Source organism: Narcine bancroftii, chromosome 12 (assembly GCF_036971445.1).
Source record: "Narcine bancroftii isolate sNarBan1 chromosome 12, sNarBan1.hap1, whole genome shotgun sequence".
Taxonomy (NCBI): Eukaryota; Metazoa; Chordata; class Chondrichthyes; order Torpediniformes; family Narcinidae; genus Narcine; species Narcine bancroftii.
In genome coordinates this window covers 68,772,600-68,843,595 of record NC_091480.1, presented here as the reverse complement: position 1 = coordinate 68,843,595, position 70,996 = coordinate 68,772,600, and the positions used below count along the sequence as shown (strand labels likewise).

General features: G+C 45.5%; 1 protein-coding gene across 4 annotated transcripts; it reads left to right on the top strand.

The window, feature by feature from the left end:
• The first annotated feature begins 16,890 nt into the window (after positions 1 to 16,890).
• On the top strand, positions 16,891 to 67,262 carry cd63 (CD63 molecule). Of its 4 annotated transcripts, none has more exons than XM_069906715.1 (8): positions 16,891 to 17,016; positions 17,437 to 17,523; positions 55,807 to 55,995; positions 57,325 to 57,399; positions 58,729 to 58,821; positions 59,285 to 59,416; positions 62,489 to 62,572; positions 65,312 to 67,262. In XM_069906715.1, exons 2-8 carry the CDS (start codon positions 17,458 to 17,460, stop codon positions 65,375 to 65,377), a joined length of 705 nt encoding a protein of 234 aa, XP_069762816.1. In that variant the 5' UTR covers positions 16,891 to 17,016; positions 17,437 to 17,457; the 3' UTR covers positions 65,378 to 67,262. The 4 variants fall into 4 exon arrangements, with proteins under 4 accessions (XP_069762816.1, XP_069762815.1, XP_069762814.1 ...); XM_069906714.1 differs by having other exon boundaries at positions 16,891 to 17,108; XM_069906713.1 differs by having other exon boundaries at positions 16,891 to 17,148.
• Positions 67,263 to 70,996: the final 3,734 nt, after the last annotated feature.

Here is a 70,996-nt window from a genome sequence, read left to right as displayed (position 1 = left end):
AGTCCTGAAAAAGGCTGTGGACACAGCCCAGGGCATCACAAGCAAAGCCCTCCCCACCATTGAGTATATCTCCAGGGAACGCTGACGTCAGAGAGCAGCAGCAATCATTAAAGATCCACACCACCCAGCACACGCTCTGTTCTCACTGCTGCCATCAGGAAAGAGGTCTCAGGGCCACAAGACTCGCACCACCAGGTTCAGGAACAGCAGCTACCACCCCCCCATCAACGACAAACTTAATCAGGGACTCGTTTAGTGCACTTTACTGATTTTTTTAAAGTCTCTCTGTATTGCACAGTCAGTTTGTTTACATTTCTTCATTTGTTTCCATGAGTACATTGTGTACAGTATTTTTTGGCACTATCAATAAGAGGTAATTCTGCCTGGTCCACAGGAAAAGGAATCTCAGGGTTGTATGTGATGTGATGTATGTCCTCTGACAATAAATCTGAACTCTGAAACTGGGTAGAATTTGCACTTTCTGCCCGTGAGCATGTGGGTTCCCAGGTGCTCTGGTTTCATCCCACTTCCAGAAGCTTAATAGGCTCCTGTAAATTTCCCCTTGTGTGTAGGTGAGGGATAGAATCTGGGTGGAGTGGGGGGTGGTATGGGAATAGGTTACAGGAAATTAAATGGGCGAATGGGACTAAGGGAAATGATCTAAGAGACAACATAGAGTTAAGAAGCATAATAGCCTCTTATGTGTTGGGAATTAAGTGATGAACTTTAGAATCATGAGGGGGCCCGTGAAGTTTAGTCACAAGCCGACTGCACAGTTAACCAGACCCTAGGGGGATTTTATCAGCTCCATGAATCATCTGTTTGGATGAGCTTTTGTTCTGAAATATGCACATTTGAAGAAGTAGAAGAGAAAAAGTTTTTGTACACAAAGTGAGTTTTGGAGAGTTTTGAGAATCATTTGGCAAAAATCTGTTGAGTGCGATTTCATTTGAGACTTTTGAAAACCACCGACTCGTGGAAATAGATTCTTCAGTTAAAAGCAAACTGCTGGAGAAACAGCATGAAGGAGGAAGGGAATTGTCGACTTTTCAGGCTGAAGCCTTCAAGATTCTTCCTTTCTCCCCCAACACGTACTGCTCTGTTCATAGAGTTCCTTTGGTCGTTCAGCATTCTCACTGCCCTTCTGCAGACCCCACGGTTGAAGTAAAAACACAAAATGCTGGAGAAACTCAGCAGGTCAAAGAGTGTCCTTTATGGAGCAAAGGTACATAACCGATGTTTCGGGCTTGAGCTCTTCATCAAGGTGTGAGAGAATGTCAGTAGGTGTCCAAACAAAAAGATAAGGGGGGTGAAGGTGGGTGGGGGGGGGGGGCAAAGGCAGGAGGTGATAGGTGGAGAAAGGAGGAAGGAGACAGAGGTGACGAGTGAGAGGAAAGAGAGGGGAGAACTGGAAAAATTGGAAAGAGGATAGGGGGAAGAGGAGAGCAGGTTAGCAGAAAGTAGAGAAGTTGATGTCTGGCTGGAGAGGGCCCAAATGGAAAATAAAACGTTGTTCCCCAAATCTGCAGGTGGTCTGGGTGAGATAGTACAGGCCATGGACAGACATGCGAGTATGGGAGTGTGATTCAGAACGGAAATGGTTGGCTACTGGGAGGTTTCTGTTGTGGCAGACATGGGAAGAAGCTTGGTGGTGCTGGCTCTGATCCTCCTGTATCTCTTCTCCGATGGGAGCAGCTGAAAGATGCTGTGTGCAGGGTGGAAGGGGTCCTCGATGATTTTGCACACCCTCTTCAGACAACAATCATGGTAGATCACATCGATGGAGGGGAGGGAGACTCCAGTGATCCTCTCTGTTACTCTTATGGTCCTGTACCACTCTGTAATTCAGCTGGCCAGGACACTCTCAATAGGTTGACATAATGGTGGCCAGTAGCTTTACCCATTTCAGTCTTCTTAGGAAGTGCAGTCGCTGTTGCGCCTTCCTGACAAGTGAGGAGATGTTGAGTGTCCACAATAGGTCACTGGTTAAGTGAATTCCAAGGAACTTGGTGCTCTCCATTCTCTCTACTACAGAATTGTTGATGTGTAGTGGAGGGTGGTCATTCCCGGTCCTCCTGAAGTCCACAATCAATTCTATACTAATCCCGTTATGCTGTATAGCCCTGTATCATTCCCAAACCAATTCCAATGCCATAGGCTCTCATCAATCCCATTTTCCTCTTTCATCAATATTCCTTTTTCAGTTCCAAACTAATCTTCCTGCCCCATTCTTTCTCTGTAAAGATCCCCTGGTCCATTTTCAAGGGATTTATCTCTAACCTGCCAGTCAATATTCCTCCATCAACCTCACTAAATAAAGATTACACTGGACAACAAATTTTTTCAAAAGGTTTGTTTCCTGAAAAACAATTAGGGTTTATGATAAACAACTTCACGCTGAACACAGAGATAATTTCAGATTTGCTCCATCACGTACCAAGTTGGAGAAACATTAAATTAACTTTTATTGAATTCAGCCTGTTTAATCACATCCTGATGCTGACACATTGTGTTAGTTCAACTGACCCAAAAATGTTTTGCCGCTGATTTTCATTTGTACTCAGCAGCTAATACCTCTTGTGTCAGTGTTCAACAGTAGTCGGCCGGCATTGATGGATTCCGTTTGCCCTGATACCGCTTTTCCATGGTCGCAATGTCCTGATGAAACTTTTCACCAAGATCAGCAGGGAAGAAGTCCAAGTGTGGATGCAGAAACTGAATTTTCAACGACATGTTGCAATTCCTTGTTTTGTCTGCTTGAAGTCGACTTAAAATATGACAGAAAATCACAAAAATAGGTTATATCTTAAAAAACTGGTACATAATAGGACAATTTCTAAGGTGATTTTCATGATCAGCAGCCCAAAATCCATAAAATACACCCAAACATGTTCAGGAAGCAAAATCTTAGTTGTCCAGTGTTATCTGGTCACTATCACACTGCTGTTTTGGGAGCTTGCTGTTCTCAGAATATCTGCCATGTTTCCAAAAACACTCAACCCATTTAAAGAAGTACTTAATTGGCTTCAAAATGATAAGTAAAGTGAAAAATCCTATCAAAATGCAGGTCATTTTTTTTCTTCAGACTCCCCAAGCCTAATTTTAATCCCTGCTTCCCCACAGAAACCAAGCAGGCACCTTACTTCTTAGGCTCCTGCTCAGAGTGCATCTCGTGCAACACAGTTAGTGTAGTGGTTAGTACAATGCTGTTGCAGCGCCATTGATCGGAACTGGGGTTCAAATTCCTGTCTGAAAGGAGTGTGTACATTCTCCCCATGTCTGTGTGAGTTTTCCCCGTGCGCTTTGGTCTCCTCCCACCATTCAAAACATACTAAGTCAATTGGGGGTAATTGGGTGGCACAGGCTCGTGGGCCAAAAGGGCTTGTTACCGTGCTGTATGTCTACATTTAAAATGTATAAATAAAATTTAAGTTGAATGCATGAGGACACACACACACACACACACACACACACACACACACACACACACACACACACACACACACACACACACACACACACACACACACACACACACACACACACACACACACACACACACACACACACACACACACACACACACGAATATCATTGCTTACGGGTGAGTTGGCAGGATTACATCTGGAAATAACTTTGACCTGATCATTTTTGTCAAACACTTGGGTTATCGATGGGAAGTGAATGGTACTGCTTTCAAAATGCAAACCCACCAATCTAATCCTACCAACTCACCTCTAAGCTAGAATATTCTTGTGTGTGTGTGTGCGTGTCTGTGTGTGCAAGTTCGTCTGTGTGTGTTTACGTGTGTGTGTCTGTGTATGTGTAAGTTTCTGTGTGTGTGTTTGCATGTGTGTGTGCACGTGTGTGTGCGTGTGTATGCACTAACACACCAGATTATTTCCTCCTCTGCCACAGTCTTAATGCATTCATCTTAAATTAAATTTTAAATTTAAATTTTTACATTTTAAATTTAGACGTACAGCAGTGACAGGCCCTTTTGGCCTTCGAGTCCATGCTGCCAAATTACACCCAAAAATCTACAACCTCGCACATTTTGGAGGGTGAGAGGAATCTGGAACTCCCAGAGGAAATCCAAATGTGTAGTGGGCCGCCAACCGTGCCACGCTCGAAGCGGTGACTTGACACCGGGAGCCCGCGACCTACACCACTGGCTGAGATGGGCTACGCACTTCAGAGTCAGCGCTCGACTCAGCAGCACGTAGCTGCAGCGCCCCACTCCAATGGGCTGGCCAGCAGCAGCCTATCGGGTGGAGCTAGGGAAGCAGCCACACCCAGGGATGGGAGGGGCTCACTGATTGGCTGCTCCCCGGATAGTGCTAAACGACCGATCCCAGGAAGCACATGGTAATGCCACTAGTCAGGGGGCAATGAGGACGTCAGAGATGGGCTTCTGAGCCCTTTATAAGCAGAGCTGCCCGCACAATAAAGCAGTGTTGAATTCACTCCTGTAGTGTGTCTCTTCTTTGAACGTAAACTCTCCAGCAGTAGCAGGCACTATAACTGCTGTTTTTAGACACTTGGCCTCATGTACATGTAGGTGAGCATGCTACAGACTCTCATGTGGGCCAGCTTAGCAACAAACAAGCTTGTTAAGGTGAGTTATTTAAAACAATGTTGCTAGCTGGTGCTGCTGGCCGAAGCAGGGTCTCCAGGATCCCTCAGTGAAGCCTTGTACATCCTTGTGCTCCAGATCTCTCCCCTCTTCCTCCTGAATGTTCTTCCCAAATCCTTCTCTCCCTCTTCCATGGTGAATGAACTCGCTATTCTTCTCCTTTCCTGCCTGGAATTTCAAAAGGTAAGCATGCAGATGAATGAGAGGAATTAAGTTCTCCCGGCAACAATACTACAAGGAACAGAATCATTTTTTCTCTTGATGCCTCTCCTGACCGGATGTTTTGTTTAGCCTTTGAGGCATTAGAACTGGTTATGTTTTTCATCCGCAACTCATTGCTGTGTTCATTATATGCTGCTGAGTCAAATGGTTATGGGCCTGGTTCGCAGAGGAGAACCGCCCACTGCTTCCAGCCTCGCCATATCTTCATGCGGACAAAAATGATTTTACAATTGTAACAATGTGCATTCACCTTGTCACAACCATTTTCCTGTGTGATGGAATTGGCCCTTGGCACAATTTCCCCTGCTCCCTTGGCTATCAATTCATTCTTCAATCAATGCTCAAAATTGCAGATCGAGTGCTCACAAGAACCCTGTCCCAGTGATGACATTTTAAAAGCTAAATACATATTTGACCTGCAATTAGCTCAATTACATAGGTTTCTCGCAAGTTCTTCCTCTTGGTTTTCACAGTTTGGCAGCAGTAAACTGCTGACCTGTGGCTTTGAAGCTTCCTGAATGACCATGTTTATTCCATTGCTGCTTTTGTTATCCTGTAATTTATTTACTCTCCTTTGTCTTACTCAAGCTCAAATGCATTTGGCCATTCATTCTCATACTTTCGAGGAAGCCTAGAAGACAATGGGCCTCATACTCATGAACCAGCACTCTCCACTCCCCATTCCCTCCAACAATAAAGGCCTTGGAAATAGTGAACCATAATTCAAACACAAAAGTCTGCAGGCCCCATGGTTGAAGGGGCAAAATGCTGGCAGGCTCAAGGTAGGAAATGGTGAACCATATTTTGGGGCCCACCTCTCAGCAATGGCAAAATTCATCACTGCCTTCAAAGCACCTATATAGCCTTCGGTGGATTGAAGAAAAGGTTACTTAAAGATCAGAACCTCAACCAGATACAAACCCATGGGCAGCAGTAATCACTATCCACTTGAGATCTGGACAACCTAGAACAAGATCCTCAAGGCCCTGTAAAAATACCAGCAACGATGTCTCTGCAAGTCCCTCCAAATCCACCGGAAGGGTGTGAATGAGTATTAGCGTCCCTCTCCAAAACCAGCAACCACAGTACTGAGGCTCCAGTCATATCCAGTGGCTTGCATGCCTGACACCAGATCCTAAATTCTGAGATGGGAGGAAATTGCCCTGCAGACAGAGAAAAAATTTTTAGAATGCGCTTAAACTCTCCTTGAAGAAATGCAACTTCCCCATTGACTCCATAGCCTCAAGATCCAGGGGACTAGATTTAGGACGGAGAGGAGGAGGAACTGCTTTCCCCAGAAGGAATCTGTGGAATTCAATGCCCATTGAAGCAGAGGAGGCGACCTCATTGAGTATGTTTAAATCAAGGTTGGGTAGATTTTTACACAGTAGGAGAATGAAGGGATATGGGGAAAAGGGCAGGTAGGTGGAGATGACCCTATCATCAGATCAGCCATGATCTTGTTGAATGGTAGAACAGGCTTGATGGGCCAGATGGTCGACTCTTGCTCCTGTTTCTTATGTTCCTGGGAAGCACTGTCCCACTGAAAGTGGAAAAGTAGTATTCGGGATGGCATTAGGAGCTTCGAGGCCATATGTGAACAATCGAAGAAGCACACCACCTCATAAATTACCCACTTTCCCACCTCATCCTCCTGCCTCATCTGTGGAAGAGTCCATGGGTCCTACATTGGCCTCATCAGTTACCTCAGGACCCATAGAATCAAGAAAGAAGCAACTCATCCTCAATTTCTGATGGAAGTGCAAGAGATGCCAGTATTGGAAGCACACCCCCCGCCACCTGGTCACTGCTGCTGACGTCAGATTGGCCTTCCGCCCAGTGAACCCACAGGCCAGACGGAGTCCCAAGTCCCCATGCAGAAGAGCTGAAATCTTTAATCTCTCCTTGCAACAGGTCTCAGACCCCACCTATTTCAAGAAAGCCACCATCATTCCAGTACTGAAGAAAAGCCCAATAATAGGCTTAAAGGGCTACTGACTGATGGATCTGACATCCACCATCATGAAGTGCTTTGAGAAGCTGGTCATAGCTCACATCAACTCTAGCCTACCGGCCAGCTCGAACAACTTTTATTTGCCTATTGTCCAAACTGTTGGAGGGCCTCAGCAGGCCATGCCGCAACTGTGAAGGCACAGGGATGGTCAACGTTTCAGGTGAAGAGCTTGACCCACTGAGGTCTTCCACCAATTTGTTTTCACTCAGACATGGGGGATTGGTGAAGAAGAGGAAGACAATTCAGAAGGGAATGACATGCCAACTCTCATTTTGGAGTCAAATTCAAGTCTAGTCCCATAGCAGCCTATTAAACAGCACAGTTGGCGTAGCGGTCAGCGCAGTGCCTTTACAACGCCAACAATTGGGACCAGGGTTCGAATCCCACGCTCTCCGCAAGGAGTTTGTACATTCTCCCCATGTCTCCTGGTGGCTCCGGTTTCCTCCCACCGTTCGAAACATACCAGGGGTGAAGGTTAATTGGGTGTAAATTGGGTGGCACGGACTCGTGGGCCAAAATGCCCTGTTACCGTGCTGTACGTCTACATTAAAAATTTAAACAAAAAGGGATGGATAGGAAAATGGTTGACACAACTCTTGAAAATCTGACAGCTCAAATATGAGCCCACCATTCAAAACAGACCAAAGGCAGGCCACTGTCTTCCAGTAATTAAAGGTGCTAAATAATGTTTTATTCCTCACTGTTACCAAGTCTTGCAAGATTAATGAATAATAAAATGTGACTTTGCAGTTGATACATGGCTTTGAATGGGGAAACAGTGACCCCCTCCCCACCCCCCGGCCACCCCCCGCCACCTGGTCACTGCTGCTGACGTCAGATTGGCCTTCCGCCCAGTGAACCCACAGGCCAGACGGAGTCCCAAGTCCCCATGCAGAAGAGCTGAAATCTTTAATCTCTCCTTGCAACAGGTCTCAGACCCCACCTATTTCAAGAAAGCCACCATCATTCCAGTACTGAAGAAAAGCCCAATAATAGGCTTAAAGGGCTACTGACTGATGGATCTGACATCCACCATCATGAAGTGCTTTGAGAAGCTGGTCATAGCTCACATCAACTCTAGCCTACCGGCCAGCTCGAACAACTTTTATTTGCCTATTGTCCAAACTGTTGGAGGGCCTCAGCAGGCCATGCCGCAACTGTGAAGGCACAGGGATGGTCAACGTTTCAGGTGAAGAGCTTGACCCACTGAGGTCTTCCACCAATTTGTTTTCACTCAGACATGGGGGATTGGTGAAGAAGAGGAAGACAATTCAGAAGGGAATGACATGCCAACTCTCATTTTGGAGTCAAATTCAAGTCTAGTCCCATAGCAGCCTATTAAACAGCACAGTTGGCGTAGCGGTCAGCGCAGTGCCTTTACAACGCCAACAATTGGGACCAGGGTTCGAATCCCACGCTCTCCGCAAGGAGTTTGTACATTCTCCCCATGTCTCCTGGTGGCTCCGGTTTCCTCCCACCGTTCGAAACATACCAGGGGTGAAGGTTAATTGGGTGTAAATTGGGTGGCACGGACTCGTGGGCCAAAATGCCCTGTTACCGTGCTGTACGTCTACATTAAAAATTTAAACAAAAAGGGATGGATAGGAAAATGGTTGACACAACTCTTGAAAATCTGACAGCTCAAATATGAGCCCACCATTCAAAACAGACCAAAGGCAGGCCACTGTCTTCCAGTAATTAAAGGTGCTAAATAATGTTTTATTCCTCACTGTTACCAAGTCTTGCAAGATTAATGAATAATAAAATGTGACTTTGCAGTTGATACATGGCTTTGAATGGGGAAACAGTGACCCCCTCCCCACCCCCCGGCCACCCCCCGCCACCTGGTCACTGCTGCTGACGTCAGATTGGCCTTCCGCCCAGTGAACCCACAGGCCAGACGGAGTCCCAAGTCCCCATGCAGAAGAGCTGAAATCTTTAATCTCTCCTTGCAACAGGTCTCAGACCCCACCTATTTCAAGAAAGCCACCATCATTCCAGTACTGAAGAAAAGCCCAATAATAGGCTTAAAGGGCTACTGACTGATGGATCTGACATCCACCATCATGAAGTGCTTTGAGAAGCTGGTCATAGCTCACATCAACTCTAGCCTACCGGCCAGCTCGAACAACTTTTATTTGCCTATTGTCCAAACAGATTCATGGCAGACACCATCTCCCTGACTCTCTGCTCAGCCCTGGAACACGAGAAACCGAGGACACCTTTGTTAGACTACCATTCATCAACTATAGGTCTGCTTTCAATACCATCATCCCCACTGAATTTTCTTTTCACACTATGAACCATATTAATCAAAATACACACAAACATTTCCCTCTTAAATCTACACAGTGGCATTTTCTCCCCTTTTATCCCTCCTCCCTTCCCTCCCCCCCTTCCCACCCCCCTCCAAACCCATTAAATATTCAACATATACAATACAATAAACCCATTAAACAATGTCATCACACAATGAAAATAAAGAAGAAAATTGTGTCATCTACTTTTACACACTGGATCAGGTCATTTCGTCTTCTTCTCATTCTATCATTTTAGGGGGTGGAGGTCCGAGGCAAGCCCTTTCTGTTGTGTTCCATGTACGGTTCCCAAATTTGTTCAAATAATGTGACTTTATTTTTTTTAATTATATGTTATTTTTTCCAATTCAATACATTTATTCATTTCCATGTACCATTGCTGTATTCTCAGGCTCTCTTCTGATTTCCAGGTTGACATTATATATTTTTTTGCTACAGCTAAGGCTATCATAATAAATCTATTTTGCGCTTCATCCAGTTTGAGGCCTAATTCTTTACTTCTTATATTACTTAGAAGAAAGATCTCTGGATTTTTTGGTATGTTGCTTTTTGTAATTTTATTTAATACCTGATTTAGATCTTTCCAAAACTTTTCCACTTTCTCACATGCCCAAATTGCATGTACTGTTGTTCCCACTTCCTTCTTACAGCGAAAACATCTATCTGATACTATTGGGTCCCATTGTTTTAACTTTTGGGGCATGATGCATAACCTGTGTAACCAATTATACTGTATCATGCGTAACCTCGTGTTTATTGTATTTCTCATAGTTCCAGAGCATAACTTTTCCCATATTTCATTTTTTATCTTTATGTTTAATCTTGTTCCCACTTTTGTTTGGGTTTATAGCTTATTTCATCATTCTCTTTCTCTTGCAGTTTGATGTACATGTTTGTTATTAATCTTTTAATTATCATTGTGTCTGTAATCACATATTCAAAGCTGCTTCCTTCTGTTAACCTCAGTCTGTTTCCCAATTTGTCGTTTAAGTAGGTTTTCAGTTGGTGGTATGCAAACATTGTACCGTGAGTTATACCATATTTGTACTTCATTTGTTCAAATAATCATAAATTATTTCCCAAAAAACAATTTTCTATTCTTTTGATTCCTTTTCTCTCCCATTCTCTCAAGGAAAGTTTATCTATTGTGAAAGGGATTAGTTGATTTTGCGTCAATAATAATTTTGGTAGTTGGTAATTTGTTTTTTTTTCCTTTCTACGTGAATCTTCTTCCAAATATTGAGCAGATGGTGCAGTACTGTTGAACTTCTATATTGCACCAGTTTTTCATCCCACTTATAAAGTATATGTTCTGGTACCTTCTCCCCTATTTTATCTAGCTCTATCTTGGTCCAATCTGGTTTTTCCCTAATTTAATAAAAATCTGATAGATATCTTAATTTTTAAAGTTTGGTAGCTGCAAACCACCTTGTTTGTACCATTCTGTTAATTTATCTAGTGCTATCCTCGGTTTCCCCCCTTTCCATAAGAATTTCCTTATTATTCTCTTTAGTTCATTGAAGAATTTCTCTGTTAAGGGAATTGATAACGATTGGAATAGGTATTGTATCCTTGGGAAGATATTCATTTTAATGCAATTTACCCTTCCTATCAGTGTTAGTGGTAAATATTTCCAATGTTCTAAGTCATCTTGTAATTTCTTCATTAATGTCTGATAATTTAATTTGTATAGATGGCCTAGATTATTATCTAGTCTGATATCTAATTATCGGATTGCTTGTGTTTGCCATTTAAATGGTGATTATTTTTTCTTCTTCTTTTCTTCTTTGGCTTGGCTTCGCGGACGAAGATTTATGGAGGGGGTAAATGTCCACGTCAGCTGCAGGCTCGTTTGTGGCTGATAAGTCCGATGCGGGACAGGCAGACACGGTTGCAGCGGTTGCAGGGGAAACTTGGTTGGTTGGGGTTGGGTGTTGGGTTTTTCCTCCTTTGCCTTTTGTCAGTGAGGTGGGCTCTGCGGTCTTCTTCAAAGGAGGTTGCAGCTCGCCAAACTGTGAGGCGCCAAGATGCACGGTTTGAGGCGATATCAGCCCACTGGCGGTGGTCAATGTGGCAGGCACCAAGAGATTTCTTTAGGCTGTCCTTGTACCTTTTCTTTGGTGCACCTCTGTCACGGTGGCCAGTGGAGAGCTCGCCATATAACACGATCTTGGGAAGGCGATGGTCCTCCATTCTGGAGACGTGACCCACCCAGCGCAGCTGGATCTTCAGCAGCGTGAACTCGATGCTGTCAACCTCTGCCATCTCGAGTACTTCGACGTTAGGGATGAAAGCGCTCCAATGGATGTTGAGGATGGAGCGGAGACAACGCTGGTGGAAGCGTTCTAGGAGCCGTAGGTGATGCCGGTAGAGGACCCATGATTCGGAGCCGAACAGGAGTGTGGGTATGACAACGGCTCTGTATACGCTTATCTTTGTGAGGTTTTTCAGTTGGTTGTTTTTCCAGACTCTTTTGTGTAGTCTTCCAAAGGCGCTATTTGCCTTGGCGAGTCTGTTATCTATCTCATTGTCGATCCTTGCATCTGATGAAATGGTGCAGCCGAGATAGGTAAACTGGTTGACCGTTTTGAGTTTTGTGTGCCCGATGGAGATGTGGGGGGGCTGGTAGTCATGGTGGGGAGCTGGCTGATGGAGGACCTCAGTTTTCTTCAGGCTGACTTCCAGGCCAAACTTTGTGTAATCCACATTATTCATTGGCATCACTTCACTTTTATTTGCATTGATCTTGTACCCCGATATTTCTCCATATTGCTTCAATTTCTTATGTAATTCTTTTATTGATATTTCTGGTTCTGTTAAGTATACTATGATGTCATCTGCAAATAGACTGATTTTATATTCCTTCTCTTTTATTTTTATCCCTTTTATTTTATTTTCTGTTCTTATCAGTTCTGCCAATGGTTCTATTGCTAAAGCGAACAGTGAGGGAGATAGTGGACATCCCTGCCTAGTTGACCTGCTTAATTTAAATTGGTTCGATATATATCCATTTACTGTTACCTTCGCCAATGGTCCATTATGTAATGCTTTAATCCAATTAATATATTTCTCTGGTAGGTTGAACCTCTGTAATACTTTGAATAAATAACTCCATTCTACCCTGTCAAAGGCTTTCTCTGCATCTAAAGCAACAGCCACTGTTGGCATCTTATTTCCTTGTACTGCATGGATTACATTAATGAACTTACAGACATCGTCCGTTGTTCGTCTTTTCTTAATAAATCCAGTTTGATCTAGTTTTACTATTTTTGGTACACAGTCAGCCTATTTGTTTGCTAAGTTTTGCTATTATCTTATAATCTGACTTAAGTAGAGATATTGGTCTATATGATGCTGATGTTAGTGGATCCTTCCCCGTCTTTGGTATTACTGTAATTATTGTTGTTTTACATGAATCTGATGATTCATGTAAAACATTGCATCTGCTGATGCAAGGATCGACAATGAGATAGACAACAGACTCGCCAAGGCAAATAGCGCCTTTGGAAGACTACACAAAAGAGTCTGGAAAAACAACCAACTGAAAAACCTCACAAAGATAAGCGTATACAGAGCCGTTGTCATACCCACACTCCTGTTCGGCTCCGAATCATGGGTCCTCTACCGGCACCACCTACGGCTCCTAGAACGCTTCCACCAGCGTTGTCTCCGCTCCATCCTCAACATCCATTGGAGCGCTCACACCCCTAACGTCGAGGTACTCGAGATGGCAGAGGTCGACAGCATCGAGTCCACGCTGCTGAAGATCCAGCTGCGCTGGATGGGTCACGTCTCCAGAATGGAGGACCATCGCCTTCCCAAGATCGTGTTATATGGCGAGCTCTCCACTGGCCACCGTGACAGAGGTGCACCAAAGAAAAGGTACAAGGACTGCCTAAAGAAATCTCTTGGTGCCTGCCACATTGACCACCGCCAGTGGGCTGATAACGCCTCAAACCGTGCATCTTGGCGCCTCAGTTTGGCGGGCAGCAGCCTCCTTTGAAGAAGACCGCAGAGCCCACCTCACTGACAAAAGGCAAAGGAGGAAAAACCCAACACCCAACCCCAACCAACCAATTTTCCCTTGCAACCGCTGCAATCGTGTCTGCCTGTCCCGCATCGGACTGGTCAGCCACAAACGAGCCTGCAGCTGACGTGGACTTTTTACCCCCTCCATAAACCTTCGTCCGCGAAGCCAAGCCAAAGAAAAAGAAGACATGAATCTGAACTTTGCCATCTGAGCCAGTGGGCTGATATCGCCTCCAACTGTGCATCTTGGCACCTCACAGTTCGTTGGGCAGCAACCTCCTTTGAAGAAGACTGCAGAGCCCACCTCATTGACAAAAGACAAGGGAGGAAAAACCCAACACCCAACCAACCAATTTTCCCTTGCAACCGCTGCAACCGTGCCTGCCTGTCCTGCATCGGACTTGTCAGTCACCAACGAGCCTGCAGCAGACGTGGACATACCCCTCCATAAATCTTTGTCCGCGAAGCCAAGCCAAAGAAAAACATGAATCTGGTAAGTTTTGTGTTTCTTCTATCTGGTTCATTACTTCCAGGAGAGGAGGAATTAGTAACTCTTTAAATGTTTTATAGAATTCCATTGGGAATCCGTCCTCTCCAGGCATTTTATTGTTCGGTAGCTTTTTTAATATATCCTGTATTTCCTCTATTTCAAATGGTTTTATCAATTTGTTTTGCTCCTCTTCTTGCAATTTCGGTAGTTCAATTTTAGCTAGAAACTCATCTATTTTGTCTTCTTTCCCTTCGTTCTCAGTTCGGTATAATTGATCGTAGAATTCCTTAAAGTTTTGATTGATCTCTGTTGGGTTATATGTAATTTGTTTGTCCTTTTTCCTTGATGCCAATACGTTTCTTTTAGTTTGTTCTGTTTTAAGCTGCCAAGCTAGTTATTTTGTGCGTTTTTTCTCCTAGCTCATAATACTCTGCTTTATTTTCATTATGTTCTTCTCCACCTTAAATGTTTGTAGTGTTTTGTATTTTTTTTTGTCGGCCAATTCTCTTCTTTTTGTTGTATCTTCCCTTGTTGCTAGTTCTTTTTCTTTGCTTCCTATTTCCCTTTCCAGCTGTTCTATTTCCCGATTGTAGTCCTTTTTCATCTTAGCTACATAACTTATTATCTGCCCTCTGCTGAAGGCTTTCATTGCATCCCATAATATAAATTTGTCTTTCACTGATTCTGTATTTATTTCAAAGTACATTTTAATTTGGCGCTCAATAAATTCTCTAAAATCCTGTTTTTTAAGTAGCATGGAGTTTAATCTCCATCTATATGCTCTTGGTGGGATGTCTTCCAGTTCTATTGCTAATAACAGGGGTGAGTGATCAGATAACAATCTAGCTTTATATTCCATTTTCCTAACTCTCCCTTGGATATGATCTGACAACAGGAACAGTTGTCCCCACTGAATTAATTCATTTCCAGACCTCAGGATCTAGGCCTCAGTTTATCCCTCCACAACTGGATCCGTGACTTCCTGCCTAACAGACCACAATAAGGGAAAATGGAAAGCATCACCTTCAGCTCTGCAAGGATGTGTCCTCCACTCTTGACTATACTCATAGAAACATCGAAAACTTACACCACAATACAGGCCCTTTGGCCCACAATGTTGTGCCAAATATGTCCCTCTATATTTGCGACCATGCAGATAAATGCTCTTCCAACTCCATCTTCAAATTTGCTGACGACACCACAGTGGCTGGCCAAGTATCAAATAATGATGAGATGGATAAAGGAAGGAGATTGAGAGTGTAATGGCATGGTGCCAAGACACCAATCTCTCTCTTAACATCAGAAAGACAAATGAGCTGATCATAGACTTCACAAGAGGAGATAAAACCCAATGCACCATCCACCTCAATGGCACTGAAGCAAAGACAATAGGTAGTGTTACGAGCCCAAAGGACCTCAAAACCCAGCAGCAATAGACATTCACCAAGACAAGTAGTTACTTAAACAAACGTTGCTTTTAATTATCTTTAAACATGAAAACAGAATCAAACTAACTTATCTCTATCAACTTAACTAACCCAAATTAACCCGCTTCTAATTCTTAGCGCACAGGTATGATGTGTGTGTAAATTTAAGAAAAGTTCTTTGGTTCATGGTTCAATCTCACTTCTCATTCTTCCAAGTTTACTGGTTGTAGGCAATTCTTATACTGTGCACAGAATTTAACATGTATAAACTTCACCAGGCTTTGGTGCTCGAAAGGTAAATGTTTACCGCTCAGGAAGGTTCTTGTAGGGTTTGCATAGAGGGATTTGTTGTTCCAGGATTTCCACAACTGAGGTACCACCATTAGTCACCTCAATGTCTCGCTGATGAAACTTGCCCCATCAGGGTTCTCCAGATGATAATCTCTTTCTTTCGGGCTACCACAGACTTCCTTTCTGTTCCCGTTTTTCCAAAAGAAACATCAGACAGATAGTACATCCGCCACTCTGGAGCTTTCTGTTTCCAACAAGCTTCTCCTGGCTTGTTTCAACTGTGACTATTCAGTCTCTTTCAGTGTCACACACACACTGGCTGAGAGAGCTTGTTGAGCTTGTCTCACCTCTCTCTCCAACGGAGACTGCCAGAAAGCCCACTCACTTGCAAAAATCCCCACCTTCTTCAGCAAACAACAGGAGTTCTCCTTTTTGGTCAAGCTGTTGTCTTAGGTAAACAAAACCCAGGAGTGACCTTTCTGTGAGCACTTTGTAGAAAGGCCAGCAGCCTTGTAGTTATTCAACTAGCTAGCCTGTCTCCAAACCAAACAATGGTCTATTCATTTCATGATGTCATTTCAATTAGCACCTACTTGTGAAATGTGCATAGCATTCTCCATAGTTTTTGCAATGTTACTGTATGAATTCTTCAATATTTTAAATAAGATCTGTTTTAAAATGTGTGTATGAATGAAACCTCCTCTAATCTTACCCAATTCTCCCTAATTATCCACTCCATTACAGTAGATTTTATGTTCCTGGGAATAAACATCACTATTTACCTGCCCTGGGCCAAACACACTGACACAATGGTCAAGAAAGCACCAATATCTCTACTTTCTTTGAAGCCAAAGGAAGTTCAGCATGTTTCCCCCCCGCCCCCCGACATACTTCAAAGCATACTTCAATACCATAATCCCCACTGAACACATTCCCATACCTCAGGATGTAGGCCTCAGTGGGATGGGAGCTGCTCTGATCAGAAGAAGCTGAAGAAGACCACAAATGCAGCTCAGAACATCACAACCGACTGGGCAGCTCGACCCCGCGGGGAGCACCGCATCTCTCCACCCCCTCACTCCCCACGGGGTCCATCTTCATGACGACAAGTAATAGTGATTTTGAGAGATTGTAGATGTTTTTTTTCTCTAACAGAAAAATGTCTTTCTAATAGACTGGGAGCTTAAAAATCTGTTGTAGGGTGGGGTCTGAGCGGGTCATGGAGCCAATCGAGGGACCTTTTGAGTGGAAACGTGGAAGGTCACGTCTTTGTATCCGGCCTATAAGGAGACTCCTGCTCAGGGCGTGTTTCTTCCCGCGTCTTATCGGCCGGGATGTATGGTTTTCCCAGCCATCTGTGTGGAGTGGCTGCAAGTTCGCCTCCAGGGGGAGGAGTCTCGACTTGGATTGCGAGCGCTTGGGCAGGTCCTGTCCCTTTCAACTGAAACTGCAGTGGCTTTGACGTCACCTCAGGGGGGTTGAAACAAAAAGGTGCTGGAGCCTCTCTCGTGATACAGTCTCGCTGGAGCCCAGTGCTTGCGACTTCTGGCTCGGCGCTGCGTCCCTTTGAGTCCAGAGCAAATATTCGAGTGAGTCTTGGCAAATCTGCGACTCGACACGTTCACTTTCAGCGGCCCCCGGGCATTTAGGGGAGATTTTTTAAAAAGAATTCTCTTTGAACGTGAGTGGAGCCTCTGCCCCGGTGACTCGGGAGGGACGGAGTGAGTGTCCAGTCCGTGCCAGGGTGGAAGGAAGGAGGGAGGGAGGGAAGGAAGGAGGGAGGGAGGGAGGGAGGGAAGGAAGGAAGGAGGGAGGGAGGGAGGGAAGGAGGGAAGGAGGGAGGGAGGGAGGGAGGGAAGGAGGGAGGGAGGGAAGGAGGGAGGGAGGGAGGGAAGGAGGGAGGGAGGGAAGGAGGGAAGGAAGGACGGGGGGGGTTCAGCTACTGTAGCCTCTCTTTTCCCCCCCCCCCACTACTCCGCAGTTTCACAGTGTGTTCTCTCTCTCTCTAGAAAATCATCCCAAGTGGAAAAATGACTCTAGACGGAGGAATGAAGTGCGTCAAGTATCTGATGTTCATATTTAACTTCTTATTTTGGGTGAGTATCGGGGGTTTTTTTTTCAGCAGAAACCATTCGCCGGGCGTTCAGAATAACTTTGACTAAAATGTCACTCTCCCCACTTGGTGGGGTGGGGGAACCTGCTGAAAAGACTTGTGATAGTTGGGTGGCGTTGAAATGAGAGCCGTGGCTCGATCGTGCGTTTCCTGGACCATCTTTGTAAGTGTTTCGCAGCCGGGCTTGTTTGTTTCATTGAGCGTTCGCCGCCTCTTTCCCCCACCCCCACCCCCACCCCCACCCCCACCAAACGCACCCAATCTGCCAGAATGGAAAGTGCTCCATCTGACCGGTTTGAGGGTCTGAGGTTAAATGTCCTGGCGCAGACTGGTTTGGGACGCTCTCTTTCTCTTTCCCACCCCCGCCCCCCCCCCCCCCCCAACCCCTTCAGCAGACATTGGATGGAAACGTTCTTTTCGGCACGGTGTTGAGGGCTTGCACTCCAAATCCTGTTGGGACAGACGTCATTTCTATTCCACGTGTCGCCTCCCTTCCGTCCGTCCGTCCGTCGGTCGGTCACGGCTGCTTTCCTCTGTGTGTGCTGGGGTTGAGTGAGAAACGGGGTGGTGGTCACTGCTTCGTCAGCCTACACCCCTTGGCCAATGGAAATATTTTGAATCCTGTGAATTGGGGGGGGACAAGGCGGGGCAGTTGGGGGCTGGTTTACCTCCTGTTTATAATCTTTCAGCTGCACTGGAACTGGAGGTTTCGCTCTTGCTTCATTTGTGGGAATGGGCTTTATTATTTTCCCTGTGATTCATAGTCCTGTGAGTGAAGTCATGAACCGTAAAGAGCATGAGACATGATGCCTGTGATGGGGGTTTGTGTTGCAATCGCAGTAGTTTAATCAAGAATGCAGAACAAAGTCTGAAACTGTGCGGTATTTAAATATTTCAGCTCTGTTACTCAGTACAGAAAGGTACCCATGTCCCTCTTCCCCCCTACCCCCTCAACATTTGTCCTTGTGCTGAAAAGACCTTCATTGATTTTCAGTATTCAGTCATGAAAATTTGATTGCACTTGTTCAAGTGGGGAATCTGTTGTTTCTTGTCACACAAGCTCCCATTGTTTGCCCAAGGCTGTTCAATACTGGGCTGTGGTCCAGTTTCACTTTTTTTTGCAAAAGTGTGCAAAATAATTAGTGGTGTGTGGAGGCCATGCTTTGGATACAGTAAAACTGGTGTGAAACCTACTCCGCACTTTAGTTTTGAGAGGCAGGCAATCTGCCAGAATTCAAGGGGTGATTAGTATTGAACTCTTCAGCTGACCTTGAGGGAGGGACTGTGGCAGTATTGGTGGTGGGGGAGGAGAGAGGTGTGGAACACTGAAGGCTAATTTCCTGTGGTTTATTTTCAGTAATGCAGCAGAGGTTGAAGTTTATTTTTACTACTTCTGTTGGCTGGACCAGGATAGGAAATGGTGTCAAATCTCCCCAGTTGAGGATTGCCTACCAAAAGCCTGGTCAGAGCATTAATTCACTTGTGTAATCTTACCCCAGAGCCTATCACAGATGTGCACTATAACCACTGAGAATTGTTTCTCCCACCCCCTGTCAACCACAGCCTACATTTTGGAAGGTGTTTTCCCATAAGGCAGAGTAGTTGAAGAATAACACTGCCATAGCACTTTGGGGAACTGGGTTTGTCATTGTTCTGCCAAGAGATTCCCCATGCCTTCTTCCTGATTGGAAATGATGGAAGAGCAGCTACAATCCTCCAGTTAGCAACTTGTCATTTTTGCCCCCATCCAATCTTTTTTCCCCACTCTCCTTGAGGCTTTCAAAATGATGTCTGGGTGACTCGGTGTAATGTCCAGGAGTTTGTTATTCCTGGGACATTGCAGGTGTAGAGAAGTAAATGACAAAGTCTGTGGACACTGAAGTAAAAACACGATGCTGGAGGAGCTCAGCAAGTCAAACCATGTCCTTCATATGACAAAGGTAAAAATACAGAACCAACCTTTTGGTTGGACCTCTGTTTCCTATATAAAGGACAAGGTTTGACCTGTGTTTCTCTAACATTGTTTTTACTTGCAGGAGGTTTTTGCCCCTTCTAAATTTTTCCTTCATTAATTCAATACCATCTAATTTAAAAAAAAATCTATCATTGAACTTGTTTAATCACTCATTCCATGAAGCAGTGGAACAATGTGTGGTCAAACTGGTCTCACAAGGTCCTTTCTCAAATAACTTTTGCTCTCTGGTTTGATGGAAATTTCAAAATTTCTCCTTTCCCACTTTTGCTTTGCAAATCTCTCATTTTACTGGTACTTTTTCAAAGGTAAAATGCAGCAGCAATAATAAAATGTGCTTGGACTGCTATTAGGTTTTTGTATTTCAAACAGCTGTTCAGCCTAATGATTAACTTGTCTTGGTTACCAATTTTCTTTCATAGCCATGGAATTTGAATTGGAGTAATTAAATCTGTAATGAAAACTAACTTGAGCAGAAAGTGAAACTTGCTTTGAAAAGGATTATTGGTTCATCCCTAAATCAATTGGGCCTCTGAACCTGGAATAAGTTGTATAGTTGACCTGTACCTATCTTCTGAATTGGCAGGTGTAGAGTGGATTTTTTTTTTCTGGGGTTGAAAATGCAATGCGAGAGAAACTCAGCAGGTCAAAGTGTCCTTTGTGGTAAAGATGTGGAACCATGTTTCAGGGTTGAGCTCTTTAAGATTTGGATAAAATGTAGGAAAGTGCACAAAAAAATTGTGGGGTGAGGAGCATGGTCCCACAGGCAGGAATAAGGGAGAGGGCACAGCAGAAAGCAGGGGGAGGGAAGGGGCAGAAAGCTGGAGGAAAGGGGAAGGGAAGGAGAACTGGAAGTAGGATAGCAAAAACCAAAGATTGATAATACCATCTGATTGGAGAGTGCCCAGATGGAGATGGGCATTGCTCCCACAATTTATGTGCCATCCCTCCCTCCTTCACTCCCTGCTGGGCAACTAAATACAATTTGTCAGTCCTTGAAGGACTCTAGCCTGAAATGTTGGTTGTGTATCTTTAATTATAAAGAACACTAGGTGACCAGAGTTTCTTCTACATTGTTTTTACTTAAGCCATGGTGTCTGCACACTTTCATGTTTTCTGTTCTGCGAGGGCCTGCTTTACGCAAATTGGCTGTCTGTCCAGTAGTGACTACACTTGTTCAAAGAATATTGGCTGACTGGCCAAATTGATGGCTGAATAAAGGTATGCCAGTTCACTGTAGCAGCGAAGACTGAACAATGCTGAACAAATCCTTCATCCATGTACTTTCCACATCAGGTCGCTTCATGTAGGAGGAGAATGGAAAGTGAATGTGACCAATGCTCCGTAGTTGCATGTAACACTACATGTCTGTTCTGCTTCCCATACTCAAATGTTCCAGCAATCTTTCCTCTGGGCTTTTCTAATGTTCCTAGTTTCACAATGCAAGCTCATTAGAGCCAAGGCAACAGTTCTAATAGCTACACACCTGTGCTGCCTTTTGGCAGATTGTTACCACCTCGAGTTGCAGTTGAGGTCTGTTACTACCTGATGCAGTGTTGGCTTGAGTTTAAAGCCAATGCTCATTGGGGAAGGATCTGGATCGCTAGACCAAGCAAATTAAAGTTGGCCATACAGCACAGTATCAGGCCCTTTTGACCTACAGCTCTGGTACATTTTGAAGGGTGTGAGGAAACCAGAGCCACTGGGGAAACTCCACACAGACATGAGGAGAATGTCCCAAATCCTTGCAGGCAGCATGGGATTCAAACCACAGTCCCGATCACTGGAGCTGCAACAGTGTTCCACTAACCATGCTGCCAGGGAGGAATCTGTATTCTGAGATTGAAGGGAATTGGGTGAGAGATGGTCAAGCTAATTTCTCTTAACACAAATCATTGAAGATGGTAGAGTTGCAGTTAATCAAAATAAAAACAAACTCAACAGGTCCGTGTACTTCATGTGGCAAAGATACAGAACTGGTTCATCAGGCTTGAGCTCTTTGTTTTTCAACCACTGTCTGCAGACTTCTGTTACTTCAGTTAATTGGTGCTGGTTATGCCTGGCACTGGAAGCTGCAATGAATTGAGGTGGGGAGGTTTGCCTTCACCCTACCTCCTTTCTCTGCTGGCCCTGTGCTCTCCCAAATAGCTCTGTCACCACCTTGACCTCTGCTGGTTTCAAAGCCCCCTCTGCACACCTCCTGGTGAGATGGGCAAAATGGGGGCTTGCTGATTTGTGGTGTTCCAGCCAACCACATTAGCCTCTCCCCACTTCATTTGTATTGGGTCATGATGATGTTTCCAAACATAATCAAGTTGGAGCTGTGTTGTGCAAGAAAGCAGATGTGATGTCTGCAAGATGTGTCTGAACAACAGCACAGGCCTCTATCTGCATGTTACTTCCTGTTTGGATCAGGAATTGGCTTTGAGCAGGACTGAAATGAGTTTCTTTTTTTTAAAAAAAAAAGCTGTCTGCAGACATTCCAGTCTGCTTTCTCCAGAGGAAACTATTTGATGCACGGAATTGGTTTACTTGGAATTCTTGCTGCTCACTTGCCCACACTGGGAAGGACAAGTGAGTCAAGCCATGGAGGTGGTTTTCTGATGCTTTTCTCACTGCCTTGTGACTTTTTAGTAAAAAATCAACAGTAGATCTGGCAGTTTGCCAGGGTGTTTAATTCCCAGTCTGGAGTGTTTGGCCAAGTCAAGACTGAATTGATTCCTGGCAGTACATCACCAGTTTTGGGGTGTTACATTGGTGCTTTATCTTTTATTTCGGGCAGTTGCTGGGGTTGAGTGCGATTTGCAGACATTCTGGAGAATCCCAGCAGGTCAAGTAGCATCCTGTGGATTCAAAATCCCAATGGCACTTCAGTTACTTGTCCTAGCATTAATTCCTTGGCAATCCATCATGAAGTGGTCTGTTATTAACGCACTGGGAGATTGAGCTATAATTGCATTTCCACCTTTAAAGATCATGCCCAGTAGTCTGTTAGCAGCAAAGCACTTTGGGGCATTGTGAGAGATGCGCAAATTGTTTTTACTTTACCTTGACACACTTCCATTTTAGGATGGTTTCCATTCAGGTGTTAACAAGTGCAAGCTTGATCTTTGTTCTCTCCCATAGACTGATCTTTGTCAGTTTCCAAAAAAAAGCATGGTCTCTGGCAGCAGGAACCTCTGTCAGGCAGGAAATAGAGGGGCAGCCAGCCTCCTATATGGCAATAGTGGGGGAAGTATTGTCTGTCAACTTGTTCTCCCAGGCACATTCTTTAGAAACCTCAATTGTCAGTAGTGTGTGGGGGGGGGGGGGGGGCGGGGTGGCCTTAAGTTTGGCATCCCCTTCCCCCTTTGGTAGTTGGTAGTCTGTTGGTTTGTGTATGGTAAGTTGAGGAATGCCTCAGTGGGGGGGGGGGGGGGGGGAAGGTTGAGAACAACTGGTCTAAATCAGTTTGCCAATATCTGCTGGCTGTTGTACCCCAACACTCTCCTTTGCAATGAGGTGAAGCAAATGTTATAACTTGTTGCCAATACAGATCTTTCTCTCTGCAAACCTTGTTTAACCACTTTAGTTGCTGTTTCAACCTCTTGCAGACCCAACCTGGAAGAGGTTCATCAGCTTTAGTATGTTTATAGTTGGACAATGACCAATTGAGTTTTTGAAACGAGAGTTCAGATAGTCCTACAAGTATATGCCAACAAGATCTTCATATTCTGTATGGCCCAACCTGAAATCCACAGGGGTGATGGGAGCCCATAAAAATGGTCCTGGTGCATCAGCCAATGTAAAGCTGGGAGAATAGGACTGGATACCTTGCAGCAAAACATGCCAACAGCCCAAAGAATGGCTTTGTTCTACTAAATTTGGGAAATTCAAGTGGCATCAATGAAATCACGTGTAAGTTCATGGGTATGTTGCCCACCAACACTTGCTCCTCCAGTACAGCTTTTGTCTCCAGCCCAACGTGACCTCTCCAGTCTACTTTCCCCCAGAGGAGGCCTTGCGGTCCATTCCTACATTTTCATGTCTTCAGCTGCCAGGATTGTAACCTCTGAAATGCCTTCCTGGAAATTACTTTTCTTTAAAAGCTCTATTTGAAAACCTACTTCGAGCATAACACCTGTGAAACTTGTCTCTTTTAAACTGCATTAAAGTCACCATAACGGCAAATATTACTGTCTGGTTTTTCTTAGTGCTCCCACTCCCTTCTGGTACAAGGTTTATATATATAATTGCAAAAATAAAACTGCTTTTTACTTTCCACAAGTATTGGTTGATTTTTTTTAAATTAAGTCATTTTGTATCCTTAATTTTTAGTATAACCATTGTTCTGCCTTCGTCTACTTGCAGGCTGGATGGCAAACATTTGTTTACGTGTACAGTGCGCAATGGGGCCTGCTGGCGGTCATATGGGTTTGGGTTTGCAAACTTCCTGTGTTGCGCAAGCAAGATGCCTCATGGCGCTTAATGTTCTCTTTGGCGGTACGCTGCACAACCTTCGGCCCAGCGCAGCTGCCACGTGTAAAGGTGCAAGAATCCAAGTTTGGTTGCTCGGCCAAATTGCTGCCTTAAGATTGGAGTTGGTCATATTGGTGTGAAGAGCAGGCATTGGATCTCAAAACATTGGAGGTGATACCACGATCTGCTGTTGGGCATGGTTGCCCATTTCACAGCCTTGATGTAAAAGTGCAGATCAAGGGAGACAAAAGGTATTGTTCAGTTGCTCGTATTCCAGGAATGTTAACACAGCCACTCTATTAATTTCCACTCCTCACCCCCCCCCCCCCCCCCCCATGTCTGCCTTGCAGCTTTCTGACAGTGCCAACTGTGGCTCAGTTGGCAACACTTTTTGCTATAGGTTCAAAAAGCACGTGGAGTACTGCATTCTCATTATGCTAAAAACAACAAATTTCATGACTTGTTCGTGACAAATTTTGTTTATTGAACTGGGATCCTTTTTGGGTGCTAGTCAAATAACCTATGGCATTTCCCCAGCGCCAATCTTTGACCAGCAACACAAAAGTACATTGCATGTTGCCACGTTATTGACTGGGACCCTGCTCTGCGCAAATTGGCTACTGTTTCCTGCATTTCAAGGACTGGACTTCAGATTTCAAATTGCAAAAGGCGCTATCGTCTTGTGCACTTGGAGGGCACCAATTTTCCTTTTTGTGGTGTCACAAAGGAAAAATGAAGGTTTTGGAGCATGCAGGAGATTAAATGATTTGTAGGTGGAAAGGAGGGTGAGGTTGTTGGTTACAACTCAAATACTGGAGTTCTCAATGGAACAGAGCTGATGTATTTAAGGCCACTAAGGTGATACGTGGGACCATTTCCAGTGATGTGGGGGCTAAGAAAATGAGTGATTTTTTTCAAAACCAAAAATGGCAGAGGAATTCTTTCAATTTGGTGCTCTGCTAGGCAAAAGCAAGGGGAGGCAGGTTTTGCCATAGCTTTTTAAAAGCTAGCATAATTAGAATTTGTTGGGTTGTGATCCAATGGATGGAGTGGGACCAGCTAGATTTCTTTAATGGTGCTAGTACAGGCTAGTTGAGCTGAATGGCACCTCCACCTTGAGCTGTGGTTCTCAACCTTTTTCTTTCTACTCACGTGCCATCTTGATGCCATAGTTGCTGTGATTAGTGAGGGATTGCTTAAGGTGAGATGTGAGTGAAAACCACTGACCTCGAGCATCTGCACCATTCCAAATTTGTAATGCTATTGCCCTGGATAGGATGAAGCCAAATTGCTCCTAAGGGTCAGAGACTGATGTGGGAGTTTCCAGTATTGGTGGATACTCACAACCTGGCTGAGGTGTGAGGGAGTTAACTTGATCTCACCAATGAGCTCGGGGGGAGGGAGGGAGCTGGCTGTGTGATCACAAGCTGGAAAATGGCTGATATAGGCTATCTTGTTTAGGTAGTAAGGCAATTATGGGCTGAATGGCCTCTTGCATGATGCACATTTTTAGTTTCTGCTTTGTAAAAGGCATTTTGGGATGAGTGGACCAAAAAATGCTCAAGCAGCTTTTGGGAGGAGTCGCTGAAGTAATTGCTTCCCTTGAGGTGTCGTAGGGAATTAGTTTCAGCTCAATTGTGGGAGTAGATTAGAAATCTTAGAGGAAAGACATTGGATCCAAGGGCTCATTCACAACCCAGCAATGGTTCCAAAGTTATCGGTTGAAGTAAGTGACTTGCTTGGTCAAATCTGTCCAAAGGACAAAATGAGTGGCTAGGAAGAGCATGAATCTCCCTTTGGTTTTTTCCCCAATGCCCACTAATTGCTCAGCCCTCAAGAAATGTGTGCAAGGTGGGCATTGTAGCCTTCACTGCATTGCCAACATCAGGCTTGCTGGCAATGTGCTTAAGGTAGGCCGTGTCTGCCCATCCAGTGCTGTTACAATTTAAAAACCGTCGTGATGCACTGATGACCCAAGATTTTTTAAAAAAACTTGCGCAAAATGTCTTGATCAGATGAATTGGCATAGGGACCTGGAGCCAGGTGAAGAGTTGGACACTGGACAGAGGCAGGTTGCCCTACTTGACACGACGGCAAATCCTGCCTGATGAGGCGATGGTCACAGCTGACAGTATGCGCTCTACTGAAACTGGAAACCAAGGAAGAAGATGGCACAGAGGAAGCTGCCAAGGTACAGTAACTTCACAGTACCACATACCGCGTCATTGGCCCATGTATCAATTTGTTTGTTTTTGGTTGATCTATTTTGCATTTGCTGGTGGCCTGTGCCAGCCCTTCAGCCACTTTTGCAATTGATCATGCATTTCATAACTACATTCAAGTTGCCCTTTGCAGCTGGAAGTCTTGGCAGCAAAGGCTTCACACGAGGAAGCAGAATGCCACGACATGATCAAATAAGACTGGATGGGGGTGACGTTTAGATATTGTCCTGTCCTTGAATGTGTTGACCGTCTAAATTTATCTGCTCAAGTTCAATGCAGCTCACTTGAATGTGAGCTGAAAGGCCTTGTTTGAATTTTCTCCTTGACCTATTCAACAGCAGCATCATGGGAGAGGTAAAGGTGATGCTGCAAGCATTCCTCCAAGCTCTGGCCTGCCAGTGCTATCCTGTTCCTGTGATTAGCCTTGCTCCATCTTGGCCATGTCTGTGTGTGCAATGCTCCACTTGCAATGCAAGCTGTGATCTGGATGTGTGGTAATAAACGGAGCTCGTGCCCCATTTCTGTAATCCTTGTCTGCTTTTGGGCATACACATAAACATTGCATACAGTACCCTGCGGTATAAGCTTTAGTTCTGCATGTGGCAAATTGACTTGTTTTTTTAATGAATAATTTGTTTCTAAGGTGTCTGGGATTAAATCTTCTACCATGCTTTTTTTTTCTGTCTTTTGTAGACTTGGAAGAGTAGGCTGCTGAAAGGCCTGAACAAGACTGCACACTAGGTCCCTTTCACCAATGTTTGCTAGCCCCTGCACACCCACATGAAGATGCATTTGGTGAGCTTGAAGGTGGCCCTGGTGAGTCACTTGGCACAGCAGAGGAGGAGCTGACTTTGCACTGCAGCTGCTCTTGTGGATCCTCCTGCTCTTTGAGATGTCTCGGGTGAGGTGAAGTTGGATGTGTGAAGGTTGCTGGCTGGTGCATCAATGCAGTACAGAAGCAGGACGCTGGCTAGTGTGCCTATTTTCCTGCTGACGGGATGGTTGAGAGGAGCATTGCCTGTTCTCCCCTCTGGACTTGACTGCAGTCTCCGGTGTTGGTGTGCTGCTGAGGTAATTCTGCCATCACCAAGGTGCTGGTGGCTGAGTGCCTTCTATTCTCCTTGCATCCAAGCAGCTTTTAAATCTTGTACTTTGTTATCGTGTTTGAGTGGGGGAGGGCTTCCCCACTACTTCAATCGCTGTCTGGCATGCTAATGTCTTGAACTCTTGCTCCTCTTTTGAAAGGTTATGCTGAAAGATCTCTTGGCTCTCATTTCAATGCTCATTTGTGGTTTTCATCAGTAACACGAGTTTCCTTTCTGGTTTAAGGGAAAGTGTGCACCTTCTGTAAATGTAGGCGCTCCTCTTTTGCCAGAAGCTTTTGGCTCTGTCATCTGTTGTATTCAACAGCGAGATCACCTTTATATTTTGGGGGGAAGACTCTGAACTTGATCAATTCTTGTCAGCAGACTCTGGTAAAGTGTAAATTATTTTGACCAAAATTTTTCAGAAATATCCTTTTGTAACCATTGCATGAAGTAATGTCAGACAACGGTTGATTATTGTAATCCTTTTGTTCCTTGCATCTGAAATTGCATTGACCTAGTCTTCACCTATTTGGGCTTGCTGCACAGGATGCCATGAAATGGCTGAAGACCTGGGTAATGGCATCAGGCAACATTCCAGCAATACTACAGAATAGTTGTGCCTCAGAATGGGCCAAACTGTCCCAGTACAGTTGCATGGTGTCTCCATTTGTAATATGCAAAATAGTTGGTATTCTGTTGAATCCAATCTGATTGACAAATCATGGGTGGTGCTCTCCAGTGGCAATTGCCAAGATCGGGTTTGGAGTTTGGCCACTTGGTGCTTGATCTCTTTTGAAAGCTTGGTCCAAATGAACATGAGAGCTGAAAGTGAGTGCCCTCTAGCTCAAGGCAGCTTTGAACAGAGTCTAACATTGTTGATGAGCATCAAGGGGAAAACATTCCAATGATTGAAGCCAGGCAATCGCACAATAGATGACGACCTCCAACAACCACGGTGATCAGCTCAGCACCAGGACGTTGCTGCAGGAGTTCCTTGGGTTCGTGTCTTAAATCCAAATGTCAACAGTTTCACCAATATCCTTTCATCATGAGGGAAAGTGGAAATGTTCAGTTGTAGTAAATAACATTAATAAAGCAGTCCACACCTGACCTGCAGCAAGACTAAGCCATGGTACAACCTCCAGAAAAAAATTAGCTGCCTACTTTTAACATTGGTGTTACCATCGTGGTCAGTGGAGACTTTGCACCGGATGTTGACTAAAAATTTAAATAAACCAGTCAAACGCTCTTGCAATAAGAGCAAGTCAGAGGTTGGTTGTTTTTCCTCTTGTGCTCCAAGATCTTTCCATCACGCATGTCGGAAGTGTCGAATCTTGACAACACCCGGTGGCCATCCACCACTAAACAGTCATTCTGTCCCACTGCCAGGACTTGTTGTCTGCAGTGTGCTGACTACAAAACCTGCTGCACTTGCTCACTCAAGTTGCACTTGACAGTGCCTCCTCAACCTATGACTTCAACTGGGAAAAGGGCAGCAGGTCCTGGAAAGCAATTGCCTGCAGGTTCCTTATGAAGTTGTGCACCATTGTAACTTGTATATTGCCACTCCTTCACTGGGTCTAAATTGTGGAGCTCTCAGCAGCATTGGAGAAGCCAATGACATAATGAAGGTGTCACTATCTCAGGATCTCTCATGGAGCCTCCATGCCGATGCAATCACGAAGGCTCAGCAGTGGCCATACTTTGGAGCGTTTGAGGAGATTTGGTACATCACTGAAAGCTCTTGTAAACCTCTACAGGTGTTCTGTGGAGAGCATTGTCTGGTTGCATCACTGCCTGGTACGGAGGCGCTAAGTCTCAGGACAAGAATAAACCCCAGAGGGTTGTTAACTTGGTCTGTGACATCACAGGCACCAGACTCCACTCCATCAAGGACATCGACAAGAGGCGGTGTCTTTATTTAAAAAAAAAAACAGCCTCTTATCCTCAAAGACCCCCACCACCCAGGCCGTGCCCTCTTCACTCTGCTCCCAATGGGGGAGAAGGTCCAGGAGCCTGAAGACGAGCACTCGGCAGCACAAGGACAGCTTCTTCCCCTCTGCCATCAGATTCCTGAATGATCAATGAGCGAGATACTTTTTGTGCACTTTTTATTGTAAGGTGGTTTATAGAAATGTTTGCATTGTTGCTGCTGCAAAACATCACGTTTTGTGACATGTTCATGACAAATTGATTCATCTTGTCAAGGGATTGATGCCAGTGATCTCCATGAAATACGAATTCAATATCATTCGAAAGAATGCTTTGCAGCCACTTGAAGTGTGGTTTCTGAAGCTGGTAATATGGCTGCCATTTTGTTTGATGAGGTCATAAGTATGATCATGTCATGACCAGATTCCTGGTACATGAGGCCTAGATGCAAAGGCCAACTCTTCTGCTCCTGGGGTGGGGCCAAGAGTGAACTTGGGATTTTATTACTTTGGGAAGCATGAGGGCAGACATGATCTCACCCAGAAGGCAGTGCCTCTGACAGTTGCAGCACTTGGTTCATTCAGTGGAGAAACTCAATGTCCTGACTGTATTTGTATCTGACTGAGTAGGGTGGAAGGTGCCATACTGACCTGAAGCTGACAGGAGTACAAATTGTCACCACCTGGAATTTGCCACCTTGTGAAACTGGGATTTGCTGTTGTGACATCTGTGCTACTTTGCAGATGATCTGTTCCTTCCTTTGCGGTCTTAAAATGTTCATGTTTGTCATCCTGGAAGTAAATCTGAGGCAGCAAATTGACCAATTGGTGAAGCAATTTCCAGGCGAGATGCCTTTTTTCTGTATCAGCCATTTTGACTTGCATCTAGTTGATATAATTCAGTTTCTTTTGTGGTTTAAGTACTTGTGGATGCAATGATTCAAAACCTCTTGCACCTACTTTCTGTGGTAGACCCCTGCCTTGTATTGGTTTTTGTGTGTAAGCAAGAATCAAATACTAACAACAATAATTGTTACCAGAGGATTGGCCAGGTCAGATTTGCAGGTCTTGAGGTATTAAAGCAATTTTTCAAAAAATATTTTCAACAAATGAACTTTTAATGAAGAATCTCAGGATATGTAGTTTAAAATTTGGGTGTGCAGGTGGATGTAACTTGGGTCAAGTTGAGGGCTAATGGTATACACAGCTTGTGCTTCAGTTGCATTGGGCTTGATTGAGATTGTCTGGAGTATTGATCTTGAAAGCAGTTCAGAGAAGTCATGCAGCAACTACTAAAAATGGGGTAAGTTGCCTTGTGAAGAATGGCTGGACAGGCTTCCAGAGTTGGAGCAAAGACTTGGATGAAACACAAGCTCCCAAGTGGTCTGACCATGCCTGCGGCAAGGATGTTTTCTCTCTGGGATATTTCTAATTTTAGTAAAATGTTGCCTGTTTTAAGATGGGTGAGGTGAAAAATGTTTTTCCTGATGATGTCTTTGGAACATTGAGAAATTGGTGAAAGTGGTCTCTGAATATTCAATGCAGAAGCAGACCAATTCTGAGCACTGGGGTGAAAGGTTAGCATGGTGGGATGATTTGGAGCAGAGGTTGCCTTCATCTTGATGACGGGACAGGTTTCAGTAGCCAACTCCCATCTTTGTGAACCATCCTTGTGGCACAGTTTTGAATCTGACTGTGTTGTGACCAGTATTTATCTTTCAAGGACAGATAAAGGACCATGGTCTGACTCCTTGCTTTGATTATGCAGCTTGTACAACAAAGTACTTGGCCGCATCAAGGTCCTTCACAACCTAATTAGTGAGCCATAGCACAAATAAGTGAAATTTTAAATTGGGGTTTTCAACAGCTGCACATGATTATCTCACAAAGTTTTTCCTTATGTGAAATATCTTTGACTCAGCTTTCACCCAAGCTTCGTGCCTTTGACCCACGGCTTCCTGTTGATGTCTCGACTTGAAACTTTGCCATGTGGAAGGATGGGTCCATTTGGACATCTTGTTTCACGTTCACGTCTCGATGTGTTTCTGCAATCGTTTTTGGCTGGGAGAGATTGCAATCATCGTGGTTTTTCCTAAAAGCTGTTGTAACATCAGGTTGATCTTATTGGGCAGCCACAGGCTTGTGTCCTGATTTGGCAATGCAGCTCTGTTCAGTGTCCCTTCTGGGGAAAGATGTTGAGTTGCTTTTCTGGTGAGCTTGACTTCAAACATCTGGATTTTCACAATATTACCCTTGAGTTTTATTAAAGCATTGCATTACTGGGTCACTGCTCTGTCTATACATGAAACTTCCATTTTAAACCCTTCTGTCTCTGGCCTATGTTGAAGCAGAACCTTTTTTGAAAGAAAATCGGTCAAGCTTCCAGTCAAATTATTTGGCATGGTTTCTTGCAACTTTGATTGTCATGTATCAATTTGGGGAAGTTTAGTCATCACTTAAAGCTACTATTAACAGACTAACGTTTGCAACGTTTTGAAAGGATCTAATCCTGTCAATTTTCTTTTCAAGCGGTTGCAAATTGCTCTTCACCATTTGAGCAGAGTCCTTCAAAGACACAAATGCTGGAGGAACTCAGCATCCATTTGACACAAAGATATTGCTGATTATTTGGGAAAAGGCAGAAGTAGGATTTATCAGGTTCAGAATTCAAACAAAAGGGGAGGATTCCAGACAAACAAAAGGGGTCCTTGGATACAAGGGACTAGGTTATCCTTCTCATTGTGGACACCGAGAATGGAGAGACCACAGGGGAAAAGGGGTGGGGGTCCAATGAAAACCAGGTCAATATTAATCCCATCTGGCTGGTGGGTGCCCAGATCGATGTGTTCCTCCAATTTGCAGGTGGTCCATGAGACCATGGACTAACATTCCAGTAAGGGGACAGGGAATTGAAATGGGTGGCCACTGGGAGAGCCACACTATTGTGGCAGACAGAGCCATGGTACTTCAAGTGATCTCCCAGGAGATTGCTTTGTTTTCTAAATTTTTGTTTAACTCTACAAATAGTTTAATTTTTAAAACTGCATTGTGTGGTGTCTACGGTGATCCCATTTAAGTTGATTTTTTTTTCTGAGCTGGTTTTCTCATGCAAGGGTAAATTAGACCATTTTCAAAAGGTTTTCCTCCTGGAAACATGAGGATTGTGATAGACAACTTCAAGCTGAACACAAAGATAATTTCAAATTTGCTGTATCATGTAGGATGTTGGAGAAACATTGATTGAATTTACCCTGTTTAATCACATAACGACGCTGACACATTGTGTTAGTTCAACTGACCTAAAAATGTTTTGTTGCTGATTTTCGTTTGTACTCAGCATCTGATGCCTCTCATGTCAGCGTCCAACAATAGTTGGCCGGCATTGATGGATCCCAGTTGCCCTGATACCGCTTTTCCATGGTCGCAATGTCCTGGTGAGACCTTTCCCCGTGTTCGTCACTGACTGCACCAAGATCAGCTGGGAAGACGTGCAAATGCAGAGAATGAATTTTCAATGACATGTTGCACTTTATGGTTTTGTCTGCTTGAAGTCAACTTAACCTATTTTTAATTTTTTTTCTCCAAAATGTATGATCGGAAAACTTGATGGCTTTTGTGGTCAGAAGCCCAACATCCATAAAATGCCTCCAATGTTCAGAAAGCAAACTCTTCATTGTGCAACTGATGACACTGGACAGTGGAATTGCAAAACATTTGTAGGTGTCGGTGAACTGCAAATGTATACTTTTGGCCGAAAGCAGTTTCCTCAAAGGAAATTGCTTCTTCGAAGAAGAGTAATTGATTACTCTCTTAAACCAGATTTAGGCTCTGACGAAGTTGCCAAGTAAAATTAACTTGGTTAGAAGCATACTATCCTGACTAGATTCTTCATTCGGAATGTTCCATGTTCACGCTCAGCAGCTGTGATTATATTTTATAAGGAAGTTTTGTTTTTTTTTAAATGCAAGCCAATTTGTGCACAGCAAGCTTCCATAAAGAGTAATGTTATAAGCAAATTATTTTTTGAAGGTTTTGTGGGGAATAATTATTGGCCAGCACACTGGGGAACTGTCCCTGCTCAGGTCCATTCCAGACTTTTCCCCCCACCTTCCCCCCCCTACAGCACTTCAGAATCTGCCTGAGATGGAGCCTCTTTGATGGTGCTTAGTGGTGTACTATTCTAGATTGCATGGTTTATTAATTTTAAAAACTTGCCATGAGGTTTTGAGCGAACATAAAAGCCTGTGCAGCGCAGGAAAAATCCTTTTGCCTGTGATGTTTGTGCTTACTGAGGCCAATTTAATGTTCCTGCATATGGAATATCCCTCCATCCCTTGCTACATGTCTAAATGTTTCTAAACCCTGCAATCCATCTGCTTCTGACACCTTGGACTTTTTTAAAAACGTAAATATCCTTTAAGCCTTCCATACCCTCAATTTGACCATTCCCTGGGATGAGAAGATGCTGACCACCTACCTTGTCTCTGCCTCTCCATTTTTGACCCCTTCTATCCTGTCATCTCTCAACCACTGCTGTAAACAACCTGTTCAACCTTGTCACACCTCATCCAGGCAGCATCCTTTGCACCTTCTCCAAAGTCTCCATCTTTCCTGCAATGTGACCAGAACTCGAAACACCACCAAACCAAAGTTTTGTACAACCTCTAATCCAGTGAAGATAATGGTTCATATGCTAGTGGTTTGGCTGTTCTACCCATCAATGTTGCCACTGTCGAGGAGCTATGGACTTTCACCTCAAGACCCTTTGTGCATCAGTGTGCCATAAATTTAAATCTTAAATTTGTGGCAGGGCACACTAATGGCATGGTAGCAGGCCATTCTGGCCCATGAGCCTGTGCCATGCAATTGACCTATACCCCAATATGTTTTTTGAGGAAACTTGAGCCCCCAGAGGAAACCCATAGAGAAATAGGAAGAACTTGCAAGCTCCAGTGCAGGATTTGAACCTGGGTCTGATCCTGATCATTGGTGCTGTAAAGACCAATGTGCCAACCATGCCATCTACTAGATACTTGCCTCTTGCTTTTGAGAAAAAATTCAACACCCTGGACCCATTCAAATTAAACTCCATTTGCCAGTTCTCCACATCACTTCAACAGATCTGAAGCCTGCCGTATTCTTTGACAACCTAATGAGCTGCAGCACCATCTATTTTGGTAAAATCAGAATTTGCTTATCGACCCACTTGCATTTTCATATGACTTGTACACAACACAAATGGAGTTCCCACACTGCTACCAAGAGAATGCCTCTGGTCCCGGACCTCCAGTCAGAATAACACCCCTCCACTATTGCCTTTTCTATAGTCAAGCCGATTTTGAATCCAGGTCTCAAGATCCCATGTCCCTTCAGCTTCTGGGTCCAACTACCATGCAGCACCTTGCCAAATGTGTTCCAGTCCATGTGGACAATACCATATTGGATATTGTAACCACTTTTTTCAGCTGGGCATGCAAGAGGGCTATCCCCTGCCCTCCAATGAACAAAGTTTAACCACGTCTGCTGCGGGTCAACCCAGCAGCAATTTGTGAGATGTTTTCATTTCAACAAAAACTTAATACAGATCAGTGACCGGTTTCCTATATTGAAGAACTGCTCCATCATAACGGTTGAGGGGAATTTGGTGTCTGAAAGCATTTTTTTTTTAAGAATCGGGTGTTCCTGCTGCAGAAATCAGGGTGCCCAATGCCAGGTCAGTTGCTGAAGCTGCCCAACCCAGCACAAGACCAAGAAGGTGGTCTGTTACATTGCTGTGGCCAATAGACTAGCACAATGGGTTCTAATGACAATTTTGGGGCATAGGCCTGGGCAGTATTGGAAATTCCTTGAATGAGCACTGGGGAGGGATAGAAAGGGGATGTGATGGAAGTTTGCACCCCTTTAGAAAGGGGAACTAGATCATCCAATTACCATACATCTTTGACCTTCTAAGATCTGCTTGACCAAGGTGGAGGTTTGAAATGAGTAACCAGGTGCAAATTTTCTTGTCAGTATGTACATCACATACAACTGTTGGTTTCTCTTTCCTGTGGGCCAGGCAGAATTGCAACTTTTCAGTAGTGTGTTCAAGAAAAAAAAGTAAAGAGAAATATAAACTGCAAATACAAAAAAAATTTAATCACAAATGTATCAAGTCCTTAAATGAGTCTGGTGGAGGGGTGGCAGCTGTTCTTTAACCTGGTGGGGTGAGTTTTGTGGCACCTGCACCTCTTTCCTGATGGTAGCAGTGAGAACAGTATGCTGGGTTGTGTGGATCCTTGATTGCTACTGCCCTCTGACAGCAGTGTTCCCTGTAGATGTTCTTAGTAGTGGGGAAGCTTTGCTTGTTATCCTCTGCTGTGTTCACTACTTCCTTGAAGGCTTTGCGTTCAGGGGCATTGGTGTCCCCATACCAGACCATGATGCAGATGTTCAGCACACTTTCCTCCGCACCTCTAGAAATTTGCTAGGGTTTATCGATGCTGACATGCTTTCTTCACAATGACATTAGTTTGGTCCAGGAAAGGTCCTCTTGAGATGATTCCCAGGAATATAAATGTGCTCACCTGCTCCAATGACCACTGCATTCTACACCTCTGGTTTTCCCCTCCTGAAGTTAACAATCAAGCCTTAATTTTGGTGACGTAGAATGTGAAGTTGTTGCTGGTGCACCATTTGGCCAAGTTTTCAATCTCCATCCTGTCTGCTGATTCATTGCCATCAACCATGCTGGAAATCTTCAGAAGGTCAGGCAGCATCTGGAAAGATGATCCACAATCCAGAAATCTGAACTCCAGATGCTGAACTAGTCTGATTTGCAGAATTTAGCTTGCCACATGCAATGACCTTGTCCTCATTGATACTTGATTTTCAGTCATATTGGTTACACAGGACATGCCCTTGAAGCCATGCCGGCTGGCTGTTCAGTCTCTACCTTAACTGGTCATTAATCCCCTCTATCCTCAATACTGCTGTTGGGCTCAGTGGTCTTTAGTTGCCACACTTTTCCTGGTTTCCTTTCTTGGAAAAGAGGATTGCTTACTGTCACTTTTGTCAGGCAGATTATTGCCATTTGAGCTTTTTAAGATGGAAAGACTGGATCAGGGTTTGATCTTGTATCATTATTTTTGATAGGTCTAGTTAAGGTTTTGAATGGTGTAGGCAAGTGTCCTTTGCACATCAGTTTGTGGGGGTTGAACCTTCAAAGTTCCTTTTGGTTTTGAGCATTTAAAATTCACTGGGAATTGAATCATGACAAGTTGATTGTTTACACCTCTAGCAGAATTGCAGCTAACCTCGTCTAACTTGGAGACATGGCTCATGTTCTGTCAAGCCTTCAAGCTCGATTTACGGAAATGGGGTTTGTCTTTCTCAGTAGAATGAGTTCTGTTGATGCAGCTAGTATGTAATGTATTGCAATGTCCCTAGTACTGTAAAATTATAACACTTCACATCCCAGCTTGACTGAAGATGCTACTAAGAGTAGACCAAGGGGAGAAATGGAGTGGTCTTCCTTGTATTAAGATCTTGGCAACTAAAAGCTGGTGGCATTTGGGGGAAAAGGGGGGGGGTAAAAGAACTAGTGTTGCATTTCTGTTGGATTGGGTCATGTGTGCAGTTGTAGTCTCCTAACTTAAGTATGTACTGGCTGTGGAGGAGGTTCACCAGGTTGATTCCAGGGATGAGGGGGTTAGCCTATGAGGAGAGATTGAGCTGTCTGGGACTGTACTTGCTGGAATTTAGAAGAAAGGGATCTTGTAGAAATGTATAAAATTATGAAAGGCATAGAGAAGATAAGGTAAGTTGTTACCATTGATAGGGGAGTCAAGAACTAGGGACATGGCATTAAGATTCAGGGTAGTAGATTTAGGACGGAGATGAGGAGGAACTGCTTTTCCCAGAGGGTGGGGAATCTGTGGAATTCACTGCCCATTGAAGCAATGGAGGTGACCTCAGTAAATAGGTTGGATAGTCAGGGAATTGAGGATATGGAGGGGAAAAAGGCAGGTAGGTGATGAGCTCATCATCAGATTAGCCATGATCTCATTGAATGGCAGGCCAGCTGGCCTGCTATTGTTTATTGTTGCTGGCTGCAATAAAAAGCTGTGCGCCCTTGTTCGCATGCTTCTGTTAATGGCTCTAAACAAAGCTTGCAGATGTTGAAGTTGAATAGAATACATAAGCATGCTAGAGAAACTCAGCAGGTCATGCAGCGTCGCTAGGAAGCAAAGGTTGATTGACATTTTGTCCCCGAGACCTTTGTCGGGTAATTTGGTTACCCTTTCTAACTATGCTGTGATCTGAATTTCTCCAGCACTTTTGTGTATTGCATTAATGGTTCTAGCCGTGTTGATGTGATTGTCATGTTCTATTTTGATTGCCAGCCTCCTGTGCTGCAACCTTGAGAAAATCACTCCCTTTGTCCAACTAGTAGTTCTTATCTACCAGCTTAATGTGGTGCAGCTTATTGTTCAGGCTTGGACCATCCTGTTTTGGGTTGGCATGTCACATTTATTTTCCTCAAGGTGTCCTAAAGAGCTGTCCTTGTGACCTCTGTCTAACCAATTATGGCCTCTTCAAATTTGGTATCAGTTGACTACCCCCTCATTGGTCTAAACTAGAGGCCACATTGCCCCAGTCTTGTCAATATCTCCATATATTAAAAAAATCACATTCCAGAAATCGTCCATTGAGCCTTGTGTGTGACCTTTGTGACATCCCCTTTGGCAAGGAGACCAGAAACTTGTCTATTTAATAAGATGCATGATTCACAAGTGCTGTCTGAAAAACATTTTCTTCATTTCTCTGCTTTGGTTCCAAGAAATTAGTTTTTTTTTAAAAAAAACAGTATCTGGCACCTATAGGGGTTGGTGGATGCCGGATAAGTGAATTTGCTGTTTGCTTTCACTGCATGTTGCATGATTGGCAAACACAGCGATGTTCTCTAATTTAAAACTTCTGTATTTTTTACCGATTTATTTTCAGCAATTTTTTTTGCTGGCTGTTTGCAAATAGGTTTGACTATATTTCTCACTTTTTAAGTTCCATTATTTTGCCTTTGTTCATTAACCCATCTAATCTTGCAGTTTTTGTTGTTGTCTGGTTTGTGACCTGTATCTCACTTTGTCCCTGCACTTGATTATACCTGTCTCCAGGTAATGGGGTTCAAATGCCTCATTTGGAACAGTTGAACTTTGTATTTAGACCAGAAGTTTCCACCATTGGCAACTGTGGATTTGTGGGGTAGGCAGCTGGTGTGCTTTGACCTTCTGCTAGTCTTGCACAGGGAAAGTCCAAGTTGCAAGGAGAAGCCACCATGTTATTCCTGGGCCACACTTTTCAGATCTCTCTTGGCTGCAGGCACGAAGATTTTGGACTGATGCCCTGACATGGTCTAATTTTCCCTCCTGAACCATTTGCCACCTGCCCACCACCACGTGTGTGCACAAGCACCAGAGTAGGGTAGTAAATGGGTGTTGTTTGCCTTGGTATCCGAGGCAAGTTCTCATCCCAGGCTCTGGAATTGCCTCCTGAGAATGTCTTGTGACTTCTCAATCTCTTGACTGACCACTTGGTCTCTCTCCTGACATCCTTTTGTCTTTGACCTGGCATTGGAACCAATGAGATTTCTCAGGCCTGATCTGTTGAACTGCTATGTTGCTCAAATGCCAATGGCACTCTGCGCTATCACTTCCTTCAAGAAGTTGTGTAAATATAGTGATTAAATGACTCTCTTGTTTTAAGAGCTTCAAGTTGGATGGTGATAGATAAGGATCTGTAATCCATCTTCCCTGTGCTTTCCTGGTATCTAAACTGAACAGGAAATTTTGTAGATTAGTCAACATTGGTGTTATAGACGTTTCTATCTTTGTAGAGAAACACTAGTCTACAGGCTAACTGTAGTTAAAACACAAATGGTGGAGGAACTCTGCCAGTCTTGCAGTACCCATAGGAGGCAAAGCTGTATAACTGGCATTTCGGGGTGATGCGAGACTGGCTACATTCCTCTAGAATTTGTGCCTGTATTGTGGATGACTGGTGTGCCTCTACAACCATCTTGTACTGTATTGTCCTAAACAGATGAACTGCCCTGGGGCCTGACCGTAAAGATTGAGCCACAGAAGAGAAGGGAGAAATAAGGGGGGTGGGGTGGGGCAGGGGAGAGGGAGGAGGAGAAGAGGGAAGGGGCCAATTGAAAGAGCCACATCAATGAGGGATTAACTTGCAGAATGCTCTTCAGAAGATTGGAAACATTGAAGTGCACAATAAATGTGGTTTAATGAGTCATTGGAACTCTTAACTAGTTGGGGGAAAAAGTGGGTGCTTTTGTACAAAACTTCCAAGGTGTTTTCTTGGTCTGGATATCTCTGGTGACTAGTAATCTAATAGCAGTGTCAACGTGCACTTTTGGCAACCTCCAATTTCCAAACCTCTGATTTTGGTGCAAGAGATTTGGGAGTGTGTCACATGAAATGCCATTTGACCATAGTGTTCCCTCTTGGACCAGTGAATCCCATGCCAACACCAGTGGCCCTCCTTTCATCTGATGGTGTGCAATGGAAAAGGCAACCTGTTCAATATAGTTCATATTGCTGAGGAATGGTAAACTCTGTGATCCTCTTTGGGACAGTAAGCAAAGAACTTGAAAGCCGAGATTGATTGCAGTAACAGGCCACTTTGGCCCATGAGCCTGTGCCACCCAATTAACCTGCACCACCTGGTACATTTTAAACTGGGAGCCGGGGGGTTCCAGAGCACATAGATATGGGGAGAACATATCTATCCTTGCAGATAGTGTTGTATTGGAACCCAGATCTCGTCCTGATTGCACTAACTGTTCCACAGATAATCTTACTTGGTTATTTCTCCACCACTGCCTGTATAATTGAGATTGCTTTGTTTCCATCTACAACAAAAATATTTGGTACTCAGCTTAAAAAAAAATCTATAATCATTCAAACTTGCAACAATTGCTTTGACTACATTTTGTGGGCTATTAGTAAAGTGGAGTTGTTGCTGTTTGCCCTTTGTCAAATTCAAATTGCTGCCTAAAACTTCAGTGGAATAGAATTTGTGCTAAATTTGTGGGGGAAATGTAAATTGTATTTTGCAATGTTTGCAGATGATTCACAATACCAGAAAATGGCTCTACAGCCCTATTTTTGAGCAATGCCAAACCCTGTTTTACAGCCACTCAAATGTCATCTAACAAACAGGATGATTCTTGAAAATCTGGATGAGTTTTAAAATTGCAAAAAGGATTTTGTGAATTTTTTTTCTGAGATCCTTGGATAATGAGAAATTGCTTTTCCTCCCTCTCCAACCAGCACATAGATGCACACACCAAATCTTTGAATGTTAAAAAAATTGTATGCAGGCGTGCCTGTTCAATTATTTTTGGCAGGCTCTTCTAGTTTTTTTTTAAAAACTGGAAAGGTAGGTGAGCTAGTGTTTGATTTTAAAATATCACGGAGTCTAAATTTGTTTTTGAATTCTAGCCTTTGAATTCAAAACATCTGAGATTCCAGACTCTCCCACCACCCCCCTGCAGTCTTGGCGAAAAGCACACGGACTGTACTTGAAGAGCTGTGGCCTGCAGGGCTTTGGGGGCCCATTGTGGGGAAGTGGGATTGGGCTGGGGAATTTCTCAAGTGGTGTTGGTTGAATGATCTCCTGTGTATATTCTCTTTCTAAGAAAGATTGGATATGTGTTATGTCTTAGAATTTTACAAATATCCAGGTGCTTGAGATGAGTTTCTTGGTAATTTGTATAAAGTTAGGTGTGCACCATGATAATGGGTCATTTTGGCCCACAAGCCTGTGCTGCCAAATTACACCTAATTGACCTACAGCCCTGGTAATTGTTGAACAGTAGGAGGAAACCCACACAGAACGCACCAACTCCTTGTAGACAATGCCAGACCCAAACTCTGTTTGCTGGTGCCACAAGTGATGAGCTAAAGGTTTTCTCCAGAGATTCCACAAGAGCAGAGAGTTCCTGACCTGATGACCCTTTTGGGATGTTGATTTGGAGCAGCCATTCTTAATTGGGGAGGGAGAAGAAAGACACATGCCCCCCACGGGTCACAGAACATTTACTGGGGGAGGGGGCATAGATTGATTTTTTTTTTCCCACATAGTCAGGAGGAGGGAAGTACAGAAGAAGCCAACCAGACTTCACTGATTCACAGGGAAGGGGCCCCATAAACTGAGCAGTCCTAAGGGGACCATAGCCAAAAAATGTTGAGATTGGCTAGTCTGGAAGGGTCAACACCAGCCAACGACAAACTCTCACTGCCCTTTTGGTATGGTGACCTGGTCTTGGGTACAGTTGTCAGAAATTCTGGTATGTAACTTGTCTGCAATACACCATCTTTTTGGCAGTGAAGTACCTCAGGACAACGTGGGTTTGTTACACTCCCTGGAGTCAAATTCTGATCCTCTTGAGGGCTTAAGTGCGCTCCATGGCACAGATTGTGCTATGATCAGGAAAATGGATTCAGTCCTTGAGGCTCCTAAATGTTTTTTGTAACTGCAACACATTTTTGTGCTTCATGGCATGTCCCACAAAAAGCAGTCTGTCAAAGCTGGAGGGTGCAGTGACCTTCTGATGCATGGGCTCTTCTCCCTGTCCTCGGACTCTGGTGAATCTTCTCTGTGTAAGATGGTTGATGACCTTGGATTAATAGGTACAATATAGTACCCTTATTTGAATCGCCAGTGTCTGGACTGTCAGGAAGTCTTCAATAACTATCATCTGAAGGTTCTTGGCCTTCCTACTTGTTTAAAATGATCAGAAGCTAATTAACAAACAACCATTCTTTGATTGGAAACTCCATGCCTTGGGAGAATGAGTAGCACCCCACATGCAACTGAAGGTGGCGATTCAGCACGAAGCTAATGATCCAAAGCAAAGTTGATACATGCAGGAGGTCCAGCAACGTGCATCCATGGATTCTTCAGTGTAGCAGATCAGCTCCAAGCAGATCTTGCCTGGTGAACTTGGTTAGCATCCAATGGAAAGAATATTTCAAGGAACTTTTGACTGCTGCTACCCATCTGACTCCATTGCCTACACACTCTTCCAGCCGTACTGCCACAACTGGTAAATAAATTGGCCATATGCTAGTTTGACCTTGGAAGCAGACATTTTAGCAAAGTGTAACCTTGGTTAATTTGCAGTCTTTCTTCCCCACCCCCTCAAAAGTCTGGGAAGATGACCACATGCACTAAATTATCTTGAGGAAACAAATTTTTTGGTTGCAATAACTAGTCTCCCTGCTACCTACGTTGGGGCAAGTTGCTGAGAAATTGGCCATGGGTCATTTTGCCTCTTGACCCTTTCCTCTGTTGATCAACAAGGTCTCTGGGCAATCCAGACTCTATTTCTGAAATGTCAAAATAGGGATGGGATGGGTATGGTGCAAGTCAGTGAGATTAGGGAGAATAATAGTCCCACACAGGCTAGAAGGGTGTCTCCTCTATGCTGTAGAGTTCTGTGGCTTTGATCTTGGTGACTGTATTTGTGCTAGAAGGAAGAACTGACTAGATGGTACATTATTTAAAGCCCTTCAGTTCATTTTAAACTTTGGGCATACAGCACAGTAACATGCTACCAAATCGACCTAAACCTCAGTATGCCTTTGAAGGGTGGGTGGAAACCCATGCAGATGTGGGGGATAATGTACAAGCTCCTAACAGACAACACTGGATTTGAGTCCTGGTCACTGCTGCTCTCACTCGTACTGCCCTTGACGTGGTTGAATAGCTTCAATACCATTGGCTGTTATTACTATGTTTAAATCTGCCTATTTTGAAGTGGCACTTACTGGACGTCTGCCCTGGGAAATGGGTTCTTCTGTGTGATCATGAGGCAGGAGACAAGGTTCCATGCAACATGCATTGTACATTGCAGTGATTGCTGCTCTTGGTCCCATTGGAGAATCAGCAGAGTTGGACAATGAGAACCTCCTTTCCATTGGCTTGTTATCACTTTCTAACTGCAGTTTGAATGAACTTGACTAATTCAATGTCTCCTTGCTCAGGCCCAAGTTGTTCTTCAGAGATGGGGTGAGGATTCTGGTGGGGTGGGGGAAAGAAGTCCCCCTCCCCCCCCCCCCCACTGTGGAGTCCTTGTTTTGTGCCCCTGTGGAGTCCTTGTTTTGTGCCCCTGTGGAGTCCTTGTTTTGTGCCCCTGTGGAGTCCTTGTTTTGTGCCCCTGTGGAGTCCTTGTTTTGTGCCCCTGTGGAGTCCTTGTTTTGTGCCCCTGTGGAGTCCTTGTTTTGTGCCCCCGTGGAGTCCTTGTTTTGTGCCCCCGTGGAGTCCTTGTTTTGTGCCCCCGTGGAGTCCTTGTTTTGTGCCCCCGTGGAGTCCTTGTTTTGTGCCCCGTGGAGTCCTTGTTTTGTGCCCCTGTGGAGTCCTTGTTTTGTGCCCCTGTGGAGTCCTTGTTTTGTGCCCCTGTGGAGTCCTTGTTTTGTGCCCCTGTGGAGTCCTTGTTTTGTGCCCCTGTGGAGTCCTTGTTTTGTGCCCCTGTGGAGTCCTTGTTTTGTGCCCCTGTGGAGTCCTTGTTTTGTGCCCCTGTGGAGTCCTTGTTTTGTGCCCCTGTGGAGTCCTTGTTTTGTGCCCCTGTGGAGTCCTTGTTTTGTGCCCCTGTGGAGTCCTTGTTTTGTGCCCCTGTGGAGTCCTTGTTTTGTGCCCCTGTGGAGTCCTTGTTTTGTGCCCCTGTGGAGTCCTTGTTTTGTGCCCCTGTGGAGTCCTTGTTTTGTGCCCCTGTGGAGTCCTTGTTTTGTGCCCCTGTGGAGTCCTTGTTTTGTGCCCCTGTGGAGTCCTTGTTTTGTGCCCCCGTGGAGTCCTTGTTTTGTGCCCCGTGGAGTCCTTGTTTTGTGCCCCTGTGGAGTCCTTGTTTTGTGCCCCTGTGGAGTCCTTGTTTTGTGCCCCTGTGGAGTCCTTGTTTTGTGCCCCTGTGGAGTCCTTGTTTGTGCCCTGTGGAGTCCTTGTTTTGTGCCCCTGTGGAGTCCTTGTTTTGTGCCCCTGTGGAGTCCTTGTTTTGTGCCCCTGTGGAGTCCTTGTTTTGTGCCCCTGTGGAGTCCTTGTTTTGTGCCCCTGTGGAGTCCTTGTTTTGTGCCCCTGTGGAGTCCTTGTTTTGTGCCCCTGTGGAGTCCTTGTTTTGTGCCCCTGTGGAGTCCTTGTTTTGTGCCCCTGTGGAGTCCTTGTTTTGTGCCCCTGTGGAGTCCTTGTTTTGTGCCCCTGTGGAGTCCTTGTTTTGTGCCCCTGTGGAGTCCTTGTTTTGTGCCCCTGTGGAGTCCTTGTTTTGTGCCCCTGTGGAGTCCTTGTTTTGTGCCCCCGTGGAGTCCTTGTTTTGTGCCCCCGTGGAGTCCTTGTTTTGTGCCCCTGTGGAGTCCTTGTTTTGTGCCCCCGTGGAGTCCTTGTTTTGTGCCCCCGTGGAGTCCTTGTTTTGTGCCCCCGTGGAGTCCTTGTTTTGTGCCCCCGTGGAGTCCTTGTTTTGTGCCCCCGTGGAGTCCTTGTTTTGTGCCCCTGTGGAGTCCTTGTTTTGTGCCCCCGTGGAGTCCTTGTTTTGTGCCCCGTGGAGTCCTTGTTTTGTGCCCCCGTGGAGTCCTTGTTTTGTGCCCCCGTGGAGTCCTTGTTTTGTGCCCCCGTGGAGTCCTTGTTTTGTGCCCCCGTGGAGTCCTTGTTTTGTGCCCCCGTGGAGTCCTTGTTTTGTGCCCCCGTGGAGTCCTTGTTTTGTGCCCCCGTGGAGTCCTTGTTTTGTGCCCCCGTGGAGTCCTTGTTTTGTGCCCCCGTGGAGTCCTTGTTTTGTGCCCCCGTGGAGTCCTTGTTTTGTGCCCCCGTGGAGTCCTTGTTTTGTGCCCCCGTGGAGTCCTTGTTTTGTGCCCCCGTGGAGTCCTTGTTTTGTGCCCCCGTGGAGTCCTTGTTTTGTGCCCCCGTGGAGTCCTTGTTTTGTGCCCCCGTGGAGTCCTTGTTTTGTGCCCCCGTGGAGTCCTTGTTTTGTGCCCCCGTGGAGTCCTTGTTTTGTGCCCCCGTGGAGTCCTTGTTTTGTGCCCCCGTGGAGTCCTTGTTTTGTGCCCCCGTGGAGTCCTTGTTTTGTGCCCCCGTGGAGTCCTTGTTTTGTGCCCCCGTGGAGTCCTTGTTTTGTGCCCCCGTGGAGTCCTTGTTTTGTGCCCCCGTGGAGTCCTTGTTTTGTGCCCCCGTGAGTCCTTGTTTTGTGCCCCCGTGGAGTCCTTGTTTTGTGCCCCCGTGGAGTCCTTGTTTTGTGCCCCCGTGGAGTCCTTGTTTTGTGCCCCCGTGGAGTCCTTGTTTGTGCCCCCGTGGAGTCCTTGTTTTGTGCCCCCGTGGAGTCCTTGTTTTGTGCCCCCGTGGAGTCCTTGTTTTGTGCCCCCGTGGAGTCCTTGTTTTGTGCCCCCGTGGAGTCCTTGTTTTGTGCCCCCGTGGAGTCCTTGTTTTGTGCCCCCGTGGAGTCCTTGTTTTGTGCCCCCGTGGAGTCCTTGTTTTGTGCCCCCGTGGAGTCCTTGTTTTGTGCCCCCGTGGAGTCCTTGTTTTGTGCCCCCGTGGAGTCCTTGTTTTGTGCCCCCGTGGAGTCCTTGTTTTGTGCCCCCGTGGAGTCCTTGTTTTGTGCCCCCGTGGAGTCCTTGTTTTGTGCCCCCGTGGAGTCCTTGTTTTGTGCCCCCGTGGAGTCCTTGTTTTGTGCCCCCGTGGAGTCCTTGTTTTGTGCCCCCGTGGAGTCCTTGTTTTGTGCCCCCGTGGAGTCCTTGTTTTGTGCCCCCGTGGAGTCCTTGTTTTGTGCCCCCGTGGAGTCCTTGTTTTGTGCCCCCGTGGAGTCCTTGTTTTGTGCCCCCGTGGAGTCCTTGTTTTGTGCCCCCGTGGAGTCCTTGTTTTGTGCCCCCGTGGAGTCCTTGTTTTGTGCCCCCCGTGGAGTCCTTGTTTTGTGCCCCCGTGGAGTCCTTGTTTTGTGCCCCCGTGGAGTCCTTGTTTTGTGCCCCCGTGGAGTCCTTGTTTTGTGCCCCCGTGGAGTCCTTGTTTTGTGCCCCCGTGGAGTCCTTGTTTGTGCCCCCGTGGAGTCCTTGTTTTGTGCCCCCGTGGAGTCCTTGTTTTGTGCCCCCGTGGAGTCCTTGTTTTGTGCCCCCGTGGAGTCCTTGTTTTGTGCCCCCGTGGAGTCCTTGTTTTGTGCCCCCGTGGAGTCCTTGTTTTGTGCCCCCGTGGAGTCCTTGTTTTGTGCCCCCGTGGAGTCCTTGTTTTGTGCCCCCGTGGAGTCCTTGTTTTGTGCCCCCGTGGAGTCCTTGTTTTGTGCCCCCGTGGAGTCCTTGTTTTGTGCCCCCGTGGAGTCCTTGTTTTGTGCCCCCGTGGAGTCCTTGTTTTGTGCCCCCGTGGAGTCCTTGTTTTGTGCCCCCGTGGAGTCCTTGTTTTGTGCCCCCGTGGAGTCCTTGTTTTGTGCCCCGTGGAGTCCTTGTTTTGTGCCCCCGTGGAGTCCTTGTTTTGTGCCCCCGTGGAGTCCTTGTTTTGTGCCCCCGTGGAGTCCTTGTTTTGTGCCCCCGTGGAGTCCTTGTTTTGTGCCCCCGTGGAGTCCTTGTTTTGTGCCCCCGTGGAGTCCTTGTTTTGTGCCCCCGTGGAGTCCCTTGTTTTGTGCCCCCGTGGAGTCCTTGTTTTGTGCCCCCGTGGAGTCCTTGTTTTGTGCCCCCGTGGAGTCCTTGTTTTGTGCCCCCGTGGAGTCCTTGTTTTGTGCCCCCGTGGAGTCCTTGTTTTGTGCCCCCGTGGAGTCCTTGTTTTGTGCCCCCGTGGAGTCCTTGTTTTGTGCCCCGTGGAGTCCTTGTTTTGTGCCCCCGTGGAGTCCTTGTTTTGTGCCCCCGTGGAGTCCTTGTTTTGTGCCCCCGTGGAGTCCTTGTTTTGTGCCCCCGTGGAGTCCTTGTTTTGTGCCCCCGTGGAGTCCTTGTTTTGTGCCCCCGTGGAGTCCTTGTTTTGTGCCCCCGTGGAGTCCTTGTTTTGTGCCCCCGTGGAGTCCTTGTTTTGTGCCCCCGTGGAGTCCTTGTTTTGTGCCCCCGTGGAGTCCTTGTTTTGTGCCCCGTGGAGTCCTTGTTTTGTGCCCCCGTGGAGTCCTTGTTTTGTGCCCCCGTGGAGTCCTTGTTTTGTGCCCCCGTGGAGTCCTTGTTTTGTGCCCCCGTGGAGTCCTTGTTTTGTGCCCCGTGGAGTCCTTGTTTTGTGCCCCCGTGGAGTCCTTGTTTTGTGCCCCCGTGGAGTCCTTGTTTTGTGCCCCCGTGGAGTCCTTGTTTTGTGCCCCCGTGGAGTCCTTGTTTTGTGCCCCCGTGGAGTCCTTGTTTTGTGCCCCCGTGGAGTCCTTGTTTTGTGCCCCCGTGGAGTCCTTGTTTTGTGCCCCCGTGGAGTCCTTGTTTTGTGCCCCCGTGGAGTCCTTGTTTTGTGCCCCCGTGGAGTCCTTGTTTTGTGCCCCCGTGGAGTCCTTGTTTTGTGCCCCCGTGGAGTCCTTGTTTTGTGCCCCCGTGGAGTCCTTGTTTTGTGCCCCCGTGGAGTCCTTGTTTGTGCCCCCGTGGAGTCCTTGTTTTGTGCCCCCGTGGAGTCCTTGTTTTGTGCCCCCGTGGAGTCCTTGTTTTGTGCCCCCGTGGAGTCCTTGTTTTGTGCCCCCGTGGAGTCCTTGTTTTGTGCCCCCGTGGAGTCCTTGTTTTGTGCCCCCGTGGAGTCCTTGTTTTGTGCCCCCGTGGAGTCCTTGTTTTGTGCCCCCGTGGAGTCCTTGTTTTGTGCCCCCGTGGAGTCCTTGTTTTGTGCCCCGTGGAGTCCTTGTTTTGTGCCCCCGTGGAGTCCTTGTTTTGTGCCCCCGTGGAGTCCTTGTTTTGTGCCCCCGTGGAGTCCTTGTTTTGTGCCCCCGTGGAGTCCTTGTTTTGTGCCCCCGTGGAGTCCTTGTTTTGTGCCCCCGTGGAGTCCTTGTTTTGTGCCCCCGTGGAGTCCTTGTTTTGTGCCCCCGTGGAGTCCTTGTTTTGTGCCCCCGTGGAGTCCTTGTTTTGTGCCCCCGTGGAGTCCTTGTTTTGTGCCCCCGTGGAGTCCTTGTTTTGTGCCCCCGTGGAGTCCTTGTTTTGTGCCCCCGTGGAGTCCTTGTTTTGTGCCCCCGTGGAGTCCTTGTTTTGTGCCCCGTGGAGTCCTTGTTTTGTGCCCCCGTGGAGTCCTTGTTTTGTGCCCCCGTGGAGTCCTTGTTTTGTGCCCCCGTGGAGTCCTTGTTTGTGCCCCCGTGGAGTCCTTGTTTTGTGCCCCCGTGGAGTCCTTGTTTTGTGCCCCCGTGGAGTCCTTGTTTTGTGCCCCCGTGGAGTCCTTGTTTTGTGCCCCCGTGGAGTCCTTGTTTTGTGCCCCCGTGGAGTCCTTGTTTTGTGCCCCCGTGGAGTCCTTGTTTTGTGCCCCCGTGGAGTCCTTGTTTTGTGCCCCCGTGGAGTCCTTGTTTTGTGCCCCCGTGGAGTCCTTGTTTTGTGCCCCCGTGGAGTCCTTGTTTTGTGCCCCCGTGGAGTCCTTGTTTTGTGCCCCCGTGGAGTCCTTGTTTTGTGCCCCCGTGGAGTCCTTGTTTTGTGCCCCCGTGGAGTCCTTGTTTTGTGCCCCCGTGGAGTCCTTGTTTTGTGCCCCCGTGGAGTCCTTGTTTTGTGCCCCCGTGGAGTCCTTGTTTTGTGCCCCCGTGGAGTCCTTGTTTTGTGCCCCCGTGGAGTCCTTGTTTTGTGCCCCCGTGGAGTCCTTGTTTTGTGCCCCCGTGGAGTCCCTTGTTTTGTGCCCCCGTGGAGTCCCTGTTTTGTGCCCCCGTGGAGTCCCTGTTTTGTGCCCCCGTGGAGTCCCTGTTTTGTGCCCCCGTGGAGTCCCTGTTTTGTGCCCCCGTGGAGTCCCTGTTTTGTGCCCCGTGGAGTCCCTGTTTTGTGCCCCCGTGGAGTCCCTGTTTTGTGCCCCCGTGGAGTCCCTGTTTTGTGCCCCCGTGGAGTCCCTGTTTTGTGCCCCCGTGGAGTCCCTGTTTTGTGCCCCCGTGGAGTCCCTGTTTTGTGCCCCCGTGGAGTCCCTGTTTTGTGCCCCCGTGGAGTCCCTGTTTTGTGCCCCGTGGAGTCCCTGTTTTGTGCCCCCGTGGAGTCCCTGTTTTGTGCCCCCGTGGAGTCCCTGTTTTGTGCCCCCGTGGAGTCCCTGTTTTGTGCCCCCGTGGAGTCCCTGTTTTGTGCCCCCGTGGAGTCCCTGTTTTGTGCCCCCGTGGAGTCCCTGTTTTGTGCCCCCGTGGAGTCCCTGTTTTGTGCCCCCGTGGAGTCCCTGTTTTGTGCCCCCGTGGAGTCCCTGTTTTGTGCCCCCGTGGAGTCCCTGTTTTGTGCCCCGTGGAGTCCCTGTTTTGTGCCCCCGTGGAGTCCCTGTTTTGTGCCCCCGTGGAGTCCCTGTTTTGTGCCCCCGTGGAGTCCCTGTTTTGTGCCCCCGTGGAGTCCCTGTTTTGTGCCCCCGTGGAGTCCCTGTTTTGTGCCCCCGTGGAGTCCCTGTTTTGTGCCCCCGTGGAGTCCCTGTTTTGTGCCCCCGTGGAGTCCCTGTTTTGTGCCCCCGTGGAGTCCCTGTTTTGTGCCCCCGTGGAGTCCCTGTTTTGTGCCCCGTGGAGTCCCTGTTTTGTGCCCCCGTGGAGTCCCTGTTTTGTGCCCCCGTGGAGTCCCTGTTTTGTGCCCCCGTGGAGTCCCTGTTTTGTGCCCCCGTGGAGTCCCTGTTTTGTGCCCCCGTGGAGTCCCTGTTTTGTGCCCCCGTGGAGTCCCTGTTTTGTGCCCCCGTGGAGTCCCTGTTTTGTGCCCCCGTGGAGTCCCTGTTTTGTGCCCCCGTGGAGTCCCTGTTTTGTGCCCCCGTGGAGTCCCTGTTTTGTGCCCCCGTGGAGTCCCTGTTTTGTGCCCCGTGGAGTCCCTGTTTTGTGCCCCCGTGGAGTCCCTGTTTTGTGCCCCCGTGGAGTCCCTGTTTTGTGCCCCCGTGGAGTCCCTGTTTTGTGCCCCCGTGGAGTCCCTGTTTTGTGCCCCCGTGGAGTCCCTGTTTTGTGCCCCCGTGGAGTCCCTGTTTTGTGCCCCCGTGGAGTCCCTGTTTTGTGCCCCCGTGGAGTCCCTGTTTTGTGCCCCCGTGGAGTCCCTGTTTTGTGCCCCCGTGGAGTCCCTGTTTTGTGCCCCGTGGAGTCCCTGTTTTGTGCCCCCGTGGAGTCCCTGTTTGTGCCCCCGTGGAGTCCCTGTTTTGTGCCCCGTGGAGTCCCTGTTTTGTGCCCCCGTGGAGTCCCTGTTTTGTGCCCCCGTGGAGTCCCTGTTTTGTGCCCCCGTGGAGTCCCTGTTTTGTGCCCCCGTGGAGTCCCTGTTTTGTGCCCCCGTGGAGTCCCTGTTTTGTGCCCCGTGGAGTCCCTGTTTTGTGCCCCCGTGGAGTCCCTGTTTTGTGCCCCCGTGGAGTCCCTGTTTTGTGCCCCCGTGGAGTCCCTGTTTTGTGCCCCCGTGGAGTCCCTGTTTTGTGCCCCCGTGGAGTCCCTGTTTTGTGCCCCCGTGGAGTCCCTGTTTTGTGCCCCCGTGGAGTCCCTGTTTTGTGCCCCCGTGGAGTCCCTGTTTTGTGCCCCCGTGGAGTCCCTGTTTTGTGCCCCCGTGGAGTCCCTGTTTTGTGCCCCCGTGGAGTCCCTGTTTTGTGCCCCCGTGGAGTCCCTGTTTTGTGCCCCCGTGGAGTCCCTGTTTTGTGCCCCCGTGGAGTCCCTGTTTTGTGCCCCCGTGGAGTCCCTGTTTTGTGCCCCCGTGGAGTCCCTGTTTTGTGCCCCCGTGGAGTCCCTGTTTTGTGCCCCCGTGGAGTCCCTGTTTTGTGCCCCCGTGGAGTCCCTGTTTTGTGCCCCCGTGGAGTCCCTGTTTTGTGCCCCCGTGGAGTCCCTGTTTTGTGCCCCCGTGGAGTCCTTGTTTTGTGCCCCCGTGGAGTCCTTGTTTTGTGCCCCCGTGGAGTCCTTGTTTTGTGCCCCCGTGGAGTCCTTGTTTTGTGCCCCCGTGGAGTCCCTGTTTTGTGCCCCCGTGGAGTCCCTGTTTTGTGCCCCCGTGGAGTCCCTGTTTTGTGCCCCCGTGGAGTCCCTGTTTTGTGCCCCCGTGGAGTCCCTGTTTTGTGCCCCCGTGGAGTCCCTGTTTTGTGCCCCCGTGAGTCCCTGTTTTGTGCCCCCGTGGAGTCCCTGTTTTGTGCCCCCGTGGAGTCCCTGTTTTGTGCCCCCGTGGAGTCCCTGTTTTGTGCCCCCGTGGAGTCCCTGTTTTGTGCCCCCGTGGAGTCCCTGTTTTGTGCCCCCGTGGAGTCCCTGTTTTGTGCCCCGTGGAGTCCCTGTTTTGTGCCCCCGTGGAGTCCCTGTTTTGTGCCCCCGTGGAGTCCCTGTTTTGTGCCCCCGTGGAGTCCCTGTTTTGTGCCCCCGTGGAGTCCCTGTTTTGTGCCCCCGTGGAGTCCCTGTTTTGTGCCCCCGTGGAGTCCCTGTTTTGTGCCCCCGTGGAGTCCCTGTTTTGTGCCCCCGTGGAGTCCCTGTTTTGTGCCCCCGTGGAGTCCTTGTTTTGTGCCCAGACCAGCCATTCTCAACAGAGCTGTAAAGCCTTCTGGGGCCCTAGCATATTAAGATGGCGGGCGGGGGGGGGCGTGGCCACAGACTGAAATCATAACCTATCTTGTTTTTATGTAGTCAGTAGGAGAGCAGTACAGAAGAAACCAACTAAACATAAGCCCCTTCGTGGGGAAAGGGACATAAACTTAGAGGCCAAAAAAAGTTGAGAATAGCTGATCTAAATGTTTCTAACAAAAAAATTTTCATGATTTGTCAATATTTTCTCCTTGTAACAATGCAAGAGGAAGTTGAGTTTAACTGATTGTACAAGTACAATCTGATGAAGCAGTGTTCTGTCCTCAAAGCAAAACACACAATACATGTGCAGGATAAATGTTTCATCTACACAAATATCAGAGGGGATATGAGTCTCGGATGGTTAATGTGAGCAGTTCCCTTGGTTATTCAGTATTTGGCCCATCAAATCTATGCTTATGGAACAATCTCATTGGTTTTTATTTCCCTCATTTGCTTGTACCTCTGCAACTGCTCATGCCTATCAATTGCACCAAGGGGCAATTTGCCTAATGTGCCAGAATGTCTTTAGGATGCGAGGGGAAACTATGGCACCCAGGAGAACCCACACAGTTGTAAACAAACTACCAGTGGTTTTGAGCACTGGTGACTGCTTCCCTCAATCTGCAGCTCTTTTCAGGTTACCTTTTTACATCTGTTCTGTCCTTTCTGTGTTCAAGTGAATGAGTGCACTCTAACATTTTTCATTTTTTACAGCCTTACTGATAACTAATGGTTTGATTTAATGCTGTGTTGCAATGCTATCTTTGTCACAGGCATGCATTAACTGTTTCTTGTGTGAGGTGTTTACACCCATAACAGGAGACTTCACTGTGCCTTGTCAATTTTAAGTTCCTATTCATTATCCTCAGCCAGTTTCCTTACCAGCGCCATAATTTGCCTTCACTTCTAAGTGTTTTAACTTTGGCTAACAGACGTCTAAAATTCTGGGAATCCTTATAACTTGTATTAATTCCCCCTGCTCTCCTTTTTTTTTGAGCAGTAACCACCGTTAAATGCTTGTCAGGGATGACCCAGCTCCCATATTGCACTACTTTATTGCTTGACACTTCTAGACTCTAGTAATTGTCTAAAATCTTAAGGACATTCCTCCAAGTTCTCAATCTTGCAGAGTCCAAGGCCATTCAGTTAATGTTTACTAGCTGAACAAAAGGTTCATTTTTCACACAAGCGTGAAGTGTTTTCTCATGTGCAGGTACCCTAATATTCCAAAGTTTTAAAAAAAGTAACCATCACTGCTGGACCTTTGAGCCTGCAGCACAATGCTTTAGTATATTTCTCTACACTGCCAAGTTGAGCTAGTTGGCAAGTAGAATGGTTTCCCCTTCGGTTTCCAAGCTGGACTGGTGTTTTGAATTGCTTACCCCAATTACAATGGGCTGGCTGTCTCTTCATAGCTGATTCCAGGTCTTTTTGTGTAAGGCAAATCTTGATTTGGCTTCCTTTAAACATGCTCTATCCCTTGCTGAGATCATGGCTGATCTTCCACTTCTGCCATTTTACCCAGCACTGTCTTCATATTCCTGAAATCCTTAATCCAGAAATCCATCGATCTAATTGAATATGTGCAATGAGTGGACCTGTGGGAGGAGAGAATTTGCCATCTGAAATTCTTTCAGTTAAAATGGCCTGTCTCTTTTTATTCTGCAACAATAACTGGCTTAGATGGTCAACTAGGGAAATTGTTTAATCCAAACCCTGTGTAATAACTTTCAATGGAACATCTCACTGTTTCAAACTGGAGAATATAGGATGAGTCTATTCAATCTTCCATGGGAGATTTTCCATTCTCTGAAATACAAATGTCTGCAGATGTGCTGATTGCAGTGAACACAAATGCTGGAGGAACCTAGCTGGTTTTCCATTGTCCATAGCAGACATCTATCAGTGACATTTTAGCCCTGAGCTGAGCAAGGAAGAGAATCTTGAAGGGCTTGGGCCTGAAACATCAGTAATACCTTGCCTCCTATGGACACTGGTGGAGTTCCTCCAGCAGTTCTGCATGCTTACTGTACTCTGTATCTAGTCTAGTTAATCTTCACTGTAATCTCACAGATTGTGATAAGCCACGACCCCTGTACTGATTCTAGTGACAATAATTTGATTCTCCCGTAATGACTGAAATTGAATCAATTTGAACTGCAATTTGATTCTACTTCTGTGCTGTAATATTGATGCTTGCTTGAGTTGTGTGGCTAGTAAATGCATGAATTGAAGAATCCTGGGCCTGTTATTGCTTGGTTCAGCAACTCTACTGTTTTTCCTGTGAGGCTGTCCTGGCTTCCCTTTTAATAGTCCAGTCCCTGTCTTCTGCAGTGGTGGAAGGTCCAGATTTGGTTTGTCATTTCTCCTTTTCCCCCCACAACCCTCTGCTAACCGACCACCTTTAATTGCGGCAGTACATGGGTACAGCTGCCTACCAGCGGTAGATTTGGTTACTGATGCTCTGTCTGTAAACTACCCTTGATTTGATAGTTATGTATCATAAACATTCTCAGTGGTGCATTGGATTCTGGAAGAGTAGGTAACTTATAAAATGTCCTAGGATGGAAATCTGAAATAAAAAAAAAACTGACCAGGTAAAGCAGCATCTGTGAAAAATTAAATCTGAAATGTTAACTTCTCATTGGCACGAATGCTGTTTGACCTGTTGGGTCGACCTTGCAGCCATTGACTTTGCAAATGAGATTACTTTGTTTTCACTACCTCCCATCTGTTCACAAAAGGCCATGTTCTCCCTGCTTAATTCTCCACATTAACTGTTTAACTTGTGTAAGAATTGTACACATGGCAACTATGGTTTTGACATCAGAATTTTATTTTTTCCCCCATATCTCCTCACAGCTTGAAGTTGGCTAGTTTCCCCACTTTCATAACCTGTTAACTCTTCCATAAATGTTCTCTGGCTTCCAGTATATCATTGTTTTGTCCTCACTGGAGTTCTGACACTGAGAATCCAGTTTGTGTTCCCAGGACAACTTGGTGTGAGATCCCCTCACGGAGCTACAACAAGGTGATGGTTTAACTTTCTTGTCCAAGAACCAGAAATTTGTCAGGATGTCTGAGTAATGATCTGGGAGTCTTGGCAAATGTTCCTCTGGGAGAGCAGGAAATCCATTTCTAGTTATGGAACACAGTGGAATGTGACTAAATTCTTCCTCTCATTGTGGAAGGTTCTGGTTGAAGAGTTGGAGCAATGTTGCTTGCCAGTTGATAGGGGAAGGTCAGTGGTTCTCTATCTCTTCCACTCGCCATCTTTGCTGACCATAGTATGCATGCCATCAGTATTTTGTGGTTAAGTGAAGAATCACTTATGATGGGAGAGTGTGGAGGGGTGGGGGAGGAGTTGAGAGCCACTGGGTTATGGATAATGTGCCTCTTTCTAGACCAATTTCTAACCTGGCTTCCAGCAATTAAGAGATCTCCAATCCATACCTGGGAACCCACTGCTTTAGGGCAGAGAATTTTAATGATTCCGATCCCTGAGCAAAGAACAAATTGGCTGCTAATAAAGAGTTGAGGTGCAAGCTGCTGCTCAAGCTTTGCATTCGGGGCGGGGGGGGGGTGAAGAAGGTAAAGAGAATTGGTGAAGGTTCTCCAGTGGGCAAAGGTCCTTGCTGCACAAGTATTTGCATCAAGGCTTGTGTGCTTTGGGTGTGGACGAGAGGGGCTGGGGTGTGGCTGTTTTGCCTGTGCTGTAAGCGTTTGACAGCAGGTGATCAAACTCTGAATGCTTGTCTCCAGAATGATTTGTCTGATTGTATTGTAATGCTTGATCTGACAAACATTATATGCAGAAGTCCAGTTGCATCCTGCCCTTTGCAAATATTTATAAGTCTACTTACTGCTTTAGTTCCTGTAAACCACTTCCACAAAAATGTACCTTTCTTGTTCTGTACCTCCCATTTTGTTCTTCCAGTTTTTAAAAAGCCCTGCAAATGTAAATGAACCTTTGCTCTTCCTCTTTGTTCCAGATTTCTGGCATTGCCCTCATTGTTGTTGGCATTTTGGTCCAGACCCACGTGAATGGAACACTACAGATCACCAGTGTTGCTGCTTCTGGAGCACCCATTCTCATCATTGTAGTTGGAGTAATCATCAACTTTGTTGCCTTCTTTGGTTGCTGTGGTGCATGGAATGAGAATTACTGCATGATAACCACGGTAAGAGACCTGCCTGGACTGTTTATCCCATCACTGAGATGGTTCAAGATTGAAATAAGCACACAATGCTGGAGAAACTCTGCTGGTCAAACCATGTCCTGATAGATACCTGACCAATGTTTTGTGCTTGGCCCTTCAAGGTGTGCGCCAAATGTCAGCAGGCATTTATAAAATAGTGGGGAGAAGGAGCATGATCCCAAAGGCAGGGGATAATAAGATGGACGAGGGAGGGAGGGCACAGCAGCAAACGGGGAAGGGGATGGCTCTGTGAATGGGGAGGGGTGGAGAGTTGGAGGGAATGGTGTCCTACTTCCAATTGTGTGGATGTGTACAGTGGAAAAGATTCTTTGAGCATTTTATCTAAACCTCTTGAGGGCAGGTGTCCAGCTCTGGTAGAACTGGTACAGCATATGAGCTTCTGCTGTCAGAGGGAGTCTATAAAAGTTGACTTTTTCACCAGCCCTTGAATAAGCAACTTGGATGCAATGGACTGCATGACGATTTATGCAGAGACCTGTACTTGTTCAGACCAGCCCAGAATTTTCAGAATGCCACCTTGCAGTTATAGAAGGGGAACTCTTCATCTTATTGAGCCTCTGGATGGTATTCTGCACAATACCAACGTCCTGTGTCTAATCTGGGGTTGAACGCCTAGTTGGTTGATTGCTCACTGCCGATTACACGATCTCCTGCAGTCGAGAGGATTTGGGATTTTTAAAATCTCTTCCACTGTCCATTCTAAGTATTGTTAGGTCTGCTTTGTTCATGAATGAGTGAGACAAACACCAGACTGAGTCGAAATCAGGGTTCTTTGTTCTTTATTACCGGATTGTAACACTTGCAACTAACCATGTTAGTCGGAGAATGCATTCTGCCGTTATCAGCAAAATGGTGATTTTTTTATACCCTTGGATACGTGCTTAGAACATCATCATATCATTACTTGTCCAATGACTAAAACTGTTGCTATCCTTTCCCTGCTAGCTTCCTGCCTCTCAATCCATCAATGTCTCTCTTATCTTGTAAGTACAAGGATGCATTCACATCTTGTTACAGCCCTGTACAGGGTAACTCCTTACACATTCCCATCTCATGATGTTTTACCTTACAGTATGTACCAATAGTTTGAAATGCAGGGGCTGGTTTCTTCAATGTGTCAAAGGAGCTTGGTGATCTGTTTTTTTAAGTGACCAGCAAACTGCTTCTGGATTGTAAAAGTAAATTGCTCTGCAGTAAAGATTTCAAATGGTGGGCAGGATTAGTAATTGTGCTACTCTGCTCAAGCATGAAATTCAAAGCTGATCTCTAACCGTAACTTTTGTTCTGCAGTTTGCCATTCTTCTTGTGATCATCTTTCTTGTGGAAATTGCTGCTGCCATTGCTGGATATGTTTTCAAGGACCAAGTGAGTACTGCACTGTCCTGTCTCTGGGGAAAGTGGCACGTGGGTGGATGTGCTTGTCTGAAATTGTACTTTGAACGAGGAAACTCTCAGCTCAGATTGGAATGGGGGAGGGTTGGTTTCTAATGGGTAGAAAGTGAGGATTGAAAGTCACTTGGATGTATTTTGTAAGAATTACTTATGACTTTGTTCATTCTGGAATAAGTCAAAATGGGGCTGAAGAAAATCAAACTGATATAAATCTTATCACAAATCTTAAGACACTGGAAACACGCAGCAGTTTGGGGAGCATCTACAGAAGGAGAAATATTTTTAAAAGTCTTGGACTCTTTCAGAATCTTTGTTTTAAATCTGGAATGTGGATTCTCCAGTTGCTCTCTAACCTGCGCTAAATGCTAGAAACTCTCCTTTCAAAATGGGGCAACAGCCATCTTAAAAATCTCTTGCATTAAGAGTGAAAAGTTGTCGCCAAGACGTGTCGCTGCCACTAGCAGTTCTATGGCATCTTTAAGTTGTTTGTTGTCATCTGATTACACAAGTACAACTTGATGAAACAGCGTTCTCTGAAACTTGGTGTAAAAATGCAGACACACCCAGACATGACACAACATTCAAACTATGCATGAGTCTTGGGTGGTTAGTGTGAGCAGTTCCTTTAGTCGTTCAGCATTCTCACTGCCTGTGGGAAGAAGCTGTTCCTCAACCCGGTGGTGCTGGCTCTGATCCTCCTGGATCTCTTCCCTGATAGGAGCTGCTGTGTAGTGTGGAAGGGGTTCTTGATTTTGCATACCTCCTTCAGATCACAATCCTGGTAGATCACATGGGGGGGTGGGGGAAAGAGTAAGGAAAGAGGGAAAAGGAAGAAAAAAATGCAGAGCGGGAGATCCCAGTGATCCTCTGCTTTGCTTGAGGTACTTTGGATTGACCATTTCTCTGCAGCAACCATACTACACTATGATGCAGCTGTCCAATATACTCTCGATAGAGCTCCTGGAGAAGATTGACATGATGATGGCCAGTAGCCTTGCCTGCTTCAGTCTTCTCAGGAAGTGGTCACTGTTGCACCTTCCTGACAAATGAGACGTTGAGTGACCACAAAAGGAACCTGGTGTCTTCACTCCAGAGTTAGTGTTGTGGAGGATGGTTGTTCCTGGTCCCCCTGAAGTCCACATGAATGATGACTGAAAACACAAGGTGGTTGGCTGTGAGCATGGAACACTCAATATCAATCACAACTCCCTGAGATTTGACTTCGACCTGTACCATTTGAATTTTGCCTTGCTGCCAGTTGATGTGGGATTTTTTTCAGTTTGTCCTTATCTCATGTGACAGATTCGTGATGTCTTTGAAAAGTCCTTCAACGAAACCATGGCTAATTACAACCAGACAGATAAAGCCAACAGCATTGACACCTTGCAGAAACAGGTGAGTGTGCCTCTGGAGCATTTTGACTTCCAGTTGTCAACCAGGGCTGTTGGTGATGCATTTAAAAGGGCACTTTTTTGTTGGAGTAGCAGAGGCCTAAGTATTGGAGCGTGGAGGTTTGAATCCCACCTTGGTAACTGGTGAAGTGAAATTAGCAATTATTAGAGGCTAGATTTTATTCCATGAAATGACAGGACCGTGTTTTGGAAAAATGTGATTCAATGTTATCCTTGCCCAGTCTGTCTTGAGGGTCCAGATTCACCAATATGAGGAGGGGGGGAGGGAGGGAGGGGGGGGTCCAAAAACTGCCTTCAAATTTTTGGAAAAACAGGCAATTTAGAGGGGAGTTATTTGTTACCAGTATCAATTGAATTATGATGGTTTGGAGTAATGTTCCTGTGAAGCTTGGCTCTTGAGAAATTTGCCATTGTACAACTTCAATCTGCTTCATTTGTTTTTGCAGTTCAAATGCTGTGGTGGTGTCCAGTATTCCGACTGGTTCCCACAATTGAACAACACAGTGCCAGATTCCTGTTGTAGGGTTATCAAAAAAGGATGTGGCAAGAACACCAGTGCTAGTAACATATACGTTGAGGTAGGTAATGGTTCTTTTCACGCACTGAGAACTTGAGTACTGACATCCACAGCTCGGGTTGGAGTTTTTAAAATTTAAATATACAGCATGGTAATGGCCTTTTGGGCCATGCTGCCCAATGAACCTACACTCCCAGCCCCCAGGAGGAAGCCTGCAGGGAGAAGGCACAAAGTGCAGGATTGATTGCTGGTGGTGAGTTAAATGTACTGCCCTTGGAGGACACTAGTCCCCTGCCCCCAAATAAATTGAATTTACAACTTCACAATCCAAGAGGAGATGGAGCCTCCCTCTGTTGCTTTGACTGTCCGAGCTGGCTGGCTTGGAAGGCTTGAGTTGATGGGGAGTGGGAGTTGGAGAAGCCTTTATCATTGCATCTTCAGCTTGCTGTGAGCCTGTATGGAGTGGCACTCCTACTGTATTCATGAGTTCCTAGCCCACTGGGTTTAATTTTAACCTGTAAATCTGCTGTCAAGAAGCAATTGTTGAAAATTAATAGTTCCTTCAACCTTGTGGAAAAGGAGCCATCTGTCCTTATTAAAAAGACGCCATCCAGTTTTGGCAATCTGGAGTGCAAGTCACTGTATTGGGTGGGGGTGGGGGGGTGGCCATAGAATGCCATTGGTGCCCACATATTTTAAGGTTTTTGTTGAGTTGAACAGTCCCTCAATAGTAATGTCTAAAAATAGGGGTTAGGAGTACTGTTTTTCCTGTGGTCCCTCCAGCAGGATCTCAAATCTCTAGTATGGGCCATGGTCTGGAACAGCTATTCTTGACCTTTTTTCCTTTTGGCTAGGGCTCAGTTTATGCCCCCCTTACCTGTGAGGTGGTCAAGTTTAGTCGACTTCTGTTTGTCTCTCCAACTACATAAATATTTTGATTTTAGTCTGTAGGGGGGGCCCTTAAATGTGCTAGGGATTGCATATAGTCCCTCCTTTAGGAATAACTGGGTAAATAACTTGGGTAAATTTAGAAATTAAACCGATACAAAATTTTTCAATTAGCTCTATTTTGGGAGCTGCTCTCCCTTTTACTCTTACTAAATTATATAAACAAATTGATAATCCAATGGCTAAACATACACTACGTATATGGTTTCAATTCCGGAGATTTTTTGGCCTAAGTCATTTTATCTTGGAAACTTCTATTGTACTAAATTTCCTTTTTCATCCCTCTCTAATTGATCAAGCTTATTTACTCTGGAAAGTTAAAGGTATAACATGCTTTTCGGATTTATTCTTGGATAACTCTTTCATGTCATTTGAACAATTATCCATGAAATATGATTTACCTCGATCTCATTTCTTTCGATATTTGCAGATTAGGAGTTTCTTAGTTTCGACTTTACCCTCTTTTCCCAATCGGGAGACTACGACTGTTTTAGAGGATATACTATATTCAAAATTCCCTCCAAAAGGTGTGATATCTAAATTATATAATATAATTACAAAAATAAATTCTGGGACTTTTGAAAAATTTAAAAATGATTGGGAAAGAGAACTCAACCTTCATATTTCTCATGAAAATTGGAATAAAATTCTGCGACTGGTAAACTCTTCTTCTCTATGTGCAAAACATTCACTAATACAGTTTAAAGTTGTTCATAGAGCTCATATGTCTAAAGATAAACTCCATCGCTTTTATTCTCATATCGATCCTATATGTGATAAATGTCAATTGGAAATAGCTTCCCTTACACATATGTTTTGGTCCTGTCCCTCTTTACAGAATTATTGGAAGGAAATTTTTTCCATTATATCTACTGTTTTGAATATTGATTTACAACCACATCCCATTACTGCAATTTTTGGATTACCTATGATAGATTTGACTTATTTATCTCTTCCTGCGGATCGTATGATTGCTTTTCTTACACTAATGGCTAGAAGATCTATACTATTAAATTGGAAAGAGGTAAATCCTCCCACTGTTTTCCAATGGTTTACCCAAACCATACTATGTTTAAATTTAGAGAAAATTAGAAACTCTATGAATCCCCTTCTAAGTTTGAGTTAACCTGGCGACCATTTATTCAATATTTTCATTTGTGGTGAGTTGATCTGGCTCTGTTTTCTTTCTATGATTATGTATGATAATTGGGCTGTAAGATGAGATCGGAGTGATCGGCGTGGTTTAGCTATATCTGTAGGTTTTTAAAGTTTTTTTTTAAGTTTTTTTTAATTTAGATTTGTTTTTTCTTTTTTTTGGGGTTTTTTTTCTCTTTTTTTCATATATTGTTATTAATTATATCTTTTTTTAGAGATAGTTCACACCCTAAACTGATCAAAAAATTTTTTTTGATATATTTTTATTCTGTAATATTATTGTTTAATATCTCTGTATTAATTCATTACTTACTATGTATTTTTTTGTATCTCTTTGAACTGTATGTGTTTATAAATTATAATAATAATAAAAAGATTGAAAAAGAAAGGAATAACTGGTCTAATGTGTTAGAGCTATAGAACATTACAGCACAGAAGCAGGGCCCTTCTAGTCTATGCCAAACCATTTTTCTACCCAGTCCCAGAGCTCTCTGTACCTCTTGCATCCAGTCCAAATTCTTTACTGTTAAAATTGAGCCTGCATTCACCACCTCAGATGGTGGCTTGTTTCACACCCCCACCACTCTCTGAAATTCCCCTAAACTTTCCCCTTTCACCCTTAACCCCTGTCCTCTGGTTTGTATCTCACCTCCCCTCAGTGGAAAAAGCTGACCTACATTTACTCTCTCTATCCCCCTCATAATTTTAAATACCTCTATCAAATCTCCCCTCAGTCTTCTACGCTCCAAGGAATTGTCCTAACCTGTTTAACCTTTTATTTTGAGGTGACTTTTCCTGAGTTGTCATCCCTTAATCTGTAAGGCCCATCAGAATGATGTTTGTCACCATGCTTATATTGGGGAATTTGGGCAATGTGCCTACCTTTTCAACGAAGCAGTCTGTGTAATGCTGGGAAATCTTGAAGCTCCCTGCAACAGATGGGGAAAATTATGTGGGTCTCTCAATTCATTTATTTATCCTTCAATTTTTGTACACTTTTGCCAGTAAGATGTTTGTTTTTAAAATATAGGGTTGCATCAAGTCTATTCGTTCTTGGCTTGAAGAGAACATTTTGATTGTGGCGGGTGTGGCTCTTGGGATCGCCTTATTCCAGGTAAGGGGAACAATTCTCCCATATGACAACCTAAGTGACAGATGTTAAACACACTTGACAGCTCACACCAGTGCTGTCGTGCACCAACTGTGGCTGTTTCCAGTCGGTTAATCCTTTTCCTATGCTGAGCCCCTAGATTGGTGTGGTTTGCTCAGAATGGCAGATGATCCAGCCAATAGGAACATTGTTTTTCGGCATGCTGCTGAACTGCCCAAGGTTGTTAGAGCACTGTTCACTGGGAAGGGAATGTTGTATACCAGTAATCACTATAATCTGGGTAGATTTTGAGTATCTGGCTTCAAGAATGGATTTGGGGCAATCTTCCTCCTCGCATGGGTTGAGTGTCTTCAATAGTTGGGGTCATTTTCGAGGCTGATGCATAAATTGGGGTCATTAGCCTGTTAAATTGAAAACTGTCTTGAGAGATTCTGATGACATTGGGGTCTGTTTCCATGGAAGTGAAAAGGCTAAAAAGATAACCTGATCACACCAGGAAAAGGACTTAAGAATTAAGAGATCACTTGGTGAGGAAAGATGGTGATTGAATGAATGCCACACCAAGCAGTAAAGGGGAGGATTGCATCCATTTTATAAATACAGTAAAAACCCCAGTATCCAGCACCTATGGGGATTAGTAGATGCTGGATAAGTATTTTCCAGTTACTTAATACTTGGCCTTACAATTCCTAACTAATACACCTGCATTTAGAATAAACAGTTTAAAAGACAGTATACCAGTGGTTTACTGTATAGAGTGGAGATGAGGGACAGGTGCACTGCAATGGGTTTTGATTCTTCCTCTAAAGGACTAGCAGGGATCCAGTGGGGAATGTTGACTACAAGACTCCATGCAGGATGCACTGAAGGCCAGCTGCTGCATTGCAATCATCAAATGCTGAGGTATTGAAATTAAACTTAGCTCTGTGGCAATACCACCAGTTCATAATTTTCATTGTATCTTCAGTCTAATCGACTGCTGGCCTACCCATGGGCGATTGATCTTAAATGTATAACTTGTTCAGATGACTTGTCCACATAAGAATTTCTTTAACAGCCAGTTTGGTGAAACACTGCAGATGTTTCAATATATTGAAGAACTGACTCTTTCTCTTGAATTTTGAACTTGGGCTAAGCAAAATAGGATGCTGGAACACCTAAGTGGGCTAGATGGCATCAGTGGAGAGAAACTTTGTTTTATGTTGGCAAGTCCTTTGGTTCCCAATGTTCAATTTGCCATTTTGCTTCCACAGGAAACACCTGAGATGAGAGGACTCTGATCCCTCAGCCCACTGGGGAAACACTCAATGCAGGCTTTGAGCATTTCCATCTTTCAAAGCATTCTTTCAGGATGTGAGCATGACGATCAAAGCCATGCTTGTTGCCCTTGACATAGTGATGGGCCACTTTGAATGGAATCGGTCATTCTGTGTGGAAACGGGGCCGTTTACCCAACTTGGCTGTGGTAAATAGTGTCCCAGGCACACTTGGCCTGCCTGCATTGGTCCATATCACTATCCTAGCCAATTTTTTTTAAATGTTGTTATAATTCCTGCCTCAACCACCTCCTCTGGCAGCCCATTCCATACACCCACTGCTTTTTTTTTTAAAGTTACCCCTTTGGTTCCCATTAAAATTTTTCCCATTGTCTTCATTCCAAGTCTGATTACTTTTTCCCCCTATTCTGGGCAAAAGACTGTTCACCTGATCTAATACTTGTGATTCTGGACACCTCTGAGATCACCCCCAATTCCTGCGCTCCAAGGGGTAAAGCTCCAGCCTGCTTAACCTCCCTGCTCTGAAACCAGGCAAGAACCTCTTTAATCTTCTCTCCACCCTCTTCAGCTTGATAACATCTTTCCTGTCCATGACAAAAATCCAAACCGGATACTTCAAATGGGACCTCCCTAGTGTCTTGTCCAACTGCAACTTGACCTCTCAACTTGTATACCCAATATGAGGTGCCTAGTGACCTGTACTCCTAGACCCCCTCTGCTCTCACACTCCCCAGATCCCTACCATTCACTGTGGATGTCCTTCCCATGTTAGACCCCCCTCCCCAAAATACAACACCTTGCATTTCCCTGCATTAAATTCCATCAGCTGCTGATGCATTTCTCCAGTCCAGTTGGTGTGCAGCTTTGATAGCCCAGATGGTGGTGCTGGCATGCACCTGCTGCCCTTGACCTCTGGTGGTTGGAGCTTCAATCTTAACTAACCATGAAATTGTCTTCATGGGCCTTTTTAGTCCAATATTGGTTATTGAAATTTAGTCTAAGACTATTACTGCCATCTTGGTATGAGCACCATGAGAAAAGCTATTGCTGGGAGATGTATTGGGATTTGTTTACCAAAGCACAGGCAGTCCCCATGTTACAAACCAGTTCTGTTCTGAAGTCTGTCTCAGTCAAATTTGTAGGCAAGTTGGAACAGGTACATATGGTTCTTGAGGATTTTGGTGTCAGTTCATCAAATGTTTATAGTTCTACATGCAAAAAAAATCATTATTTAAAAATTAACACTTTGGTTCAATCGAGGCCTTGCATACCAGAACGTGCATTTGTGAGATAACATTATGCACAAATTGAGGGGAAAATGGTCAGTTCATGAGAACAAGTTGTCTGTCAGTTGGATGTTTGTAACACCGGGACTGCCTGTATCTCAAACAATTGAATAAATGGTTAATTAAGCAGATTTTGGTGTATTTTTACCTAATATCATGTTTTACCATTCTCTTTTCAGCTCCTTGGAATCATCTTTGCGTGTGTGCTGATGAAGGGCATTAAAAGTGGTTATGAAGTAATGTAGGCTTCATCTCAACCGTTGATGTTCATTGGATACTTTGTATTTTTGCCACAACTGTGAACGTTGATCACGATGAATATTCTTTTGTTAAAAGAGAAATGAATGTCTGTGCCTTTCTCCTTCATACTTTTAAGTTTTAAAAAAAATGTACTGGCATTAAAAAGTAGCTACGGTGACCCAGCAATTGCAGTTAATTTTCTTCTCCACCCCAAGCTAGCCTCTAAAGATTGCAAATGTCCATGGTTGAGGTTAAAATGTGTGGGCAGAGCTGAGGTAGTGCATTGATTTGTTTGGAGCTATTAGGAATGGGCTGCTGGTCAGATTTGGGATTAAGTTCCTCTTCCATTTCAAGGGGTGACCTTCTGATTGATTAGATTGTCAACATTTTTAGTTGCTTATCCACTGCAATCATTGGGCAACACTCCACTAATGTTTTGTGAAGAGGCTACAGCAGCACCTTAAGCAGTACAATCTGCAAGATGTGTTCATTCCTCTCCCTGCGAGCCCGTTCTTTGTGAATGTCAGTGTTCCACCAAGGGGGGCAAGGGGCATCAAAGTTTTTTTGAGGATGTTAATGCCATTACTTGCCCACTTCACCTTGCAAGATGGCTCCCAGTGGAATGTGTAGATACCTTGGAGTGATTCTTCCTTTCGTCAAGGAGCCAAGATCAATAGGAATTCTACTTCAGTTTGTGTGCTCTTGGCCTAGCCATTGGCCTATGTCCCATTTCACTGGGAGTAGTTTACAGTTCTACTTGATGTGTATTCTCTTCAGGGGAAAATCCTTGCTCTCTTTTCAGAGTCCACTTTCATGTTCCAATTTGTACATTTCCAAAACAATGTCTGGTTTTGAAATGTCTGCATTAAATGTCTTTTGCTTTATCTGGGTAGCAGGCCATTTTTGGTGAGGTATGCCTTCACTCTCGAGGGCTTCATGACCTTGGCGAGCTGGCTGTTGTGTCTTCTGCTGTTCATTTGAGTGAGACATGGGTAACAGCCTTGATCTTCCTGCAGAGTGCCTCTAGGGTAAAAGAACAGCTGTGAGTTTTGCGACTTTGGTTTTTTCATCTTGTTCAACTGCACTCTTGCATTGTGTGTCTTTATCACTGCATTCAGTTTTCCTCTCCCCATCCCTGAACTTTGGTTGAATTTTTGTCAAAAGGTGATTTTGGAAGGTGGGCAAAGACATTGTTATATATTTTTCAAGGCTTTTTTAAAATCAGGTTTTTTCATTGCTCCCTCTGAGGACTGTGTGGAGGAAATGTTTCTCTAATATGTTGTGGGAATAATGAGGCCACAACACTTCCCAAAGTTCTGTATGGAATGAGAATTGCTGCCCTTTTTCTTCCTCCCCCCACCCTCGTCACCAGCTGACTTGGTCAAATGTCGGAAGCTGCTGCTCCAAAATAAAGTCCAGCTTCAGATAAACTGCAGCTAACACCACAGCCCTTTCTGCTTGCGCCACGGTTATTTCGGAAGAAATCTGAGCCATTGTGTTGAGCAGGGGAGAGTGTAGCTTGTTCCTACCCTCAAAATGCATTCAGGAGCCCTGGCCTTTTGAAAGGGCTTCCTGGCTTCATCCCCTCCCTTCCTCCAGCTAAATGGGAAAAGGCCCTCAGGGGGCAGTCTTGTGTTCATCTCTCCTACCCCAACTCCAGAACGAGGCCTACAAGCAACAGCTACACCACAGCTTTCTGCCCATTATAATGGGGGGGGGGGGGGGGTGTTGGGAGCCCTTCAGTAGAATTCTAAATTTGGTGTATTTTTTCTGATCTGTCAGCATGGAAATGTGATCGCATGCTATTTTCAATATGACTCCTTGTATTTTCGTGTCAAGAAATTTTTATGTTCTATGTGGCAAAATAAACATTTTCTAGGTTGAAAACCATGTCTGACATGTATCTTGCTTTATTTAAACCCTCTGCTCATTGCACTTTTGCACTAATTATCTGGGCTATTGCTTTCCCCCCCCCCCACCAAAGACTGAAGAATTGGCTGGCACAGGGTTAGTATAGTTACAGTGGCAGGCGATTGGAATCATGGTTCAAATCCCGCACGGTCTGTCAGGAGTTTGTATGTTCTCCCCATGGCTGCATGTGTTTTCTCTTGGGGGGGGGGGGGCTCTGGTTTCCTCTCACTGTTCAATACTTACAGGGGGTGGGGGGTTGGGTTGTTGGTTCATTGGGTAGCACAGGCTTATGGGCTGAAATAGCTTGTTACTGGTTTTGAAATGTCTGCATTAAATGTCTTTTGCTTTATCTGGGTGCTGTATGTCTTTTATTAAAATTGAAGCTTTAGACTCACCATTCACTGCTTTTTATTCGAATGTCCTCATCCTGTTACTCCACTCCCACTGCAACATGGTTGACTTTCAATGGGTCCCAGTGCCCCAACAAGATCTTTCATGGCAGAATCTGCACAAAAAAGTTTTGTCGCTGATGCTGGCATGATGTGATGTAAACATTCCAATAGTCTCTTCAGCAATGACTTGGTTTTACTTCAATGGATTTGAGATTTAACCTGTTCAGATTCCAGTTTCAGTTGATGGTTAATCATTGAAATATCTAGCTAATTGGGGTTGGATGAAGTTCTCAGGAGCACACCATGCATCTTTGAAACTCATTTGGGTGTTTTGAGTAGCCATGCTGTCAAGACTGGTCTTAAAAACCTCCCTTGTCAACCAGAAAGTGAAAGTTTTGCATAACATGTACTCTTTGAAAGACAGGTTGGTTCTAACACAATGCTTTCTTTGTTCCCTCTGAGTTTGGAACACATTCTTATCCCTCTCGTGGCTTGCTGTAACGCAAGGTTAAGGCAAGTGATGATTCCTCCAGTTGGAGGATGCACTGATGGAATGTGTGAGCATACATGGGCTGTGAACTAACTGAGCAAGTCTTCAATACCCTCCAGCATTTCTAACTTGCAAATCCTATTACTGTTCCCTGCCCCACCATGTGCCTTTGAATGCCAACTTTGGCACCTGCTCACAAAATGACTGCCTTCTGATGAGCCCAGGAGTTGTGATGTCTGGAGCATGTGCTCCTGGGAGGGCTGCCCATGATGGGGGAAGGGAGAGGTTCCAGACAAAGAATGATCCAATGGCAAAGCAGGTGGAGAAAGACAGTGGCCTGTTGCCATGGCTGACCAAGCTTTGGGATCCAGTTGTGGACCTTGAAGATTGCATAGACCTGAATGCAATCAGGCCCTGGTGCTTGTAATGTGCACTGGCTTCTGTCAGATCCAGAAGCTATGAAGGCTCGGGCTGTGGCATGAAGACCTGCACATGGGCAGCAACTGGATGACTTTTTTTCAAACTGGGGCCCTTCAATCATCTGACCCACAAAACCTGACAGACTTTACCCTCCATTCTATGGAGGCACTGCTGTAATTCCAGGCAGGAGTTGGTGGGTTTAGCACAGGGGCCCCAAACATTTTAGGCCATTGGTTTCCCCTCTTCATGGAGTCCTTGATCCCTCATTGACCACCCCCCCCCCTTGCATGGAAGTGTTCTATGTATGTCAGGGGTGGAGAGTTATGGAGTTGGCTGGGGATTTGAGAAGACTCACCTTTTTCCACCATGGTCCTCCCATTCGCTCAACTTGTTAAGGCCAAAGACAAATACAACATGATGGCCACCAAGGCCTGCTCTTGTGAGGTTGGCCATCTCTGCTATAGGTACCATTTTCTGCAGATATCCCCCTGCTTTCAACACCCCCCTTCCCAAGTGGGTTGATGTTGACCACTTTGGAGTGGGTCCTTGGCTGAGCAGATCCAGTATGGGGCAGCGTGCTATTACAACACCAGCGACCAGAGTTCAAATCTGCTGCTGTCTAAGGAGTTTGTATGTTCTGTGACCTACGTAAGTTTCTTCACCTTCCAAAAAATATACAGGGTTTTGTTGGGTAATTGGGCGGGATGCACTTGTGGGCTGGATGGGCTTGTTACTTTACTCAATGTCTAAATGTAAAGATTTAAATGCAAAGTGTCGTGGGTAGAAATGCTGCCTCAGTTCCAGGGGCTTGGGTTCACTTTTGACCTCTGGTGCTGTCTGAACTTCATTCTTTCTGTGGCCATGTGGGTTTCCTCCCAGATTCCAAAATGTGCAAGGTGGTCCATTAATTCTCCATGGTAAATTGGTCCTGGTGTATAGGTGAGGTGTAGAATCTGGGGATGGGTGTTTGATGGAATGAGATAATGGGGGGGCGGGGGGAGGAAGAAGAGGAGAATAGAGTTGATGGCTGGCCTCTGAGCATTGGAGACTGGGTTGAATGACCTGAGAAAATATGGAACTTATTGGAAAACTTGTTGCCAATTAAACTGTTCAGTGCTGGCCAACTATTGGTCCATGGCCAGATTTTTAATAAATGATGGTACTGGGCTAGCTTTCAGCAACTTGGAAGAAACCTGACAGGGTAATTTTGTACATTCCAGCTATTGTACTGAGCCCCATGCTAATGAACCTGGCCTCCTAGATCAACAACAATAGTTGATATTTATTTAGCACTGCTAGCCAAGTATTAACCTCTTGGAGCATTTCAGAATTTATTGTCATGAACAAGTCACAAAATTCATTGTTTTGTGACCGTGTCACAGGGCAAAACATATAAATCACCTAATAAAAATAGTGTATGAAAAGACAGTGAGGCCGTCATTGGTTATTCAGGAATATGATGACGGTGGGTAGGGGGGAGGGTGGGAGAAGCTGTCCTTGTGCTGCTGAGTGCTAGTCTTTAGGCTCCTGTAGCTTTTTCCCCATTGGTAGCAGAGTGAAGAGGGCATGGTCTGGGTGGTGGGGGGGGGTCTTTGAGGATAGCCAATGGAGTGAAGCCTGTGATGTCGCAGGCCAAGTTAACAACCCTCTGGGGTTTATTCTTGTCCTGAGAGTTGGCACCTCTGTACCAGGCAGTGATGCAACCAGACAAAATGCTCTATATGGTCCACCTGTAGATGTCCTTGGAGTAGTCTGGTGACTGTTGCTGGCTGAGTTAACAACCCTTTGGAGTTTATTCTTGTCCTGAGAGTTGGAGCCTCTATAAAAGACAATGCTCTCCACAATAAACCAGTAGAAATTTACAAGAGTCTTCGGTGACATACCGAATCTCCTCAAGCTCCTCACAAAGTATAGCTGCTGGCAGGCCGCCTTTGTGATTGCATCAACATGGAGGCTCCAGGACAGATCCTTGGAGATGTTGGTGCCCAGGAATTTGAAGTTCTTGATCCTCCATAGAGTGCAGATGAAAAACTGACTCGGGGAGTCACCAAAATAGAATAAGGAAGGAACTCTGGCTGCAACAGCTAAAATGGAATCCCCCAGTGGTGGAGTACTGGTGATCAGTTCTACTCTATCTACCATCACCTGCACTCTGTTTTCCCCCTCTGGGACCCCCACCCAACCATCCCTCTTATTTTGAAGTAGGACACCAAAATCTGCAGACTCTGTGGTTGAAGTAAAAATGTGATGCTGGACAAACTGCATCCTTTATATGGCAAGGCAAAAATACATAATTGATGTTTAGGGCTAGAGTCCTTCAAGGTATGGGAAAATGTCAGCAGGTGTCTGAACCAAAGTGTAAGGGGGTGGTGGTTGCAAGGCAGGAGGGGGGGGGACGGCCGGCCGGGGGG

Excerpts from the sequence above, each read along its gene's own strand:
- cd63 (XM_069906715.1), top strand. The coding sequence starts at position 17,458 with ATGACTCTAGACGGAGGAATGAAGTGCGTCAAGTATCTGATGTTCATA. Across the intron at positions 57,400-58,728 it reads GATATGTTTTCAAGGACCAA|ATTCGTGATGTCTTTGAAAA; the intron begins GTGAGTACTGCA and ends CTCATGTGACAG. Across the intron at positions 58,822-59,284 it reads TTGACACCTTGCAGAAACAG|TTCAAATGCTGTGGTGGTGT; the intron begins GTGAGTGTGCCT and ends TTGTTTTTGCAG.